The 60948-nt window shown below is 39.7% G+C and overlaps 3 protein-coding genes and 1 pseudogene across 3 annotated transcripts; 3 read left to right on the forward strand and 1 right to left on the reverse strand.

The window, feature by feature from the left end:
* Positions 1-5824: 5824 nt before the first annotated feature.
* Positions 5825-11158, reverse strand: LOC137256156 (glycoprotein-N-acetylgalactosamine 3-beta-galactosyltransferase 1-like). Its single transcript, XM_067793861.1, has 3 exons — positions 10870-11158; positions 7477-8138; positions 5825-6342 (listed from the first exon to the last, which is right to left on the reverse strand). Exons 1-3 carry the CDS (start codon positions 11156-11158, stop codon positions 6169-6171), a joined length of 1125 nt encoding a protein of 374 aa, XP_067649962.1. The 3' UTR covers positions 5825-6168.
* An 11920-nt stretch (positions 11159-23078) lies between these two features.
* Positions 23079-29700, forward strand: LOC137255499 (glycoprotein-N-acetylgalactosamine 3-beta-galactosyltransferase 1-B-like; annotated as a pseudogene).
* A 10570-nt stretch (positions 29701-40270) lies between these two features.
* LOC137255500 (glycoprotein-N-acetylgalactosamine 3-beta-galactosyltransferase 1-B-like) lies at positions 40271-47160 on the forward strand. The gene is made up of 3 exons (XM_067792935.1): positions 40271-40541; positions 43267-43925; positions 46999-47160. The coding sequence occupies exons 1-3, from the start codon at positions 40271-40273 to the stop codon at positions 47158-47160; spliced, it is 1092 nt and encodes a 363-aa protein (XP_067649036.1).
* Positions 47161-53313: 6153 nt separating this feature from the next.
* Positions 53314-60304, forward strand: LOC137256178 (glycoprotein-N-acetylgalactosamine 3-beta-galactosyltransferase 1-B-like). Its single transcript, XM_067793884.1, has 3 exons — positions 53314-53449; positions 55772-56430; positions 58570-60304. The coding sequence occupies exons 2-3, from the start codon at positions 55828-55830 to the stop codon at positions 58723-58725; spliced, it is 759 nt and encodes a 252-aa protein (XP_067649985.1). The 5' UTR covers positions 53314-53449; positions 55772-55827; the 3' UTR covers positions 58726-60304.
* The last annotated feature ends 644 nt before the right edge of the window (positions 60305-60948 follow it).

The raw sequence follows: 60948 nt of genomic DNA on the forward strand, positions 1-60948 counted from the left end.
ATGATATAAAACAACATCATATGTCATTCATCCATTACTTCCATTTTTCCTTATTGATATATAAAATAACTGATTTATTTATTTTCTCAGTGCATGTTTCATGCCTTTACTCCTGTTGAAAGTTTAATATTTTTACGAGTTCATTCAGAGCTTGGATTGTCAATTGCACTATCGCTATGATAACCTGGAAATCTTCCCGTCCAGTGCTGTCTGTCTGTCTGTCTGTCACTACCCGTTGTTGATTGTGTTATAACATGTATCTAATTTTGGTAATAAGATGCAAATTCTTGTACTTCTTATATTTTTTGATGATTAGGAGACCAAATTATAACTAAGGATTAAATGGGAAATAGTTATTTCAATACTTGTTCGAAACCGACTGTTTTAATGAAATAATTACCAATTAAATGCCCTAAAACATATTATTTCTATTTCCGTGATTACTTTAAACCCAGTCAATAATGAGGAAGCAAGAATAATATGGATAGACTCAAGGCAAAATCCAACTGAAAACACATACGCTCCCTGTGTTCAGTGTTATTATTATGTTAAACATTTTTTCATGATTCTGGAAGGAAACCCTTGGCTACCTAAGCTAATGGGCAAAAGAAAGTGAACACTTTGTATTTTGAATTTTTGGCAAAGTTATCCAAGCTACTGTAACGGTCCGCCCAGACACTTACCCCAAACGCAGAATGTTGTCTGTGTAGAAGCACGTTAAATGGCGAATAAAGACAAAACGTGCATATGTATGTATGTATGTATGTATGTATGTATGTATGTATGTATGTATGTATGTATGTATGTATGTATGTATGTATGTATGTATGTACTTATGTATGTATGTATGTAGGTAGGTAGGTAGGTACGTACGTACGTACGTATGTATGCGCCAAACTGCCCTAGCTACAAAATGCCCCAGCAAATTTGGTCAAAATGCCCCAATTTATAGAGCAGTGAGAACATATGAGCATGTCAACTCTTTCACTCATGTATATGGATTGTTGTTACACAACACGACGGGAAATGGCTGAACCTCATAGTCAATCCACGAAATGACTGATATCACCATCTGATTGTGACATATACATTGGTTTTGGACTAAGGGTAAATCATTCACCAAATGCAGGAAATGTTTATTGGTGGTAAGTGAAGGCCAGAAGGCAACCTCACGTGATAATGGTGAAGGCTGAGCCAACAGCTTCTGTGGAGTTAGAGTGTCCAAGGAGTATGAGGAAGCTGACTGGACATGTTTCCCAATACCATTTACATGAACCATCTGCAAGGAGGCACTGAAGGAAGGCAGTCGCATCGACCATCTGATGGATCATTTCGTAGACGTGAGGAAACGGATAGCATTATGACAGAAATAGCCGGAGCGGTTACTTTTGACGTCAGGTCATCCGCAATCAACAGTGTGTGTGAAGAGATCTTTCACTGTGAAGACACGCCGCTATCCGTTCATTATCACCTAGTATCAACAATATATGCAGTGTGCGTGCGAGCGTGTATTCGATCCGGATTTTACTCCAATATGTTAACAGTATATCGTGTAAAACATGTTTACGGTCAGAAGCGGGAAGAAAGTATTGCTTTTTAGTTATGGTTTTGGTTACGTGCAGGTAAATCAGAATGTTGGATGTATTGAATCTTTTCTTTTAGAGTTGAGATAAACGCAGTTGGTATGTTAAAGTACGGTCGTGCCCGGTTTATCCCAACACTCGTGGCTGAAATTGTCCGTATAAACGAATTACCGGATATCTGAACCACGAACCATATGAATATGTACAAAGAAACGTAAAAACAAACGAACATCATAGGCCTCGTCTACACATTTATAAGACTATTAAATTAGATTTAGAAATTAGATTTAGATCAAAACTATCCATTAATTGTTTCTGTGTATAGGATAGCCTTTCGGATATGCTAGTTTGGTTACTATTCTACTGGTTAATTAGGAAAGAAAGTCACGTAAGAAATATACATCGAAGTCCAAGACTCTGTCCCTTTTGTCTGATTCTCTGTGTAGAATCTGAATATCACTTTTGTTTAGAGTGTCCATTCTACACTAAATTCATATACTATATCCTGTCCTGTACTTTTACACTTAGAAAACGTTAAATAATTATTGTTATCAAATAATCCATAAACTATTAATCGTCTGGCAAAATATGTCTTTCTTGGTATAAAAATGCGAAAGCTGAACTTGGAACAAAAATATATCGTGCTGAATATTGTCACTTTATTATTTTACGGCGCTTGCAGAAATACATCCATTCTCACTCAGAATTAAAAATGTTAATCAATAAATGTACTCGTGCCCACAAAATGTTAATAGTTCAGTCATGCGTAACTTGGTTTGAAGTAAAAACGTCACTGTGACGGCTGACGTGGTAGATTTTACACTTAACAGACCAACAGTATCACGTGTGACTTGTTGTCGTTCAATAAACACGAGTGCACAAAAGGAGTTGTATAGTCAGAATCGATCGCATGTACTTTTATATAATGACCGCACTCCGCTTATTGCTTCAAATAGTCTCCAGTCTCAGATGGTGTGTGGTGCCAATGTTCACTCTGTTCAGATGTTTTCAGTAGAAGATTCCTCATTACTCGGGGAATTATCATTCTTTCATCCTAATACCCAAACGTATTTCGAGGAGTACATATCATACAGTGGGTTGATACAATTGTAATGAGAAACTGCTTATGTGTTCTTACCACAATCAAAAACCAAGTGACCTGACTTGTGAAAATATCATCATTCAAAACAGTGTCTGTATCGATAGGAAACATCAGGATGTTATCTCATGTAGTGGACTCAGCAACTATTTTAGAAATAACGCATTTGTAATTTTGTAAATATATACTTAACGTAAGATAAAGTACTCCAAATGTTATGGTCAGGGGAGAACTCGTTAGATATCCAATGGACGTAATGATTAAACCAAGAATCATGAGCTACTGGTGCAAAGTCATTGCGTATCATCACATGTTACCTACTTTAGTCTGTAATGTAATGAAAAAAGTGCAGTCGACTTGGTTTGGTATTCAAATTGATGTTTTTAATTGTAGTGGAAAGTATGCTTCAAAATGTTGGGCTGTCTTATACATGCCAGTCTCAAACATTTCCCTCCGCACCCTGGCTGAAAAACTCTGTTAAATACACATTAACAGATCAGCTTAGGCAATCATGGAATGCTTGCCTTCAAAATTCATCAAGACGTAAATATGTCTCCTCATATTAGAATAGTCTCAACTCAGAACCTTATTCAATCAACCTCCCATAGAAACAGCATGTCTGGTTAACTAAACATGCGAACATGCAATCACAGATTACGGACTGAAAAGTCAGATGATGTAATGTAAACACAGAAATTAGACTATATATGATTTGTAAGCAACATGCTATGTGTGACGAATTTAATACCCAGACCCAGATGATGTAAGAAAACGTAATGTCTCTAGTTATTTTTGCAATAATCCCCATATTGATAAATTTATTTCACGTGTGAAATCTGACTGTTATCCTTTGGTACAAAAAATGTCATATTTAACGAAAATTGTGTTATCCCTGTTTTAGTTACAGATCTATAATTTATTATATATTATTATGCATATAAGCCATGATGGCACACAGTATTTATCCGTGTGATTTCTGAGAATAGAAATCCCGATTCTGGGCCCCGTTTCACAAACCTCTTGTAAGTTTTCTCGAAGCCATTGTACCACCTATACTGTAACACAGGAGCTACGGATGCCACGAGAAGAGTTACGAGATCTTACGGGTGTTTTGTGAAACGGGGCTCTGATCCTGACTCACCCGGATGCTTTGTATTTCATTATGTGACACCATCGATTATCATCACATTACAATCAAGTAACTCCACGAAATGTCTTCACCACTGGGTGTAGTTGATTGTAGCCTTCATATTCAAGATAAGGTCCATCATTGTTAACGTACTGAAAAAGGTCAGAATGTGACTGTGATACCTGACTGTTTACGTCCACACTGCAACACTTCTGGCAGAGATGGATAGGCGTGTATAAAAATATTCTTGTAAGTTATTTGTTTCTACCTGATGAAACAATCTTCACGTTTCCAGAATATATCCCTTCTAAGTTTATGGATTTCTGTTTTGACGGATGGAAAATGTCATTGTATCAGCTAATGTGTAGTGCATTTATGATATAATCAGGGTCCTTGAATATAATTTTCCATTGAATGTACATCGTGAATGCACTACAGTACATGAACCACTTGCAAGTAATATATAGCCGAATAATACCTACACGGTGTTAACAGCGCCACACAGCTATGGCCATTATGGTTACATGCAACAAATGTTACAGACAACAAATGTTACAGACGCCGTTGTACAAATGTGATCTGTGCATTATGACGACATTGAATTGACATTACAGCTCCAACTTCACAGAATATAAAATGCTTTATTTGAGGCTACAATTATTCTATTATTCTATTGAAAATATTGACGTGTGATGCAATGTGCAATGTTACTTTGAAAAGTGTCACATGCATGCACAATAATTATTTGGGCTTATAAATGACAAGCACCTATTTTTATTTGTGCCAAATGTTCATAAAGACGAAATGAGTGTGTGGATTTATTGCATGATAACAAGAGTTGTACATATGATATCACATATAATATTAACATTGTTTAAAGCAGTTGAAATCACACAATGAAAAATAAATATTATATATATATATATATATATATATATATATATATGTGTGTGTGTGTGTGTGTGTGTGTGTGTGTGTGTGTGTGTGTGTTGTTCCCGGTTGTATATATATGTGCTACGTCTTTACGTAATCGTATCGATTCGTTTTATCCTCTTGATATCCCTCTTTCTTTCTCTCTCTCTCTCTCTCTCTCTCTCTCTCTCTCTCTCTCTCTCTCTATATATATATATATATATATATATATATATATATATTGTATTATATATATATAGCAACAACACCGCATACTCCTGATATCTGAACACAATATCAGACGGGAGACTTCATCTGTGTCACTTCAGTTATGTATTGATGTCCTGTGTTCTGAGGTTTCTACTCAGCTCCTGAGTGCCACTCACAATGCCATACGGTCGTAAGTGGTAGATGTAAAACTCCTCTGTGCTAGCACGTTGTGGAAGGACATGACGTCAGCATATTGTTGCTGCTTCATTCGTATCTAAAGTCAATATAATACCTGGAAAAACTTCCCAATGACATAATGACTGTTTCCTATATGCAATGGCATCGATTTGTTATATCATCATAACAGCGATACATATGATCAAAAGTATCAATATTGTCAAATGCATCTGGAAACAAACGAACAACACCAAATACTTGATGAAACGTACCTGTCAAATAACGACACGAAGCGAATTAGATCCTCCATTTCAGTTCACATATGTACTGATCTCCTCAGTTCCCGGTTGTAGATAATAGTAAAACACACGATCGAAATCAAATATTTCAACTTTCTTGTCGAGCAAGATAAGAAGAATACTTAATCAGAAACGCTTTGAAGCTCTGTGCTCTGACACGTGTGACACGTGCAACACATGAAACGTGCGTCCCAGTAACAGGATAACAATTCCATAGGGGCTTCACCATTCTCTTCCCACAATGGTTACTTGTCATATCTTCCTACGTAACCTCTGTTCTAATACGACCCTTTCAGGGTGCGAGTGTTCAAGACTCGTGATTGGAGGCAATCAGATTTAATAGTGCAACCTTGTTTCAAAAGTGATAGTTCGAAAGATCTCGGTGAAAACTGGAACCTCTTCCCCCGGCGCGATACTTACATGTTTCTTCTAGACAGAAATTAGCCATGTTATTTTTGCTTCTCCACATTGCTTGCATTTGTCAAGCTGAATCTAAGTCGATGTAACACGTGTTCTGATTGGACAGAGAAGGGGAGATAAATCTGCTGCCATTTTATGCCGCTAGAGGATTTTATGAGAACCGCGAAATATGGCCGTATTAGAACAGAGGTTCGTAGGAAGCTATGACAAGTAACCTCTGTGGGAAGAGAATGGGGCTTCACACAATCGTAGCGATTTGTTCATCCCCGTGATAAGCTGCAAATATGAACAACACTGCATGCGTTATTTCGAACAAGACATCAGACATCATCCCTCGTGTCACTTCACTAGGTCCTGAGTTCTGGGTTTCACCTTCGCTTTTCTGTTGAGTTCCTGAGTGCCGGACACAATGCCATACGGTCGTAAGTGGTAGATGTAAAACTCCAGATCGTACATCTTCTGTGGACGCACGTAGTGGAAGGATATGGCGTAGTCGGAGATGCCGTCTATGCCCTAAAATATGTAAAATAATGTTAGATGTTTTCAAGAAATACATGTAGACATTCACTGTATGCATAACAGTCCAGAATTTTCAAAATTCTATTTGATTCGTAGACAAAACATAATGTCGACATCAACATTGTACTCGTTTCTCGTAAATATATTTGTCGTGGATATATGCGTACTCTTTGTGTGGACTACTTAATACAGAAGAGGGGAAAATGTAACTAAAACTATTAATACTATTAGGTACTGGGTGTTTTAACGGGAGAGTAAGCCCCTTGTAAATTCCATATTTCCTGAGGCACGGCCGAAAATAGAAGTACCCAATTTACAAGGGTCTTACAGTCCTGTACATGCTTTCACAACACCATGTGACGAATTTATTTTTCTTAAGATCTTTTAATTTAGCTTATCTTTAAACAACAACATTCAATATTCGGCACAATAAGACGCTAAATGTTTTCCTAAACGATCATAAGGGAGATAACTCGGGATGGCTTACTTTATGATGAAAACGACAAGTGAAATATAGAAACATATTAAGTTTTTGATATATTTATTGACACAGAGAAATAATAAATTATGGCAACAATTTTATTATTCAGTTTATACTAATAATTGTATACGCCGACTCTAAAATTTCGAAGCGATCAGCCTTTGGCAGCTACATTCGCACAACCCGTGTAATGTCTCACGTGACAGATCTGACGGGATGTACGGTTCGTACACACTGGCAAATCCTCCTACATGAGTTCGTATGCTATGGCTATTAACCAAGCAGAATTCGACAAATTTATCTTAAGGGTAATAAGTATTGAATATACTTCGAGAGTTAAAGATGTGCTCAGATTTTACCATTGAAAATAATTTTTGGTTGGCATGATCTAGGTTCCCCTAGGCATGTACAGAACTAATCCAGCTGTTTTTTTTTCAAAAAAAGGTCAAATCATATCGTATATGTATAATTATAAACCAGAAATGCATGTAGAAATTGTAAATGCAGCAGAACCGCCTATGCTGACTCGATGATCTATCTGACCAACAGTTACAAAGGTCTGGCACAGAACCAAATTGTAAAATTCACTCTGATGAGACAAACACAGAGTTCTTCCAGATAAATATAACATAGTGTGTTTCGTTTACCTTCTTAGTACCACCATCTGCATCGAACCAATAAAACCATCGTGGGTATTTACCCTCCAAATGAATCTCAGGCCAAAAACAATGGAACCGGCTCCTCCCAAGAGCGTCTGTTGTGTTGACTGTTCTCACCCCCAGGTTCTCCATACATCTGCCGAACGCTACATCTTCAGAACCACCATCACGCCTGCACAGTTTGGGATTGTGTCCCTTCTCACCATATCTCCTCAACGCCTCCTTACTCAGCACGTATCCCGCTCCCCCACTGTAATATCCTTGTTTGACAAGGCGTTTAAAGTGATGGCCGAAAAATACAGGTTCGGATTTGTTTTGGGACGTCAGAAAGTATCGGAGATTTTCTAAAATAACATATGTGTCATCGTCAGCTTTCATGAACCAGTCAGCATCATCAAAGTGGTTTTCGTAGATGTAGCGGAAAGCTTGCATTGTTTTGGCTGTCAGATGTCTCCGCCCTTCAGACACATTTAATCCGATTGTAGGGAACTTTGGATCTGTCACCGAGCTCATGAAGAGGACTTTGTTGCAACGCTTAGTCCACGTGTCACGAACGACACGCGTTTTATGATCCAAGTTTTTTGGTGACGTCATAATCCAGCAGAGTACTCGCTCCTTTTGATACAGAGCCTTCGACATGGCATCGTCATCTGATTAAATAGAACAGGACGGATCTTTGAGTATCACACAGTGATATTGGTATATTAATACGTTGCAAATATTCAAAGACTAGTGAGTGAGTGAGTGAGTTAGTGAGTGAGTGACTGGTTTAGTGGGTGGGATTGGTTTAGGTTGGTCGGTCTGGTGAGAGTGAACTGGGTTCTTCTGCAGATATTCCAGTAAGATTATGGTGGTGACTGAAGAAACTGTTTTTTCATTGTGAACCGAAAGGATCGTGAACAGTTTAACAACAAGAAGTGAGGATGGGGTGAAGAGTAGAGTGAGACGTGCCGTCGCTCCCTTGGGACGAGTGTGCACAGTGCACCAATGGGAGAAATCAAATCAGTTTTGTTCGCATAGTTACAACTTGGCTTTCAACTTCTCCCAAATTATATGCACATAGGTTTCCAAAGTCATCGATTGTCTTGGTTTTATCACAATGACAATAATGTCACAATAACTTTATATGATCTTATTGTTGCCATGTGTCATTTCATCCGCTCTTTGAGGTGTTAAGTGCATTTAAGACATCTAAGTTAAGACACAGTGTCATCATATGTCAGATAGTTTAGGGCCACCATACATCACTAACATTACGCGATAGATGGTCTTATCGAATATAAGACAGTCGGAGTAAGACATATAGGAATTTTTAAGAGCTATTAATTACTTGTGCTGGAAAAAAGCGCCCACTCTTTTGAGATAATTTCCGACATATGACTGCCCTGAGCAAAACAATGAAACACCAATGAAGTATCTTATTTTCAGAAAGAAAAACAATGAAAGGAACAAACAAACAGACAAACAAACAAAACCACTTCTTTCAATGCAAAATAAATTGTCTGAAGCCAGAATGTAAGCAGTATCGGAAAATATACTGCAAAATCAATCCAATCTGGATATGTTTTTATATTCATATACATATTTGCCCTTACTACCAAAACGATTGGGAGTAACTTAACACAGAAGTCATATAAATCTCAAATCATGCAGTGCTGCTTCAGTGTCTTGTCCAGATCCTCGAGACGATGCGGTTTAGAATTGGTCTTCAGCAACCCATTTTTGTCATAACTCTCAGTTGAGGTTCACGGGTGGTCATGGTCACTGACCCGTGAAGATCCGGGGTAGAACTGATCTTCAGTAACCCATGCTTGTCGTAGGACGCGACCAACGGGATCGGGTGATTAGGCTAGCTCACTTGGTTTACATATAACATCGTATCACAGTTGTGTAGATCGATGTTCAGGCTGTTGAACCTTGGATAGTCTAGTCCTGATCCGATCATTTACACACCGCCGCAATATAGCTGGAATATTGTTGGGTGCGACATAAAACTAAATTCACTCACTCAGACTCACTGACACTGCATGTCACCGTATGACGATTTTTCATTTAGCGCACAAAACATTTTAGATACATCAGATGTTTCTTATCTGTTTCATTTTTTAAGTCTTCTTATTAATTTTATATTAACAGCCATGACTGAATGATGACATTCAGAGTGAAAATATGCTAAAAAGTGACGCACTATTTCCATGTAAGTAGGCATTCCTTACTGGTTGTTCGGTTCCCTATGCTGGGATCGACGTCTGAAGAAGACCTGTTATGTTGATATTATCCGTATTGCCATGCAGTTCACTGTTAAAGTAACTGTATATCGACGTAACACCAATATGCCGGGCTTCACCGAACGGCTTACGTTGGTATTTCCTGATCTCACAACGCGTTTGTTTACAAACAAGGCAAAGGCTCGGTCGTGTGATATGCAAATTAGCATGTGGCAGTGATATTATTCTTAGTCATCATTGCGCCGGTGTAGGGTTTTGTTTACGTCATATGGACGGCACTGATGATCTTATTAGAATCTGTGTGACGTGTGATGGCAATGGCGTCATTCCTGAAACGATGTTATAGCTGAAGATTATTGACATCAATCTGATGCATGAGCCGGTTGGAAGTCAAATAGGTAAAGGACAGAAATGTTGCACTCCTGTCATGTGAGTCATAAAGATTGCACTATACCATTCCGGCTTGTAAGTGTTTTGGAAGAAAATAATACATCAACCTGCCGGGATAAAAACAGTTCGTTATATCCGTCAGTTTGTCATAAGCGTGTTCAGTATCAAGGTCGATTGCTTGTCTTCTTTTAGAACTGGCCATTATGCAGCTGTCTTGCCCATTCGCTGTTTCCTGCACTACACGTTTAAGACCTGCACTATTGCTGCATTTTCGGTCACACGTAGTTTACCCGCCACGATGTAGCTTAAATACATTCTCTCTGCGCAGGTATTTTCACCCAGTTGCCAAAAAGCATATGCACAAAAAGGTATGCTTCTGTTTTAGATGTACAGCGAAGCGCGGAAACGGTCACACGGTGGTTTAACTTTACGGCTGTTTCCTGCACCTACTTGAATCTGTTTTAGGATCAGGTGGATACTTTAGGATACTTTACCTTGAAACCATACAGATCTCCCATTTATCAACACCATCTTCATGATTTCACAAAAACAAAACAAAACAAGAAAAACAAACAAACAAACAAAAAAAACCAAAAACCCAGAAACATTCAAGCCTACGCTATTTAAGGGTTGCATTCCATGCTCTTAGATGTCTAGTCCTGATATGCCGGATATGAAATACTAATGAAATATGAAATACTGCTGGCGTAGAATCAAAGCGTCTCACTGAACTGCAATACTATAATGTTTAATTAGAACTTACCTTTATGGAGATGCAGGTCTTCAAATCTGATATTTCCAGACAAGTATTGTCCCAACGAATGCTGAAAATCTTCGTGGAGGTCCTGCATTTCTCTTGCACGAACTTCTTGTGAATTTACAGTGTTCACAATAGACGAGACGAAATGTAAGTTGGAAGGCTCCATTTTAAAGAACACAATACAGATGGAGGCCAACGAAAATCCAACGGTTAAACCAAACACAGCAGCTGATAGTTTTGTGACGGGAGGAAACGTGGCCATTCTGTAAGCTGTTTTGCTGTTGTTATTCATGTCCACGTAAATTGGATCGAATATCCCTTTGTAACTTGGACCTTATCAATACTTTGCTGTTTAGAATTGTATGCACCTTTTCCAAACCTGATCTTCGTGGAAGCTACTTCTCACAGTTAATTGCTGATCGTTTAAAGAGGCTGAAAAGAGACAAACTATACATCAGACTGTTTTCTAACCACATTAAAGTGGTCATGAGATCTGAACAAGGTTTTCCACCTGTATGTATTCTTTGATGAACTTTCACAGAGCGTTTGTCACCCGGGTGTTTCAATAACACATGTTTCAAAATGCCCCAACTTAAAACGTAGGTGTATCCATAAATGTAATATTGATTTGGCAACAGTTCAGTCTTGCGGTGGCTTACAGTATGCAACAGGTGTTCATTGAACGGCAAGAGAGCCAGACTTTTGTCTGCTCTATCATGATACTCAATAAAAAGCCTATAACTGCCATCATTAAGCAAGTCATTTGTTGAGTGTTATTAATAGATATGTTTCTGTAGAAACCATTGGCTACATGGAAAATAGACTCACAACATAAGACCAGTCGTCTTTAGTTTGCCGTATGTTCATTTCTTACAATGAGTGGGACCCGTGAAGGTCCCGGGTTAGGACAGGCCTTCAGCAACCCATGCTTGCCATAAAACGAGACTGTGCCTGTCGTATGAGGCTACTAACGGGATCGGGTGGTCAGGCTCGCTGACTTGGTTGACACATGTCATCGGTTCCCAATTGCGCAGATCGATGCTCATGTTGTTGATCACTGAAGTATCTGGTCCATACACGATTATTTACAGACCTCTGCCATATAGCTGGAAAATAGCGGAGTGTGGCGTGAAACTAAACTCACACACTCACTCACTGTAATGAGTGGAAGCGGTGTGTCCCGTTTTAGTCAGAATTATCAACTAACACTAACAGGGTTGGTAATATGTATGTCAGATTCTTCATCTCCCTTAAATTATTTCCCTTTCTCAACACTTTCTTTTGTTTGTAGTCCATCGTGATATTGAAAATACTAAAAGGGTTGGAAATATGTATGTCAGATTATTCACCTCCCTTAAATTATTTGCCTCTCTCAACACTTTCTTTTGTTTGTAGTCCATCGTGATATTGAAAATAATTTCCAGTTCGTGATGGTGACATGTTATCAGTCGTGCTTTGCAGATGATGCATATATTTCTATACTGTCAGAATAGATAGGGCATGGTTTCATTGACTAACACATTAGCACTATATTTCACCATAATTTTCAGAAGTAGTTTGTTTTCTCGTTTCTCACAGTAGTGAAGGCGTGGTATTCTTTTGCCCTGACTGTTGATCTACACCATCTTATGTTCAATAATAGACACATAAATCACTACTGAGGAGGAATGTCCGTACCACCGATAATTACATTTGCTGATCAAATAAAAGGTACCATGCCCAACAAATGATAATAGTTCAATCATAAGTAACTAAAATGTATGCAAATAAAGTGATCTCTGCACAAGGATGACGCTTGACGCGGTACATTTTAAACTTAACAGAACAGTACTATCACAATACTCGTCACTTGTGGCCGTTAGAAAAACACATTTGTCTACTGACAGAATCGATCGGATATAGTTTTATATACTGACCCCATAGCACACATTCGGAGATATTTGCGATCTTTACAGTCTCAGATCATGTCTTTTGACACGACTCAGTCACTTCTTAAAACCTTCGGTTCGAAGATTTCGCAATACTCGAGGAATTATTTTATTGATCCAAATACCCAAATGGTTTTCGAGGATTACATGCCACACACTAGGTTGCTGCTATTGTAATGATAAACAGCTTACACAACTATTCCTTAAGGTCTCAAACTGCAGCCTCAGCTGTTGGCTGCAATTCTTTCCGTCAGAACGACTATCGATAACTTTACCGGTAATACGTGTGAAGCGTCATTTGCTTGCTTTTGGTCTCTTACAATGTTTTTCGTTAGGACTCGCTTTCTTGCTCACTCACTCATTCACACTACCCAAACAATTTCCTTTGCTCAACGACATAACTAAACATGGATACATTTCTTTATAAGAACGATATCACATACATGTATTCATTTTGCAATACCCGAAGCAGCAGGTCACTCAGTAGAATAACAGCGGCATGTTTAGAGCCTGCACCATGTGAGAAAGAATCGTTAAATATCAACTGGCCTACTCCACAATCCCGACTTCCAAATAATAGCACACGAATGGCTGATAGTACGCGCAGCAATTCAAGAAGCCCAGAGACACATATTTAGCAAAGTTATAGAGCCTTATTACCAGATCCAACCAAGGTTTGCGGAGGTTAACAGGAGCACAACGATCAAGGTTGACAACTGCAGCTGAACTCTCTCAGGCGTATCACCAAGTTACTATGGCTTCATCAACCGTCTCATTCACTCCATGTACAGATGATACAACGCTGTTTTCAACGCTCAAGGATACACGTTATTGTAGCGCCACCTTGACTTGTAATTGTCTGAAATTCGCCTTCAAGTTTGGATGATCAGACATGTCAATTTTGAAATCTTTCCGACAATTATTTTGTTATTTACATGTGTTTGAAATAAACTGATTGCCTTTTTCAAAAAGGCAGTGACGTTCTTTTTTGCGGTTCCTGAACCGGGTGTTTCTTCTTTTATTTACAAGGCACAAAAATAGACCTTTCTAAAATGTAATGCTCAAGCGAATATAATGCCAGTAAATACTAAATTATACTATTTCACACCTGAGGATTAGATTTACAATCAGAAATAGTAATAGCTAGGATAGACATAGTATAAAATGATATTCCAAATCCTTAGCTGCAGCTGAAAAATAAAACGTAGCGGGCAGAAGGATAAGCGTCATAACTACACACTATTACCGCAGCATAGAATACTTACTACCTGCAGCGGAGATGCAACACTGCATGTGTTGACTCCTGCGATCATCTCACTCTAGAAGGAAAACCGTAATCACATCATCGAGTCACACCATGTACGTGTCGATAGACACCCCACTTCATCAAGCTCTGTGTTTTGTTTTCCATCGTTTTGTTCTACGACTGAGTGTAGTTTCTCGTCATTTTCAGCAATATTCGTGTGGGGGGTGGGGATGGGGGTGGATTTCGTACATTACCATGTGGGAAATTGAACCCAGGTCTGCAGCATTAGGTCACATAGTACAGTGAGCAGAAAAGTGGTACAAAGGTTAGTCGGTATTGTACTAGAGAAGAGTATGATATCATCAGCAAATAATAATAAAACATTTTATATACATCCGGATGTAACTGAATTCCATTTGCACAGTTTCCTTGGATCTGCCTCGCCTATTCATTGATAAAAACGAAAATAAAAGGGCGTAAGATACAGACTCCAAGTTGACTGGTCTGACAAATCATTATTGTTTCTGACACATATCTTTACATTTTCATAAAAACAACGCAATATTTTGTGCATTTTAGAGCTAACACGATGTCTTAAGTAACACATTCCATAATTTATCTCTTGAACGCCTTTGCAAAGTCCACAGAGAGAAAACCAATATCCAACAGTATTCCCAAAACTGAAACGTTTACATCAATATTACGGTTCATATGTATAGTATGTACAGTTTCAATTTATTCCAAAATCCACCCACACATGCACAAGCAACAAAGACATGCATATTACTTTCGTGTTCAGACTTACAAAAATAGAACAAGTTGTTTATCACATTCATCCTTAGCATTTCTTTTTCTTTTTGTGAACATAGAGTGATTAATGAATCAATTTTGAAAGGAGCTTTTATCTTTGATGCATCTTCTGCAGGTTGTGAAAATACGTTTCTAAGAGGTATCTATGCTAATATGGTTTTCCCATTTTAAATAAGGCTTGGGCGAATGATAATCCGGGGAATTAAACAAAATATAAAACAACAACAACACCAACAACAAACCCAGTTAAGTCAGGAGAGATCAAACTAACAGCACAAATGTGTCAATCTAAATTACAAAGATGCTCGCTATTTCCGTTAAAAATGATACAAAACAGAAAATACATGTACAAAGGTAGCGAAGTGTACAACAGATCCGTTTGGACTCCCACTTTACCGTGCTGCAACCTTAGACAATGGGGAAGTATCTTGTCATTCTTACGTCTCTCTGCCTAGGACACATTGATGGTTCCCTGAACAAAGCCCTGAAAAATAAAATCTCTTGTCCTGTCAAGAGTCACTCCCGATGTGTCGTTGATGGTATTTATTTCATACAGTCAGAAATACCTTTGACGTCCGCATATGGGGATGTCGCATTCACTGGGAGACTATGTCTGATGGGCAAACGTGTGGACTTGTGATACACACAAATATCCATCTATCAAGGATAGTGAGAGAAACATTCGTGAGCAAGTCTCCAACAGTTCATGCATCTGAACCGATGTCCTTCTCCTTCATCACGTCCACCGCATGGCAAACATCTAATTAATGATGGATATTGAGAGCAGCAACAATACCCATGATACATTGATGTCATCTTACTTGTGAAAGATACTGGCACAGACATCTGTAAAGGACTTGCAATATTACGCGCCTTTACAGGTTGTGATTATATCTCAGACTTCGCAAGGCAATGAAAATCTCGCCCATTTCAGATAAGGGAGTCTTCTGCAACTTTCGCATAGGCATTTGTAGGTCGTGGCAGGCTAGAAGATTTTAGAACTGACCACTTTGTTTGCACTGTGTATGGGAATAATTGTACCCATAATGTGAAGAAAGCTTGGTACAAATACTGATATGAAACAACCGTGTATAATAGCATTCTATATGTCATATTTTATTACTATTAAATAATAAGCAGTAGAAGTGCAAGTGAATGAAACATTTCCTTAGCCATGTGGGTAAGGACAAAAATGCGGGATCTCTGAGAAAGAAGAGTTACCTGCCTTTTCAGAATTTCAAATTTGACACAAATCTCACAAAACATGGTGTAGATCCATTACACATTAATATAAAGCTATATGTCTTGCTTCAAATGATTTACTATTCATTTGGCAATCCAAAATACGAAAAGTCCTCTTCATTTATGGTTTATTTACATGTATAGTATAAACGAATGATGCGCGTCTTTTCTGTGTACGGACAAAGTAGTGAGAACAAAGATGTGGTTAAAACTAGTATTATGTTTTATTAAAGTCAGATGTGGTGGCTTTTATATGATATATAATATGTCAACCTTCTTTGTACTTCATATGTAAAAGAACAAACATTTCCACTAGTTGGGTAGTGAATGAAAAAATGCTGAGTCATGACTTCAGCGTTCTCTAGCAAACACTGGCCAAGCCAACAAAGAGCTTTAATTGCTCATCTCATGTACATGCGAAAAACGTGAATTATAGAAAGCCGGGTTATCTGTATTCGGTCAAAAAATATTGGCAAGGGTACTTTTAGTCCCATCATTACTCAAGTAGACAATAACAAAATTTCCATTTACATTACTGATCACGTTTTGGACAAACTGTTTGAGAGGCATTCTAGAAGTTGCTGAGATAAAGATGACAAGAATTTTTATGGATGATCAACTTCTTTATTGCAGGGTAGCGACGTTTCGGTATAGATTCTTATACCGTTTTCAAGCGTGTGGGGAATGGCAGGGGGAGTACAATATATATACAGCAGAGATGAGCATGTGATGACAATACAACAAGATTAACAATAACTATTTGAGGTAACAATACATTAGAGAAGTGTTGAGGTAAGCTGATTAAGGACTGAAGCCAGCGGGTGAGTTGACAGAAGCCAGAGTGAGATGAGTGGATTAATTGGTGGAAGCCAGGGTGAGTTGAGTGGATAAATTGAGACTGGGGGCCAGAGTGGGTTGATTAATTAGTGTTAATGATGCAGTTGAATGCCGGAGAGACAAAGACGCCTTGATCCCTGTTGATTGTTGGGTTGTGTCTGCGGATTTGTACTGCTTCAGCAAGTTTGCGTTGTTTGAAGTCATGTTTGTTGCTAGCAAGTGTTGTGACAGTGTCCCAGTTGATGTTGTGGTCAGGAAATTTGGTGATGTGTTCCGAAATGGCTGATTTTGTGTCACCTTTGTTTGTGGAGGTTTTGTGTTCTTTGATGCGTATGTTGAGTGGTCTGGATGTTTCCCCAATGTAGTTGCTGCCGCAGCTGCAGCTGATGTTGTAGATGACGCCTTTAGGGTGTTGTTGTTGTGTACTGTGTTTCCTACCGTTGGCCTTAATGATTGTTTTGAGGGGTGTTCCTGTTGTAAAGTAGGTGTCAATGCCTGCTTGTTGCTTGAGTAGGCGACTGATGTGGTGTGATGTTTTGCCGGTGTATGGTAGTGAGATGCGTATGGGAGCGGGATCAGGCTTGGTAGTAGTGGGTTTGGGAGGTGGGTTGACAGTGGAGTTAATGACACGGTTAACAAGTTGGGGAGGGTAGTTGTTTAGTTGAGTGAAGACATGCTTGAGATGGTTTAGTTCGGGTTGAGGAGAGACAGAGGATAGGTTTAGGGCACGGCGGGTGAGGGTAGAGATGATGCCTGTTTTTAGTTCCTTTGAGCACCAAGCCCTCAGTTCCTCACTAATTAAACCAACCTGCTGGTTCAGGAAGGTTGACGACACCTTTGTCATTCTGCCCCAAGCTAACGACCCCTCCGCTCTCCTTCAGCACCTTAACCAGCAACACCCCCGCATTCAGTTCACGTTTGAGACTGAAAGCAACTCACAACTTCCCTTCCTTGACGTTCTCGTCACCCGCACTACTGACAACACCATCCAAACCTCTGTCTATCGTAAACCCACTCACACTGACCAATACCTCCACTTTGACTCAAACTAAAACAGGCATCATCTCTACCCTCACCCGCCGTGCCCTAAACCTATCCTCTGTCTCTCCTCAACCCGAACTAAACCATCTCAAGCATGTCTTCACTCAACTAAACAACTACCCTCCCCAACTTGTTAACCGTGTCATTAACTCCACTGTCAACCCACCTCCCAAACCCACTACTACCAAGCCTGATCCCGCTCCCATACGCATCTCACTACCATACACCGGCAAAACATCACACCACATCAGTCACCTACTCAAGCAACAAGCAGGCTTTGACACCTACTTTACAACAGGAACACCCCTCAAAACAATCATTAAGGCCAACGGTAGGAAACACAGTACACAACAACAACACCCTAAAGGCGTCATCTACAACATCAGCTGCAGCTGCGGCAGCAACTACATTGGGGAAACATCCAGACCACTCAACATACGCATCAAAGAACACAAAACCTCCACAAACAAAGGTGACACAAAATCAGCCATTTCGGAACACATCACCAAATTTCCTGACCACAACATCAACTGGGACACTGTCACAACACTTGCTAGCAACAAACATGACTTCAAACAACGCAAACTTGCTGAAGCAGTACAAATCCGCAGACACAACCCAACAATCAACAGGGATCAAGGCGTCTTTGTCTCTCCGGCATTCAACTGCATCATTAACACTAATTAATCAACCCACTCTGGCCCCCAGTCTCAATTTATCCACTCAACTCACCCTGGCTTCCACCAATTAATCCACTCATCTCACTCTGGCTTCTGTCAACTCACCCGCTGGCTTCAGTCCTTAATCAGCTTACCTCAACACTTCTCTAATGTATTGTTACCTCAAATAGTTATTGTTAATCTTGTTGTATTGTCATCACATGCTCATCTCTGCTGTATATATATTGTACTCCCCCTGCCATTCCCCACACGCTTGAAAACGGTATAAGAATCTATACCGAAACGTCGCTACCCTGCAATAAAGAAGTTGATCATCCATAAAAATTCTTGTCAACGTTTTGGACAGTTATTTCAACATTATTGTCACAAAGAATTGCGACGTCTCTAGAGTTGGACCTGTAGGGGTTAGTAGTACTGTTTAATCCTCATTCGTTCGTCATAATGTTTTGATTCTTCCATGGAAACACGAATATCCTGAGGACAGGTGACGTTGCGTTGTCAGCATACTTGCTTTTCCTGTATTTTCCTCGGCTGAGCCGCTATAGGTAGCAGAGATTATTTTAATGTTATCCATTTTCTAAAACGGTGTAAAATTAGAGACGTGAAATCATCAAAGGTGGATAGAGGTTTGGCTGAAATGTTTTTGAAAACAAGTCATGTACAAAAACGGTGAGACTACTACTTTTCTTTTGGTCTGTCTAAATCCACCCGTAATAAGGCTCAACCGTTGATATGTTGGCAACATATTCTATCCTAATATCCCTGCAGTGAAAGATCAACAGTGATTCATAGAAATAATTTTCATTAATTTCTATGAGAATACAACGCAAGATTCCCGCTCTCTTGTACGAGAGAAAGGTATACCTATTGTATTGTCCTCTTGTAATGGATAATATTACAGTGCGGCGTGGTGTTCCGTCAAATAAGAGCTAGCAGATACTTGCTGGAAAGGTGGACACCCACCAGATTTGCCGCATTTGTGCTGTGACTTGGTGAATGGCGGACATCAATAATTTATCAGCAGTGGAAATATCGAGTTGTTTCAGTAAAGTTCGACTCTGGGTCGTGTTACGGTTCAGAATTTACCATGACAAACTATGTAAGAAATCCCCTTGTGAACCAACAAAACAGAACAAAGACAAGTCATAAACGTTCAAATCGTGTATAATTATGCAACGAGAGAAGGTATGATTTCAAGTACAATTCAAGAGAGACAAAGTCTAAGTCAATGGGTCACAAAATACAATATAGCAAACTCACCAAAGTCTCAGTACGAGAGATAATCAACTATGCAGAATGTAAACACAGCGATCGGTCTGACAGCGGATAATGTAGGTCAGGGGTTGATGATTGTTGGCGATGTAACTCCAGTAAATATGAATGAGTGTGTCTCGCCGTCAACACGGCAACCAGACTTTTTAGATATATATAGTCATTTCCCGAAAGTTCGGACACATACGACAATCGTCAACACTGTAGAATGCCCTCGAATAAGTCTCCCGGAAGTAAACAAACACATAGAAAACTAGGAGCAGATAAATCCTAAAATTGTTGACCATCTATGAAAAAGAAACGTGAGCCATCATAATTATTATTCAAAACACTAAATGTTGTGATCCAATAATAATTATTACTGAATTAATAACAAAATATACAGAAAATACACACTCGTAACAGTCGCCTTTGTCCGGAATGCCGTAATTTATAGTCAAATAGATTTTGAGACTCTCCACTCTTCACCTGTCTATTCCTCTTGCTGCCGTGCGCACTCCGCGTCAACTGTCAACAGTCATGTCTATAACGATGACAGTTTGTGAAACAACGTTTTCTGTGATGCATCATAAGGTGTTTGGGTATAGGTTATTCATGAATATCTTGCCTCGTAATATTTATGAACTACCTTTCTATACTGACATATTTAGCACTTCATGGAGGCACTTTCTAGTCAGACGGACGGCTCTCGACTGTTTTTCGTGGTATTTCGACCACAACATCACTTTGGGACCCATCTCTGAGAAAATTAGACCCGTGAAGGTCCGGGGTAGAATAGGCCTTCAGCAACCCATGCTTGCCATAAAAGGCGACAATGGTTGTTGTAAGAGGCGACTTATGGGATCAGCTGTCAGGCTCGCTGACTTGGTTGACACATGTCATCGGTTCCCAGTTGCACAGATCGATGCTCATGCTGTTGATCACTGGATTGTCTGGTCCAGACTCGATTGGTTGCAGACATGTAACTGGAACGTTGCTGAGTGCGGCGTAAAACTAAGCTCAGCCACTCACTTTCATATAAGAAGATAATAAGATAGTTTATTTGTATATAAGGTCATTCGACCTACAGTACAAAAGAGTACACAGTACAGATCCGTTACCCGATATGTATTCAATATGGGTCAAAGAGGCAAGTTTCACTAACAGTATTTCGGAGAATACACTTAATACAGATATATCACAAGGATGTTAGACATGTTACATATCTGAGGACATTGGATGGAGATAAATTGGCCGGTTGTAGGTTTATATAGGATGGTACATTATACAACTGAGCTATCAGATGTGTACATACCACAAATCAAGGAGACCATACTGTTAGCACTATGTCACAGGATAAACGTATTTTAAATATTTCACAGAGTTGTTGATATATTAAATATCCGAGAAGTATACATAGGCTTCAGGCGAAGATATATTTCCCACTTAATGAATATAGAATTATACATCAGCAACATTTTCACTGACAGTATCCAAACCTTTTCTGGTTTGACTGCGCACCGAATATTTTACACCATGGTCTAAATCTTACAAAGATACTAATATATGAAATGTTATATAGTATGGTTGAATTTTCAAATGGGTATACAACAACGGTAGAAACAGAATGTGCTAACACTACTATGCTGAATAAACATAATTCAAATATTTCACAAGGTTGTTTATTATATTGGTATCTGAAGATGTACAAAGACTTTGAACTGTCGTGTTGTCAACTCTATTGATAACAGATCACCATCACAGTTGGAATTTATGCTGAAAAGGGCCATAATGTTGAAAAATAAAGTACTGAGAAAGGCAAAGAATTGTTGTGGAAGAGAAGTGACGACATGCACATATCCAACTGTTGCAGTGTTACAAACACAAGTTTGATAATTCTGACCAAACAAGGACACACTGCGTCCGCCACTACGTGTAAGAAAAACACAGCATATTGCAAATTTATAGATCGTCTGTTTTAGTATTGTGTCCCAATGATTTCTTTAGAAACATTGTATGACTTGCAAGATATTGGAGACATTCAATCTTTGACGAGATTGGTATTCATCCCTACGTAATACGAGTCTTCTAATCATATACTTTTCAAATCCCTCCTAAATGAGACTTATTGCACTTAAGACAGTGCCCTATATTTAATAAATGGTTTGAGAAAATTTAAATGTGGTAATTTTAAACTGAGACGAATAGGTAAAGCTAAATATAGTATGATTAAAAATTACGTCGTTTGAGCGAAAAGGTCATTTTAATTCAATTGAAGATGAAACACATGTTTTACTTCATTGCAAAGCCTACTTAGGTAAAAGGAATAGCTTCCTAGATAAATATTTGAAAGAGGGTTTTGTTAGTATAATGATTTTATATCATATTTTATATCTTGTTATATATAACAAGTATATATGCTATAAATACATGTCATGTATGTCTGTTTCTCATATAATGCCACGAAAATAAAAAAGGCTGATTTTTTCCCCTGTTACACTCATGCAAACACATGCAAAGTCATACAAGATATACTTATGAATGTAGTTTGGACCTGTGGCCTCTTATTGAATAAAATGTCTGCCTGTCCTTTCTTTCTGTCTGTCTGTCTGTCTGTCACCAAAGGTCATCAGTGCAGTGGGCCACTGCTTAATTTGGTCAGTAATGACAGTTATAGAAATCACATTATGTATTCAATATCACAATACACCAGACTGCAGTTTCGCTATGACTGTTCAATGAACATATGTTACATACCGGCTTTTCCTTCAGAAATATATGCTACAGTTTTCTATCAGTTGACCATATATATCACGCTAGAGGGTTGGGCATTCAGATGTCCTTATGGCAAACTCCCTGTAGTCAAAGAAAACAAACGGGTAACATTCTTTTTCTAATTTTTGTACCTTTGAAAAGTTATAATAACTGACCGAATGACCACTGATGTATCAGTCTGATGTATTGTTTGTTACTTTTCAGCCTCTGTGAGAGATCGGTGATTAACAATGAGAAAGGCGTTGAAGTGCTGACAGCCAGTATCCACACTGTACCTTCCAGGACCAGGCTTCAAAGCCCATAATCCCGTAGAGTTGAATATTGATAAGGTCCAAGTTACTAAGGGATATTTGCCCCAACTTACGTGGATGTAAATCTACCAAAGCGAAATCTACCCCAAAAATGGCTACCTTCCCTTCCGTTAAAAAACTAACTCCTGCTGTGTTAGTTTTAACAATCGGGTTTACGTTTGCGTCCATTTGTGTAATACTCTTTAAAACGGACCTTTTTGTCTCGTCTATTGTGAACACTGTATTTTCATATGACGTTCATTCAAAGAAGATGCAGAATCTATCGGAAGACCTCCATGAAGAATTTAAGAAGTCTTTGGGACGATATTTGTTTGGAAATATCAGATTTGAGGACCTGCATCTCCAGAAAGGTTAGTTCCAATTTGACATTTGCGTATATCCCCCATGTGAGAAAACAGGTGAGTAGTTACTTTGACGATGGTTTCAGTTTTGTATGAATATGAGCATGTCAGGTTCATTCGAACCTGCTTCATCAGAAAACAGAGAGAACAGCGTTTTTAACGAGCAGGCTTATAATGGACTGCAGAAGTGGATTCTGCTTTGTTTGTGTTTCATGAAATGTGTATTCAACGTTTGTTTCACCAAGGAGTCATTTGCTTACGGGATCTGGTGACAACTATTTAATGTACCATAAATATTCCTAAATGTCTTACGGTGATATGTGTTAAGGCCATTTATCTTACCTCACACATGAATGTCGCTTTCTGATTGGCTAAGCGTTATTCTATTATTTTTCGCTTACAGGCGATGTATTATTTTCAATGTACACCGCTGGGAATTCCGAACTCTTCTGATGCTTCATAGTAGTACTTCTTTGTCTCGATTGCCATTGAATCACACATGAAGCACGGAAATTACCGATGTTTTGCGACTGCAAATCGATGGAAGGAAGATAACTCTAAATCTTTTTACCTTGTGTCGCCTGTAAAATGGCGATTTGGCTCGCATTCAACAGAAGTGCTTTAAACAGTTCAAATTAAAATTCAGGTGTTCCGTAAGATAAATACGTTGTTTACTGGTCCCTCGGGGTCCATGGGGTTACATAAACAAACCTCGAGGGTACATAAGCCCATGGCCCACGGTGACCCGTGAACAACTTATATTGTCTCCTGTGACATGCAATATGTGTGAGATAGTTATCGGATACATGAAACCACCATCACTACTGCCTAAAAGTTCATTTTCCTTGAACGCGTGCAGAACACGTGTAACACGCATGTACAACGCGTATGAGTCCTGTCAGGACCAAGTTTCGGTTGAATTTGACGAAAAGCTTTACTGTTGCATACTTTAAATTGTATGAATTTTGGAATCGGAAATTTGAATGTAATAAACGGAGATGGTTTAGTTGGTTCAATATTCGGGTTTTTTCAAGTCTTTGAATGTCATTTAGAAGTGCAAATACACAAGAATGAAATTTTTTTTGGATATCAACTTCTTTATGTGAGAACACAACGTTTCGGAGTTAATGCTTACTCCATCAGGTGATTGAGAAAGGGATACAGAGGTGTATTTATATGTACAGGTAAAACAATAACAAAGTAACAAGTGGAATGAGTTAACGAAAGCTGGAAGCCAGTATAAACAAGCACTGATAGGAAGCCGATAGTTATGATAACAATGATGGAAGCCAATGGTAATGCATTACAGTTGATTGTATATGTTTACATAACACAGATACGGGGTAAGGACGATGTACATGATTGGGGATAAGGATGGAAGCCAATGGTGATACATTACGCATGATTGGATGATGTTACATAACACACATTAGGGGGCATGATACATGAGGGTTGATGAGCATGTTTACATGAGGGTTGATGATGTACAAACACAAGTAGGTAAGGATGTACTCAGGTAGATTGGCTATACATGAATTACATAGATAGAATGTACACAGATAGATGAGATTTATTTATCAATAAGTCCCAGGCACTTGGTAGGTACACTCCTTGGTCGCGGTAGATGGCTGGTTTCTGTCTCCGGATCTCGATGGCCTATTGCAGTTTCCTTTGGCGCCAGTTGTTGTTGTTGGTAGATAGTATCCTAGTGTCCTACCAACGAATTGAGTGTCCAGGGTTCTTGAGAATGTGTTCAGAGATGGCCAATATCTGGTCGAGTTTGCTGACTGAGGTCTGATGTTCCTTCATTCTGGTGTTGATTGGTCTCAGCGTTTCTCCAATGTATAGGTCGCCACAGTTGCAAGGGATCTGGTAGATGCATCCTCTCGGGTTAGGGTGTTCACAGCTGGGTCCTTTACCGTTGGCTTTTAGGTAGGTCTTGATGGTCTTGCCACTGGAGAAGGTGACATCGATGCTGGCTTTGGTCTTGATGAGGCGTGATATTTGATGACTGATGGGGCCAAGGTAGGGTAAGGTTACTCTGATGGGTGATGGAGAAGGTTTGGGGCGGGGTTCTCGGTCCTTGAGGGTCTTCTTGATGGTGGCTGTGACGAGCTGGGGAGGGTAACCGTTGAGTGTGGTGAATGTCTTTCTGAGGTGGTCCAGTTCATTGTTTAGGGCATCAGGGTGGCAGAGGGCTTTGGCACGTCTGGTAAGGGTGGCGATATAGCTTGCTTGATCTGAGGATGGTGGCAGGAGTTGTAGTGGATGTACTGGTCGGTGTGCGTCGGCTTGCGGTATACTGAGGTTCTAAGTCCATCGTCTGTGGTGTGGAGGGATACATCGAGGAAGGGCAGGTGTTGGTTGGTCTCAGTCTCCATGGTGAACTTGATTCTTGGATGTTGGTCGTTGAGGTGGTTGAGGAGCTCGTTGGGGTCGTTGTCATTGGCGATGGTGGTGAAGGTGTCGTCGACTTTGCGGTACCAACAGAGGGGCTGGAACGGAGCTGTGGAGAGGGCTGCTTCCTCGAAGGAGGTCATGAAGATTTCTGTAATGAGAGGAGAAAGAGGTGAGCCCATGGGGAGACCGTGGATCTGCTTGTATATCTTACCATTGAATGTGAAGTAGGAGGTGTCAAAGCAGCTGCGGGCGAGGTTGATGATGCTGTCTATGGTGAGCTTTTTTCGTTTTCCTTTTGCATTTTCTGATAGTAGTTGTTTTGTTCATTTTTATCTTGTGTTTTGGCATTTTTAAGTTAGCAATTATTTTGCTTACTTATGTGTTGTGTTTGGTATATATTGTTATGTCTATAGTTGTTTTGTTTGCTCTCTCTGTTCTTTGATGGATCATATGCGAACTTGAAGGCTATGTGGAAGTAATGTATTCTATGGAGCACCACTCTGTGTAGTTAGTAATGTCTGCATTGAGTTTGATGATAACTGTTAAAGCTGCATACTTAAAATTGTATGCATTTTGAATTCGGATATTTGTAAGAAGCACTCGGGGATGAACTACAGGATAGTGTATATGGTATGTGTTTTGTTTTGTTCATGTTTTGTTCATGTATTTTTAAGTTGGTACTTGTTTCGCTTATCTTTAAGCTTTGCTTTTGCATTTGGTAAGTTAGCAGTATCTGGCACTGTATAAGATTATATAGATCAGTTTTGACAAGAGCTGAACCTAAGGCTTTGAAGGTGTGGGTCTTTTAGGTGTGTACTTGTATCCAGTGTTGTTAGTGTATGCAGTGAAGTAGGGCGTTTTGGCTGTGAGGGCTTGTTTGTCAATCCGTTTTCTTTCCTTTGAAATGGAATAACCAGAGATTAATACACGAGCGAGTGTGTCATATTGTTTTTTTCGAAACGAGCGAGATTTTCTGACAGGAGTTTCAAAATAATGATATGAGACACTCGCGAGTGTGTTAATTTCTGTATTATCCGTTTGTATCGGACTTTTCAATTCTAAACATCACAGTCTGCGTAAAATGAAATCAGCTGCTGCAGCTTTACGTAAAGGTGAAGGTCGCGTATGAATACAGTGATACGTCCCTGTGTAATGCTCGTAAGTAATGAGCGCGACATTTTGAATTAGCTTTTCTTGCACGAAGACCAAAAATACAAATTGTGACTTGAAATTTAATCTTTATCAACATGCATAAAATTTAATGTAAGAGTTGTAGAACTGGAAACATTATTAATGGTAAAGTTATTCGTCGTGAGAAGAGTCCCTGAGAGGAGAGCGAGCAACACGGCGACGTTTTGTGAAGAGTTAGAGTGAAGACACGCAAAGCGAGCATGGAAGGGTAGACTGATTTTCGGTTGAAGACAACATAATAACCACATTCGTGTGTTGTGCCTCAAGAAGGCTTGAATAATTGTTGACACACTCTCTACATTTTCATGTCCAGACACTAGCATGATATGCGTGGTAGCTGCAATATTGTCCTGCAACGTTTGTGGGCACTGTGATTAGCTTGCCGTTCGTCACCTGTCGTGTGTGCTCCACTTGTTATCTTTTTCATCTATGGAGCCGAATATAGTTTTACCTATAGGCTGTCGTTTACACCATAGTTGACCAGTTGACTAACCCACTCAATACCAAACACCATCTCTCTCTCTTTTTCTTTCTCTCTCTCTCAAATTTAAATATTGCGAGACTTGCGAACTTTTCTTTTGTGAACAAAAGCGCTTCATCTGAAATCAGAACAGACTGTCGGTGAAGTCTGCATATCGTTTTTCTAAATAACAAGCATATGCAACTACAAGTCTGACTTCACGTAAAATCACAAAGAACAGGTGAAATATCATATGTCTTTGCAGTAGGTAAAACCAGGACAATTCATTGAGCACCTTACTGTATATGTCATGTGGAAGAAGTGGACGTAATTGTTTTGATTTGTGAATCGCGTTTTTAATGTCTCTGACGAGTGATGACATGACATAAGTGAACGTATCAATCTACTAATATCGGTGTGTGAAACTGTTTATCGAAATACCTCAAACATTACTTTTGCTTTTTGTGAACAGATGACGATGCCATATCGAAGGCTCTATATCAAAAGGAGAGAGTACTCTGCTGGATTATGACGTCACCAAAAAACCTGGATCATAAAACGCGTGTCGGTTCGAGACACGTGGAGTAGGCGCTGCAACAAAGTCCTCTTCATGAGCTCGGTGACGGATCCAAAGTTCCCTACAATCGGATTAAACGTGTCGGAAGGCCGGAAGCATCTGACAGCCAAAACGATGCAAGCTTACCGCTACATCTACGAAAACCACTTTGATGATGCTGACTGGTTCATGAAAGCTGACGATGACACATATGTTATTTTAGAAACTCTTCGGTACTTTCTGACGTCCCAAAACAAATCCCAACCTGTATTTTTTGGCCATCTTTTCAAACGAAAACTAAAACAAAGGTTCTACAGTGGTGGAGCAGGGTATGTGCTGAGTAAGGAGGCGTTGAGAAGATATGGTGAGAAGGGACAGGATCCCAAAGTGTGCAGGCGTGGTGTTGAGGGAAAAGATGTTGTGTTAGGCAGATGTATGGACAACCTGGGGTGAGAACAGTCAACACAACAGATGCTCTCGGGAGGAGCAGATTCCATTGTTTTCAGCCTGAGATTCATTTGGAGGGTGCCTATCCAGATTGGTATTTCAAGTACGATGCAAATGGTGCTAAGAAGGTAAGCTAAACATTAAATGTCATATTTATCTGGGAGAACTATGTTCATGTATCAACAGAATCAGAGATATAATTTGGTACTTTAATTGTTACAAATCATTATTGAATGTTTGTGAGATGAATCATCCAGTCAGCACCAGCGGCGGAAACATGAATGATCCTTCTTTAAAACAGCTCAAATGAATCATTAGGAGGTTTTCATTATGGTCGTCCCGCACAACTCCGTACAGCGACGGAATGTAAAGTGTCATGCTCAGAGACAACGTCTGGACTACTGGTTATATGAAACCAAATATTCTCTCACTGACTTCTATAGTACACGTATATTGTTTAAATAAATCAACTATTGTCCGTTTGGCTCAAAAGCGGACCGATGAGTTGCATTGCCACTGGAAAACTAATAGGCATTACATGATAACTCTGTAAGTTTTTTTTTGTGGAATAATAAAAACGTTGAGTTGGTATGATGTTTTGATTATGTTCAGCTTTTCATTGGGTATGTTACGTTTATTAGTTTTCAATTCATCGGTCCGCTTTTGAGCCAAACGGACTATAAGACATCGACAGCTAATACAGGTTCACATCTGCCTACTCTGGTCGTTAAGCAGAAATGATTAAACACAGCCACCTCAGCTAGCTCATTGTTCAAGTATAGGAATCTAAACAGACTAACCCCAGTTCCTAACAAAATGTCTACCACTTTAAAAAGCATGTATATGCATAAGTATGTTAAAACGACAATGCTAAATAGCAAAGACGGGATGGGCGTACATTTATGAAACCAAAACATCTTACAAAAACCCACCCAGTCATATGGTTCAATCAGTCAGATTATTCGTTCTGCACTGGAGGTTACGGATTGTAGTTTAACCTGTAGAAATTTGGAAACGTACTGGCACTGTACATAGCTTCTCAGAAGTAGAATGAATTCTAGACTTTTAGGTAGAATGAAAGTCAACATGTGAGTATTGATTAGCTTAGTAATTCAAAAGATCTCACAAAAATGATGTATTTCAGGGCATAGACAGCATCTCCGACTACGCCATATCCTTCCACTACGTGCGTCCACAGAAGATGTACGATCTGGAGTTTTACATCTACCACTTACGACCGTATGGCATTGTGTCCGGCACTCAGGAACTCAACAGAAAGGGGAAGGTGAAACCCAGAACTCAGGACCTCAATACATAAGTGAAGTGGCACAGAGGACGTCTTTCGTGTGATGTCTTGGTCGACATGAAGTATGCAGTGGTGTATAGTTTATCATGGGGATATTACAAATTGCTGCTATTAGGTATCTGTGCACTGTGTAATCATTTTCATTGGGAAGCCCGATCCATATGTTGCATGTGTCACACATGTCAGAGCAAAGACCTTCAAAGTGTTTCTTCTGGTCACAGGGAACGGCCTGTGTATGTGAGTAACCAACACTGACAGATGTAACTTCTTCCGTCATCCTGTCATACGACTTGTTCACACTGCCGCTCGTTCGATCGTCGGAAGACGGCTTTTTCCTTATCGTTGAGCTGTTTGGGATTTCCATGCAAATCACTTTTTCAAGGAGAAGAATACATGGATACATAACCTTCTTACAACAGGAATGACGTTTTGGCATAGGTTCTATAAATCCTTTCCTTTACGATGTAGTCCTATTGTAATAAATAGGTTGTTGTTCATATGAATTCATATATAGAGGTTAATACACACGTGAGTGTGTCATATTGTTTTTACGAAACGTGTCAAATAATCCACATTTCCCGAGCGAGAGTGTTTTTTTCTGACACTCTAAACAACTACGTTCACGTGAAGCGAAATCAGCTGTTGTCGACTGATGTAAAGGTCAAGGTCGCGGAAGAAAACAGTGATACAGCACTATGGACGTAAACTCCCTGTGTAATGTCACTAAGTAAAGAGCGCGACATATTGACTAGCTACTATTGCACGAAGGCAAAAAAATACAAACACATTTTGAATTGAAATTTAATCTTTATCAACTTAAGTGTAAGAATTGTATAACTGGAAACATTGTTAATGGGAAAGTTATTCGTTGTCAGAAGAGTGACTGAGAGGAGAGCGAGCAACACGGCGACGGTTTGTAACGGATCGGTCTCACTCACTGTCATAGAAGACTTCAAGAAGTCAGTTGTGATGAGGAATGTCCCCCTGTATATTGGACCTCCGAAGATAGCGTGAACAACATCACTAGACAAGGCTTTGCTTTGTGTTTGTGTACGACATGCATTGGGAGGTTAGATTTATTTCGGACAAACTGTCGATGACGGAACGATTGAAGACGCGCAACGCGAGCATGGAAACATTGCAGGCTGATTTCCGGTTGAAGACAACAGATTTCCACTTCCCCAGTGTTGTGTATCAGAAAAGCGTGAATAATTGTTCACACTCTATACAATGTTATGTCCAGACACTTGCATGATTTGCATTAGAACTACGTTATTGTCTTGCAACTTCTGATTCAAATGTTTGCGGGCACTGTGATTAGTTAGCCGTTTGTCGCCAGTGACCTGCATGTGTGCTCCCCTTGTCATTATCGAGCCGAGTTTATTTTCACCTTTTCTTGAAATCTCATATCAATAAACACGGTGTGTGAAAACTTGTTTGTTTGTAACGTTTTGTATTTGATAGCATTTCATTGGTTTGTTCTCGTAGTAGCGAGACTGAACATTCGTAGTAAATTTGTAGTAAAAAGTTATGAATGAAAAAAGTAGTTCCACATTTCAGTGAAGTCATGGATGTTAATGTCGGATAAATGACCAATGAAATTCGTTTTAGGGTTTGTTATACGTGCGCAACATATGATTTTTCTGTACTTGGTTATGTTTCACCGTGTGGAAAATATATTACTATTCTTCCCTGAGTGCACCAAGCTCTGAATGCCTTTCAAAGAAGCTACATGCCGTGTTGTATTACCCCACTCGCCCACTCACTTTTCGTTAAGATTTAGTGTTAGGTAATGACTTTGGGAGTAAGAGTTTTAGAGTGGTTGTCAAGATCATCACGATTATGGATGTGATAAAGGCACTTACCCTCTATCGTCCATGTGTTACTGTCTCTGATCTAATGACCCGTGAAGGTCCGGTGTAGAATAGGCCTTCAGCAACCCACGCTTGCCATAAAAGGCGACCATGCTTGTCGTAAGAGGCGACTAACGGGATCGGGTGGTCAGGCTCTCTGACTTGGTTGACACATGACATCCGTTCCCAGTTGCACAGATCGATGCTCATGTTGTTGATCACTGGATCATTTCTTGATTATTTACAGACCGTCGCCATATAGCTGGAATATTGTTGAGTGCGGCGTAAAACTGAATCCACTCACTCTGACCTAGAGGACAGATGATCTACCCACAATCTCAAAGTTCGGTGCTTCGATTCCCGGGCCACGTCACACGTGAAAACGTGCTAATTGTTGTTACTTTGTCTTGTGCTTGCCATTTTAGGGATGGATCAACTATTTTTGACTGGGGTGTCCGTGGCAAACTGTATCGCAGTATGTCAGTGGGCAAGCTATTAAAAAGATGTCAAACACAGTCCAATTCTACCTCAGATCAAACTAGTATTGACATCACTATACACATTTATGACTTAACACATCCCAAATATTCCATAGTGTTCTAAATTGTTTTCAATTATAAGATTATAAGGTAATTGTAATGTAACTGAACTGTCTCACAATGAATCCTTCACAACTTTTATGTTTAAAAAATGTTCGGAGTTGGTTAGATAGTTTTACGCCGCTTTTGGCAATATTTCAGCAATATCACAGCGGGGAACACCAAAAATGGGCTTCACACTGTACGTCGAGCCCAAGTCCTCAGCGTGACGAGCCGACGCTTAATCCTTGAAGCTACACCGTCACCGTGACACTGTACGTCGAGCCCAAGTCCTCAGCGTGACGAGCCGACGCTTAATCCTTGAAGCTACACCGTCACCGTGACACTGTACGTCGAGCCCAAGTCCTCAGCGTGACGAGCCGACGCTTAATCCTTGAAGCTACACCGTCACCGTGACACTGTACGTCGAGCCCAAGTCCTCAGCGTGACGAGCCGACGCTTAATCCTTGAAGCTACAGCGTCACCGTGACACTGTACCCATGTGGTCATATCATGTACGTGTTATACTGCTCTTTAGTACGTCTAGGTAATGAAGTTTACAAATGTATCAAGAATCTTCTGTGTTGCATCATTGCATAAAGCCACGATTCGGTGTAGATTCTTTCACCGCTATCAAGTTAAAAGTGACTACAAACAAGTGGTTAGAATTATACATGCATAGTGTGTTATGACAAACATCACATTAACATCAAGAACAGCGTTCAACTTAATGAAAAGTGGTACATATTTGAGTGAGACTAGATGGAGGTAAGAACACCAATCATAACTGGTGCTACACGTGAAGGTCCGGGGTCGAATAAACCTTCAGCAACTCATTCTTGCTATAAATGGCGACTAAGCTTGTCGTTAGAGGCGACTAACGGGATCGGGTGGTCAGGGCCGCTGACCTGGTTGGCACATGAGTGCGGCAGAAACGTAAATTCACTCACTCACTGGGGCTTAATGCACAAGTGGTAATCAATCATACATACATTTTACCTTTTATCATATCGGCCAATACATTTCACCGAAACTGTTTCAGTGGTTCAATGACAAAGGTAGATATGAACCGGGTCTTTGAATGACGTTTAGAAGTGATGCACACACGTTTCAGAGTAACACAACGAAGTAACAAAAGCAGCGATACAACGTTTCGGAGTACATGTATGTCCTTTCTACCGTGAGGATTTACTCTGAAACACTGTGTTCCTTGTAATAAAATATAATTTCATAATTTCATCTATGAAAACTCCCTTCCTTAAATATGTACCGGTTCATTGATGCACACGACATCAGATACATATACATGCGTCCTCTTTGCAAAACCTGAAGCAGCATGCCATGCAGCAGCGTAATAGCATCATGGTTACAGGGTGGATTAGAAGAGATCATATCATTTAGATCCACTAATTCCAGCTACTGGCCTGCTCCACAGCTGTAGCCTGCAAATAATTTACCACAGGCAAATGAATGGTTGATACCACGAGCAATGATTCACAAAGCCCAGTGACACATATTTAGTCGCAAAGCGTGATCATCAGATCCAGCTAACTCGGGAATCGGTACCTCCCAAACTAAATTGAAAACTCAGTTGCTGATTTCACGATATATGTTGACCCTGGCTTTTCTTCTTCCTTAAAAACACAAGGATCTAACCTGCTCAACTGCTTATTATTAATCTAAAAATCATGAATATGACCTTTCCTTTTGGAAAAGGTACTTTTCATCGAAAACATAATTATATTTATTACCCCAGTCAGTAGATCGGTTTTTGCTCCAAGCCAAGCTGCCTTGGCACACTTGACGAATAAGAATTGTCTCATCTCATTCGCTACTGTGTGAAATGCAGCAAATTTTGAAAATGTCATATGCCTTAAGAGCGGGGACACTACGTCTGAGCAGTTCTAGAGAAATATAAATCCAGTCAGATACAGGTTTGTGGTTCTCAACAGGAACTTGCACCTGGCTTGCACTCGACAGTGATCGATCGCCTGACTGAACGACAAACAATAAACCTGAGCAAATTCACATTCGTCACGATGTACGTCTTATGACGTAAACAGTATCTCATGTTCTTTCATGTTCACATTTTACATGTTTCATAACATAATACAAGCGGAAAAGGATAAGCAAACTGGCCAAAAGGCCTTTATCTGTGTTTCTCCACATATAGCTATCATAGCTTATAATCGATTCTGTGGACCGGAATGACCAAAATCAAAATCTCACTATTACGTGTTTATACCAAACACGATCAAACATCAAACGTTTTCCTAATATTACAGAAGACACGGCGAAGGTGTTTTCTATCACCCAAGGCTTGAATCTTGTCACTTATGTTTTACTTGATAGTACTACAATAAAGAAAATCATGCGACCTTACTTGTGAAACTGTCAATACTCAATATCCAAAACTGTTTTACTCTGATTGTGACACCAGGTTGTTATCTCTGAGGAAATTGATAGAGTGAACTCACACCCGGCTGCTTTGCAGTTCGTTCTGTGACGTGATCGGTTATAATCACGGAATCACTGTGTCTTCATCAGAGAATCTAGCCGTCAGTATGTGAGTGGGTGTGAAGTAGTCGCGAGAACGCTTTTCACTGATTTGCGTTTAGGTCTACACAATAACTCCATTGACGACGGTTGTAGCTAATATTCCCAACCCAGCGAGTACCATAATCGGGTACTGACTGCAACGGTTAGTGCTTGGATTGAACTGTTTCTAAGACTGTTGGACTGTTTCTAAGCGTGCTAGCTGACAAAGCGAAGTTATTTAATTGAGCACCATGATATATCCAAAAGGAAAGACCAAAGTGTAAGCATACACCTTCTCCTGTGATGCTGAGTCTGTTCTGAGAGAACTTCAGAACACTGACCCAACAGACATATCCTTTTTATAGACGTAAAGCAGCCTAGTGGAGTGATTGTATGCCAAGGGGACCCTTTAGTGCTAGGAAATCTCTTTTGACGTGTGCTTAAGAATAGCGTCCATCTCTCAATGTTGGCTGAAGGCAAAGACTTACTGGATATTGTGGTGCTTGGTCACTTGGTTCATTGTCCGTCATTACACTTGGCAGCGTTGGTCCACGCTCATGATATGCATCGTTGTGGTGTCAGAATTCAACTGATAACAGGCCGTGGTTACACAGCTGTAAATTACGCTGAATGCTGCGATAATGCATAAATTATATTATATATATAATTATATAAAACAGCATATGTTTACAGCATATTGTTTTTGAAGAGGGGGCATAATTGACTGTCGAATCCAACTGTTTTAGTATAGCAAACGCAAGTTTGATAAAAAGGTCCCGCCTTCCTACCCCCAACCCCCTGCACACATTCACACACACACACACACACACACACACACACACACACACACACACACACACACACACACACACACACACACACACACACACACACACACACACACACACACACACACACACACACACACACACACACACACACATTATGTTTAAACAACATGCGATAAATAGAATCAATGCGACATTTCAAGACTTGTGCTCAGTATCCTATGATAATTTCGGAAATAATTAACCTGCTAGCATTTGTCGGCGCAGCGTGTCACCAGTGGTCTCGATCAATACTGGCAGTTATAGAATTTGTTTTACTTTTCAAGTATTTCTAGGTTCTCGCCGTTAAAAGAACATCTGTTTCATACCGACAGCCACTTTACAAAAGATGTAGTTCACATCTACAGTGATGCACACATCGACGTTATAGTAGAGGCATTTAGACATGTGTGTCAATTGAGATATCGTGATGGCAAAGGACTTTCGAACGGTAATCAAGGAAAATATGCAGGTGACTATTTTTTTTAATGTAGATTCTCTTTTTTGTTTAAAAAAAAAATCCCCGCATCATCTCTACCCAAATGACCATAGTGTGGTGTATCTGAAATATCAAATTTGAGGACCTACATCAGGGTACTTCTAATTTGACACTATAGTATTCCGTCCCAATTACTGGGTGAAGTGCAGCGAACAGTGAGTAGGAGATTGAATGCATGTTTCGTATCGCAGTGAGTAATATTAGCTTGATGTATTCGAGTCATCACCAGGTGTTATGTCCCTGCATATGGGTGCAAACAATACACAAAGTCACAGCTTGCCCTGATACAAGGAAACCCAGAATCATAATCGGGGCGTCGATATTGACATGATGCAATCAAGATACTAAACAGACCGTCTGTACATATGCCAGTACATATGATACCTTCATGCCGAACACATTTGTACGATTTTAGGTTATAACGAACTAACATCAGCGCTTCATGAGAGTTTGTTATAACAGGCTTGTAGATATTTTAGAAGTAATGACCTGGCGCACGTCAAGAACTTTCCAGCACATATTTGTCTATTGGAGAAAGAGAAAGGTTATACATACACTCTAATTATAGTATTTAGTGACATGCGAAAATATCGTTTCCACAGATATATTTTATCCACACACACACTTACACACACACACACACACACACACACACACACACACACGCACACAAATTTTCAGGTTATTAGTCTTATACAAGTCTAATTTAGATATCGTGCAAATACCTTCGTACCACACATGTGTGTGTGTTTATATATACAGTATGGTTCAAAATTATTGAGAATAGCTAAAGCATTTCATATTATTAAACGAGAACAAATCAGATAAAATTGAATGTATTGTGAAAGTGAACTGACCTTTTCATGTTGTGTAGGTAACAATTTAATATTTTATCAAGTCTCCTTGAGCTTCACGGCACAGTCTAAGACGGGTAGGCATACTTCCTATCAGAGAGGTTAGTGTCTCGTGAGTTATGCTGTCCCAGTATCGGACCACTTCTCTCTTCATGTCTTTAATTTTTGTCAACCCCTTTTGATTCACACATTCCTTCATCATCCCCCAAATGTTCTCAATGGGATTTAAGTCAGGACTATATGCAGGAAATGGTAATGCAGTCACATTTTTCTCCTGAAACCACTGCTTGGCATGTTTTGCGGTGTGTTTAGGATCATTATCTTGCTGCAAAATCCAGTCATTTCCATAAAACACATGTGCACTTGGAAGGAGAAAATTATCTAATATGTTAGTGTAGCGTTGACTTGTCAGATTTCCCTCAAACACACACAGCGGGGTCGTTCCTAATAAGGATATCCCTCCCCATACATGAAACTTTGGGCTGTATTTAGGTCGTCGATACAACGGTGCTGACGCAGACTTTGTCCATATTTTCACATTATTGGGATATACCCATATTGAGCTTTCACCAGTAAAAATCACATTTTCCCAGTCAAAGTTTTCATGTGCCAAACACCACTCAACACGCCTGTCTTTATGTTCTTGTTTCACGAGAGGAGAAGGAATTCCAGTCTTTTTCTCCCATCCAAGATCAATCAAATTTCTTCTAACTGTAGATTTTGATACAACTGTTGATCCCCTTTCTATCATTTCATACCTGATGTTGGAGATGCTTGCCCTTTGCTTTTTAGACGCTAAAATTCCCAGCCGGACGCGATCTGAGAAGTCCAATTTTCTGGGTCTCCCTGCTCCTTTCTGGTGCCCCAAATCCTTTCCCTCTTTAAAATTCTTCCTAATCCTATACACAGTAGAAAGAGGAGTTCCTGTTCTCTCTGCCAATGTATTTACATCATCAATTCCTTGATTACACATCTCAAAAATCAACCTTCTTTTATCTTCAGCAGACATTGTTGACAGTGCTGAGGAAAATGACGTCTGCTACAAATTCAGGGGAGGTAACTCTAATTGTACTATACTCAGTAGGCCAAGATGAGTTACCTCCCTTATACCATTACTTAGTTTTAAGTATCAGTGAATCAGCTGAGGTGTTAGGATAGCTCAAAGTAAGAAGAAAAATTCTCAATAATTTTGAACCAGACTATATATGTGATATTAGCAGGGCGTGTGATCTTGTTTAGCATAAACACGTAATAGTGAGATTTTGATGTTGAGTCATTCTGGTTCATAGAACGAGTTTACGTCTTTTAAAAATTATAGATGAGCATATGTATTGTACTTGCCTTGAGAATCAACTGGCAGAGTTCTGGGCTATACATACATTTTTTTCATAGGTTTGGTTAACGCTTTATCATGCGAGTGTGGTAATTTCTGTACGACCCTTTGTTTTGCGACTATCCGGTCTCATGAAAGTTTAACAGTGTCAATGGTCTGTTAAAACATCGTTTCAGATGTGAAGTGTGGAATGGATACACTAAACAAAGGTGATAATCAGATTTTACAGGAATAATACAGAAGGGACAGAGTCTTGGACTTCGATGTCAATTGCACTTCCCTCCCTCCTATATTTGCAGAATAGATAAAGTCATCCTATACACTGGAACAGTAAAAATAGGTAAACATGATTCCAATCTAATTCTCAGTTTAATAGTCTTATACATGTCTAATTTAGATATCTTGCAAATATTTTCATACCAAATTTGAAATAAAAGATTCAGCACATCCAACATACTGTTTTGCCCATACATAACCAAAATCGTTATTGAAAAGCAAACTTTCAACCGCTCAGAACTAAAGGCTTTCTTCCCGCTTCTGCCCGTAAATATTGGAAATTATATGTTTATACGTCCTGTTTACGTCATAGTGTAAAATCTGGACCCAGCATTTGATTACCCTTTCATATTGGTGAACCTTAATAGAAAAGGCAACGCAAATCACCTCTTCGGGCCTTTCAGTACCTGTCAGCAACTCGTCCTACTGCAACAGAAGGGGGCGGTCCCCAAACCATACAACACTGAGAGAATTTCTGTACATCAAACATATAACATGCCTAAATGAGCAAATTGATAAAATTGTTGACACTGAATTTGAATGAATGGATAGTCTTTAAAGCCCGCACTGAAAGCGTTGCCTGCGTGACATGTTACGATCCTGAACTAGAAAAACGAACCCTCAAGTTTTTTAAGATGCAACTTCTAATCTAGAACCAATTATAATTCAAGGCGCAATCACCTTGGTTTTAGCCATATTAATTTATCATCTGCCATTTTATATTATTGTAATTCTTATTCACAATGACATTTCTCCTTAGTGATGTATGCCTACATTAGTGTTACAATGGAAAAAATGGTACATGTAAATAGGTCTTCAATATTGTATAGAATTTCCTTCCGATATAACCTTTGAAATTTATCAGTGATAAAATATATGTGCTAAGAGGTAAGTCAATGAAAGTATATCCGGTCGATTCTGACAGCATAGGAGTGAGTGAGTGAGTGAGTGAGTGGGTGAGTGTTGTAACTTTCTTCATTGCCCGTCATGGTACCGGACACGGTTGATCGCTTATAATATGCATATATCTACGCTGATAACAGGTCGCCTCAAACAGTTAGAAAATATACTCAGTACAGCGATAAGTACGAAACAAAGCAACGATGTTGAGAATTGATTGTTGATGAGAGGTGAGGAATCTTACAAACATATTAACAACTTTGACTTCTGTTTGATAACTCTGACCAAAGGGACAAGCTGCTTCCACTCATTGTGTGTAAACAACACGGGGAAAACTGAAGACGGCGATGGTCTTATGCTATAAGTCTTTTGTCTGTCAGCCAATGATATTCATAGAAACATATCAATTGCCCACCAACAGTCGCCAAATGGCTTACTTAATAATGGCAGTTACACACATTTATGGTGTAGTTAATAATCACCACACACTAGACAAACGTCTGACTCTTGCCGTTCAATGAACATCTGTTACATACTGAAAGTAACCTCAAGAAAGAAATGTTCACAACTACAGTTATATATACACCTGTGTTATAAATTGTGGCATTTTGAAACGTGTGTTATTGACATTTAGTGTTGGAATGTATACAGGGGAATACTTTTCTTTAGATCTAGTAGCCCTTAAAAACATTTTATGATTGTCAAAATCAGCAGTCTGACTGACCGTTTCTTTCTCTTCAGCCTCTCTGCAGTGAGTAACTGTGAGAAATGTGTTGAAAACCAGTATCTATACTGTGGCCACCAAGATCAGGTTTGAAAAGTACATGCATTTAAAAAGGGAAATATTCATAAGGTACAGGCTACAAAGGGATATTTGACCCAAATTACGTGCATGTATAACTACAAGAGCGAGATAACTGAGACATGGATACCTTCCCTCCTGTCACAAAATTATCTGCTGCTGTGTTAGGTTTAACAGTTGGATTTTCTTTGGCGTCCCTTTGTGCTTTGCTCCTTAAAACGGAAGAGTCCAACTTTCATTTCGTCTCGTCTATTGTGAATACTGTAAATTCACAAGATCCTCAAGCAAGAGAGAAGCAAAATCTATCGAAGGGCCGCCATGAAGAGTTTCAGAAGTCGTTGGGACAATACTTGTCTGGAAATATAAAATTTGAAGACCTGCATCTCCATAGAGGTAAGTTCTAATTCGACATTAGAATATTGCATCCTATTTAGTGATAAAATTTGCCTCAACACAGCTGCGAACATAATTTCAGGTATCTCAGGATGTGTCTTGTCGGAGTATGGAAATCAACCCCGAAATAGCGTAGGTCACTCGGGCGAGTAGGGTTTAAAGATGGTGATGTCCGGAAAATGTATCTCAACTTTATGTGACAGAAAATCCAACAGTAATGCAGGTCTTAGACGTGTAGTGCAGCAAACAGCGATTGGACAATTGAATTCCTGTTTCGTTTAGTAGTGAACAATATTATGGATGATACCAGTCGTATTGCCCCAGCTACAAAATACCCCATGAAATTTATTGAAAATGCCGTCGATATTTAGTCACATTTCCCCTGGGGCTAGTCAAAATGCCCCAATTCATTTAATTTGGTGTATTCTACCACACAACCATGTTTTTTTAAAATATGACACGGTTTCATGTCATTGGCACAGAGTGACAGACAATTAGCAAAGTCACGGTGTGTGATGACATGATTCAAGGTAGACACGTATTTTAGTACATCGGGGCTAATGTTACTGGTATCCCACTCGAAAATGAAACATTAGACATAAAGGTAAGTAAGTGTTAGTTTGATTATTACGTCTCTCGAAAAAGGTACGACAACTGGCCTTCTTGGTCGAATTCCCGCTCCACGCAATCGATTCCTGACACTTCAGAATTTTTTTTCTACAAGTCTGGGATGAGTTGTGCAGTCTCGGTACTGTGGCAAGAAAAGGACGCAAGTGATCAGCCTGGATGTAGATGTCCTAGACTTGAGTGGTAAATTTTGGACGGTCGTTTCTTAGGAGATACCAAGCGGAATCCCAAAAGCGAGATATGGTGCTATGCTGAATTTTGAAATATCGGGCAAGTGCAGACAGCAGCTATCCCCCTTCAAGGTGATATTTCGTTTGGCGTCACTCAGGCGTGGAATGATGATTTCCTCTTTTTTATACAGTGAATGAAAACAGTTAAACACAAGGGTTGCCTTTTTATTGTGATCGATACCGCATAGCCCCCGGTTAGTAGCACGTGCATTTTAGTTTGCATACATTCTTGGTGATGTTTTGGCGATTATTTCTTGAAACGCATCAAAAACAATGAAGATCGGAGCGTTTTGGTACTTGAGAAGTTTTCAATCACACATAGATGATGTCTGGAAAGATAAGGTACACTTGTATTCTCTTTTTCTGTAGCTGCTTGAGTCCAACATTCTCAAAATCGCGTATGCGTTTCTTTTTTCATTTTCGTTTCTAATATTTTTGGAAGAGTGTTTTATATATTGTGATGTGGTTTTCCTCCGCGGAAAGCAATATTCAAGTAATATTAAGACGATGTAAAGCAGATTATTGTTATGGTTTTCGGTACATTGAAAGTAAGCTGATAATTTATTTGGACTGTTTAGTTGTTTAATCCGAGTTTAGTTCAAGAGTGAGTCTGACGAAAGTGAGAATACAGGTCAATAGTTACTTTATAGGTTATCTCAGCTTCTCTAAATGCTAGCATCTAAGCCTGTTCTGATAAAACATAAGTCAACTATCTTTATACCCAACACGCTTATAACGAAGTTAAGGGTAAGTAAAGTAATTTTCAGCGCTTTTATCTAACCTACGGATGTAACGAACTGATATTTGTGGTCCCTTTGAGTTCGCTTTAACTTTTAGTTTGCTTGTAGTCAATTTAGAAGGAATGATCTGATGCATGTCAAGACGTTTCCTACACATATCATTTTTATTCGATAAAGAAAAAAACACCATACACATACACCCTAATTATACCATTAGGTTACGTGAAAAACATATTTTTAACATACTCACGCACATCTTTATTTGGACAGGACAGTCTCATGTATGTATGACAAAAGTTACATATTTAACTTTATAGACATATTCAGCATATTTGTCGTACCCACATAAGCGGGAGTAAGGCAATGAGTTACATCTTGACGACAGACATGCAAGTGCAATAACCTCTGTACTTCCCATAAACTGCGTGAACACCGTCTCATAAAAGCATAATGACGTCAGTAATGTTCAGATATAACACTGTTTCAGGTGTGACGTCATTCCCGTCACACACAAATTCGAATAACGTCATCAATGCCGTCCGAGCGACGTAAACAATACCACACACCATCACAATGATGCCATAACTGAGACAAATTTGCATATTGCGAGACTTTCCTTTGTAAACAAAAGCGTTTCATCTGAAATCAGAACAGACTCGGTGAACTCTGCATACCGTTTTGCTAAATAACAAGCATAGGCAGCTAGAACTCTGACTTCACGTAAAATCACAAAGAACAGGTGAAATATCATATGTCTTTGCAGTAGGTAAAGCCAAGACGATTCACTGAGCACCTAAATGTATGTGTCATGTCGAAGAAGTGGACGTAACTGTTTTGATTTGTGAATCACGTTTTTAATGTCTCTGACGAGTGATGACATGACCCCACACCAGTCCTTAACCCCATCCAAAAAAGCATTCCATTCTCTGTTCTCAATGAAAAACAATTTTGATATCACTCATTCACACGACCTGCCAACCGAGCGAATAGAACCCACGGAACCAACCATCAGCTCACTCACTCACTCGCTCTCTGAATTGCATCAATGAACGCATGAATCTACTAATATCGGTGTGTGAAACTGTTTATCGAAATAACTCAAACATTACTTTTGCTTTTTGTGAACAGATGACGATGCCATATCGAAGGCTCTATATCAAAAGGAGAGAGTACTCTGCTGGATTATGACGTCACCAAAAAACCTGGATGTTAAAGCACGTGTAGTTCGAGACACGTGGAGTAGGCGCTGCAACAAAGTCCTCTTCATGAGCTCGGTGACGGATCCAAAGTTTCCTACAATCGGATTAAACGTGTCAGAGGGCCGGAAGCATCTGACAGCCAAAACGATGCAGGCTTACCGCTACATCTACGAAAACCACTTTGATGATGCTGACTGGTTCATGAAAGCTGACGATGACACATATGTTATTTTAGAAAACCTCCGATATTTTCTGACGTCCCAAAACAAATCCCAACCTGTATATTTCGGCCATCATTTCAAGGTCCTTGTCAAGCAAGGGTACTACAGTGGTGGAGGAGGGTACGTGCTGAGTAAGGAGGCGTTGAGGAGATATGGTGAGAAGGGACACGACCCCAAACTGTGCAGGCGTGATGGTGGTGGCGAAGATGTAGCGTTCGGCAGATGTATGGAGAACTTGGGGGTGAGGACAGTCAACACAACGGACGCTCTTGGGAGGAGCAGATTCCATTGTTTTCGACCTGAGATGCATTTGGCGGGTAACTACCCAAGATGGTATTATAAGTATGATGCAAATGGCGCTAAGGAGGTAAGGTTATTTATATTTATCTAGATTTGTTTGTTATTTATGTAGAAAAAACATCTTTTTTCCATCATATTATGGACCTATACCAAATTATTTTGGCTGTTGGTGAGGTGACTCATCCTGTCAGTATCTGGAGTGGATGACATTGAAGCTACTAATACGAGGTTTTAAATATGCCAGGTGTATTTTAAGAAACCGATACATCATAAGTACGATGGGAAGTTGACCTCTCGATCATTGGATACCGCACCAAGTTAATGTGGCTCTCCCGTCCTTATGATGTACCCATTCACAGTTGGGTGGACAAGGACCTCCGGAACCACCGAGCTGGATCATTATCCAGGCGTCTAAGATAGCTCGCCCACTACGCCCCCATGGTAGAAAATACACTTCCACAGTATTTCCTGACCAACATATCTTCATAAAATAAGAATAGAATGATTTGGTGCATGGAAAGAGCTGTTAGAGTTCGAAAATGCGCACTTCGTTGAACTTTATTTCTGCATTATGAAAGGAAGGTTTGTAATCTCACATACATGAAGGGAATAACATTCATTGAAAAGAGAAGGGTGTTAAGTCTATGCGTAACAAGGGCGGTCTGGATCATATCAGTCGAAAACACTTTTTCAATGATAAATAATGAACAATTTTCTAAATCAACAACAATACATATTAGGTGTCATATTTTTAGGTTTTCAATCTTACAACGCTACTTATATGAAACAATGACTGTTATATTTTCCAGTCCTGTATATAAAATAGTCCATAATTGGAATCAGCCATAAGTGAGATAGCTGAACCTTCCTAAATACCATTACGAAAGGGGCAGATTTTGATAATATTTTGATAATATCTGAATTTATGCCATATATTAAAAATATTTGTAGCAAAATATTTGGAGAAGGAATGTCTCCACATTCCTGGGCTTCCTCTGTTATAATCTTTATATTCTAGACAAGGGTCAAACATTTTTTACAAAAATCCTTTATAATAGAATTTCCCTTTGGCCAAATATGCTTGTCAACCTTTTTGAATCACACGCTTACGTTTGGCATTAAATGCATGTGGGCCCGGTTTTTTTGTAAATAACTCTTCATCCAATAACTCAGTCGATCTCAAACTTTGCAAGTGGATGTTTTGTCAGACAACCTAATCACATAGTAAATCTCCGATTTTGTGCATTTGTATGAAAGAATCTGTCTATGTAACTATCAACAAAATAAACAGCAGAACACAGACTGCTTGCAGAGGGAGGGAGCCGATGACCCGTAAGAAGTGTTCAACTTCTGATCAAAATATTTACTTTATATGAACTTATTGAAAACCATTACTATTTTTAGACAAAAACGAAAGCTATGTGTAGCCTCTATAGATTGTCAAAAAGCATTTGACCCTTCTAAACTGCGAAACATTGGAACTGTCTGTACGTGTCAAAACTGATGTTCTAAATTCGGAAATGTTCGCCCCAATCCCTTCTTTTAAACATTTCGATTCTCATTTACAACCAATGTTACTTTACAGTTCAGAAGTATGGGGTTTCCAAAGATACGATTATTTGGAAAAAGTTCACCATTTGGCATTAAAAATACCGTGAGTTCGGGCATTCTTAGCAGAATTTTATCGATGGCATATGGTGAATGTGGAGATAGCAGCTACATATAGCTTCACAAATTAGAAGCCTTAAATTCCGGTTAAATTCTAGACGTACATGGCCAACGTCTACATAAAATAGTCGACAGCATATTGTTATGTTTAGACAATGTATGGAAAGTAACATGGGGGTGCAGATATTCAGAAACGTTACCATACGGTTATGACATTGCCGTATTCTAGACAGTTGGCAATATTCGATCCATAAATATCTTTGTTCGAAATTATCATTCAGATTTAAATGAAAGCATGTCATGTGAATTGTTGAATTCTTGAACCAGAGAAAAACAACACTTTTCATCCTAACCTCTGGAACTTTAAGTGAGTTAGTTGTTACATTCAGACTCGGTTTGTCAGGATCAATGATCAAAGGTATGAAAATAGGGATTGATAAAAATTGAAGGATTTGTACGTTATGTAAAAATGAAATCACTTACATGTCTTTACATGTCTTTACTTAAGAGAACCACCAGAACATTCTCCTATTTTACGATCTCCAGAAATGATATCGACATTTTACACCTGTCATTATATTTAAAACGGGCGACAAATAACGCACAGCATTGTAACATATTGCACAATGTATATTCAAACTGATGTAATACGGCACGTAGCATGTGATTGTATGAGTTACTGTATATACTGTGTACACGTTATGTGGCTGGAGGCCTAGAGAGTATCACACGACTTCTTCTTCGACTATAAGACTACTAGTAGTATGTGTTAGCTTAATGTAAAGAACACTGGAATGAAGGTCGACATGTAAGACTAGTATGTGTTAGCTTAATGTAAAGAACACTGGAATGAAGGTCGACATGTAAGACTAGTATGTGTTAGCTTAATGTAAAGAACACTGGAATGAAGGTCGACATGTAAGACTAGTATGTGTTAGCTTAATGTAAAGAACACTGGAATGAAGGTCGACATGTAAGACTAGTATGTGTTAGCTTAATGTAAAGAACACTGGAATGAAGGTCGACATGTAAGACTAGTATGTGTTAGCTTAATGTAAAGAACACTGGAATGAAGGTCGACATGTAAGACTAGTATGTGTTAGCTTAATGTAAAGAACACTGGAATGAAGGTCGACATGTAAGACTAGTATGTGTTAGCTTAATGTAAAGAACACTGGAATGAAGGTCGACATGTAAGACTAGTATGTGTTAGCTTAATGTAAAGAACACTGGAATGAAGGTCGACATGTAAGACTAGTATGTGTTAGTTTAATGTAAAGAACACTGGAATGGAGGTCGACATGTAAGACTAGTATGTGTTAGTTTAATGTAAAGAACACTGGAATGAAGGTCGACATGTAAGACTAGTATGTTTTAGCTTAATGTAAAGAACACTGGAATGAAGGTCGACATGTAAGACTAATATGTTTTAGCTTAATGTAAAGAACTCACACGTTCATGATATATTTCAGGGTCTGGACAGCATCTCTGACTACGCCATATCCTTCCACTACGTGACCCCACAGAAAATGCACTATCTGGAGTTTTACACCTACCACTTACGACCGTATGGCATTGTGTCCGGCACCCAGGAGCTCAACAGAAAAGATATGGTGATCAGTACACATGTGTAATGACACAGAGGACTTCATTCGTCTGTCTGATATGACGTGAATGTTCAATGAACAATTTGGAATTGTTGGTAGGTTTCCAGATGCATCCAAATGTTTTGCTACTGATCATGTATAAAGGCGTTACTTGTTCACGCCTAGATACTGATCTTCGCAAGACTGGTTTATGTTACTGTTGAAACGTTTGGGATTCTCATCCACATCACTTCAAAGAGGGACAGGAATACATGGATGAACAAAGTCCTTGCAACAGCAGGAATGACGTTTGTTCTTCATATCTTTCCTTTGTACTCCAACTTCTAAGAGTCCGTCAAAACCTCTCAGGGAACTTTTACTTCGTGTAGGTAATAGGTATACTTTTAAACCAAACCCACTCACTCACCTTTCGCTAAAGATCAAGAGGGGTGGTGGGGTAGCCTCGAGGCTGAAGGGTCGGCTCGTCACACTAAAGACCTGGGTTACAATGTGTGAAGCTTATTGCTGGTGTGCCCTGTCGTGGTATTGCTGGAATATTGCTGCAACGGCATAAAAATCTTTTCACTCACTCAAATATCAAGTGTTGGCAATGCGTGTAGGTTTACGATTATAAGAGGGGCGTATACAGCATCACTGCAAACACATCAACTTGTGTCCCTGGTATGTGTTAGTCCTCTGTACCAGAGGGTGAGTGATGGAGCCATATTATAGTTATCATGACCGCATGCATCATATTCATGTGAATAAAGCTGTTTCTCGATTCTCCCAGTTGAGTTGTTTTGTCTGTACATGCCAGGTAACGTCGTATCAAGTCAACCGTTTACCTGAAAACGAAACTAATAAGCATGGGACATTTGACACAAATTAAAACACGCCCTTGTCACTTATCAGTTGTAACTCTCCTCGCCCGTGGCGGAGTCATCAAGGTTAAATCCATCCTGGTTCTTGGACCTCTGATTAATAGACAGCAATCGTCTGGAACAGGCAATCCCATGATCAACTGTATGAGCATCGATCTACGCAATTGGGATACGGTGATACGGATATTTGTAAACTCAGCGAGCCTAACCACCGGATCCCGTTAGTCGCTTCTTTCATCAAGCATGGGTTACTGGAGATCAGTTATAACCCCGGTATTTACTAGTCTAGATCTTCATAGTGTGGACAGTTTCCTCTACTCTGGGAGTTTGATATATCTCCCTGTTTCTACTCTTTTTGGTGTAACTCCACATTTACACTCGGTTAATGCGCTTCCACGAAATCTTGGTAAAAATGATGTTACGTACGCTTCAGCTGCTCTGGGAGTATAGTATAAGTTTATTTCCACCGTGACGTGAAAGTCCTTAAAGTTGTGTGATAATATCTTGCATGGGTGTAGCCTTGGCTTTTGTAAGTATAAAACTGAAGACATATGCGATCTGATCCAAATCTATGAATTTTGGTTTTACTTTGAACGTCATGTTTTGTTTTGTTTGTTGTTTTTTTTAAAAAATGACAACCCGTGAGATCTTCCCCGTATCTTGTGTATAGTACGTGCCTAATCCATGTTTATCACCCGCATGTAGAACCTTATACCAGTACACAACTGTCTGACAAATATCATTCCACAAATCGCCCACATCTTTATTCCACCATTCCTTGTTACGTTTCCCCTTCTTGTGATGTCTTCATTTGTATTTGCCTTGTCTGCATGGCACATGTTGTTAACACAAAATCTGAAAACTTTTCTGTCAATCAATCAGGGAGTGTTTCCCTGATGACTCTCATGTAACGTATGACATCAGTGTTAAAGAAGACTTAGTTTTGACTATTCATGGAAACACATTTCATTTAGTGTAAAGAGCAACATGGCAATGAACAAGGATTGTACTGATCCTCTGGCGGTGATCTATGAAATATACCTTGTACCTGTACCATGCATGTCGGCCAATGCACGCACACAGTTTCAGGGGTTCAAAGGCAACACTAAAGATAAAGGAGTTAGCATACGCTCCGAAACGTCGTGTTATTCACAATAAAGAAGGAGCAAGAAAAGCAGAAAAAAGAAGCTGACATCCATAATTCTGGATAAATCTTAAATAAATACCGCTTGCTTAAGTCGAACTATATCTCCCACAGTCGTATTTTTCGCAATAGCTTAAACAGCATGCAACGCAGCAGGGTAATAGCATCGGATCGCAACTTAAACTTCCCATTGAAAGTTTAGACTCACTTAAAAACAATCACTGAATGTTATTGCGATACATATGGTTACATTGGAGATTCATTTCGGGAACTCACTTCAAACCTTATGAAGATGAATTGCCAGAGGACCGTGAATCACATTGTTCAAAAACATGTGCAAATAGCATGCATCTAAGCAGGTGCGTTTTATGAAGAATCCGCCACTTTGCACGGACTTTTATCATATATTGAACAATAATGTTTTCAAACGATATATATTTGTTTAACAATACATCAGGTCATGTGTAAACAGTACCTTTAAAAAGTATGGAATATATAACGAGGGGAAATAATTAGTTGACAGTACAAACGACTCTCGAAACCTAGTGATACATATTGAAGTTGCAAAGCCTGGCTATCAGATCAAGCCTATTGTCATGAGACAATGTCCCTAATCCCCTGAACCCCATCCTTTCAAAATTCCTAGATCCGCCCATGTGTTTGCTACCTGAATCAGAGATGCAAAACTCTATGTATGTGCTCCTCCAAACATCTGACTCTATAACAGGAATCCGCACTCACATTGCCGTGTCATCTCATATTCTAGATATTCCACCTGATCAATCTGTTTCAGTCTAGAGCGTATGAGTGTGTATTGTTTTAAACGGCGTACACCAGAAATTGGCCTCAAATATTGTAGCCATATGTTAGATTGAACCCTGGTCAACGACGTGTCGAGTTAACGGTATAGGTTAGATGCACTGGATAAACGTATTCTTGCTCTTGTCAGGAAACCAGTGCAACCACTGGCCCATGAAAACAACATAGCGAAAGTTGACTCCGTTTTGGATATGGTTGTCATTTCAGCCAAAATAGAAAAGTATAAAATCAGTTTGTTGTATAATCATGTACCCTATATCATGTTGTACCTGGATCATGTTATACCTGGATCATGTTGTACCTGGATTATCCATCGTGCTTATTTCTGTCACTTTGGTATATTTTGGTAATTAGTCCTGGATGAATAACTGTCATAATTAGTCATCACTTCATCAATGTCATCATTTATATGCGCTTCTTTTGTTTGTTCGTTATTTTACGCTGCATGCAGGAATATTTCAGGCATATTCTGGTGGCCTGTAAATAACCGAGTCTGGAGCAGACAATCCAGTGACCTACAGCAGGATCATCTACAGCTTGTTCCTTGATCTACCTAACTGGGATACGATGACATGATTGCGTCAACCAGGTCAGCAAGCTTGACCACCCGAACCTGTTAGTCGCCCTTAACAACAAATATGAGCTTCTGAAGATCAGTTTTAACCCGGATTGCACTTCTGTAGACATGTGTGTATATCTGTGACATGTGAACACATTTAGTCATGTTTGAACATTTTACCAGCAGCAAGCCTGAATCGTGTCGGAGCGGATGACAATGTTCAGCTGTTAATACTGACTGTATGTATATGTTTGTTAGTTCACGTTTATGTCAAAGCCAGGAGATCTCGACTTCCCTGAGCCGTGTAGGGCCGGCTGATTTAAAACAAACTGATTCGTTTGAGTCAGTTCAAAGCAGAATAATATATGTTTACCCTGCCGGAAACTAATGTACAAAACTAAAATTTCTGATTCTGTTGATAGGAATGCAAATTTCTTCTAGATAAATATGACACGTTATAATTGCCATATTTCTTTAGCGCCATCTGCACGGAAGCGGTTAAACCAAGGAGGGTATTTACTCTCAAAATGCGCCTCAGGCAAAAGAGAATAGAACTCCAGAAGGCATCTGTTGTGTTGTTGCGTTGTAGCTGCATCTTTAACAGCACCATCACCCCTGCACAATTTGTGCCTTATACCCCCTAGATAAACATGTGAAACACAAGATAAGCTTTTACCGAGAAAAAAATCTTAAAGCGTGAAGAACTATTTTATTTTGCGTAGTAATTCTGTTAACGTTGTTCTATGGCTCCACGCGCAGTCACCGCTTGTCAGTACGGTCATGTACATATACATGTATTATATTATTCTGTCATGCACTTCACTGTCACATTTGCAGTTGCATATCTATGTTATTGCACAAAACAATGTGTAGCCACATAACGGAAGGCATACATGAAATTAGTATAATATATAAAAGCAGTCCTTCCTATGCATACATACATACACACACACACGCGCGCGCACACACACACACATACATACATACATACATGCATACACGCACACACACACACAGAGAGGGGCTGTTTGCCGTGTGTGTGTATGTGTGTGTGTGTGTGTGTGTATGTATTCGGGAAAGGACTATATATTGATAATAGTGGAGAACACCAAATTCTACGTCAAAGTATCATTACACTATATAATACTATCGATAATTATGCCTAGAGCAAATAACAAGCTTCATGAATATGAACATTGATAAAACAAGCAACAATTATTACAGCTAAATTATATTTTATAAAGGTTTTCATTTCTTTCTTGTTTGTAAGCATGCTATCCAGATCGTCCCCGGGAATTTCATCATTTCATCTCAGACGCCATGAACTGTTCAGAGCCCACCCAGTGAATGACCCAACAAGGGTGCTTGTCTTCACAACACATGACACGTAAACAATCGTGCAGTGGTAATTCATGTAAACGTCCCTTGAAAATCCGAGTCCGTGTCGAATTGATCTGGCACATAACTCGATTGACAAACATGTGTGACCGTCCAGTAGTGCTGAACCATCAACAAAATCAACACTGACATTGAATGTGTGTCTCCTGTCCTTGGCTAGTCGGATAACTAATTTTTGTGAGTTTTTGAGTTTTAACATGCTGCATAACAGAATCAATCACCAGGCAGATAAATGTGTTCAAATGTGCGCAATACAATTCTGCCATGAAAAGCCTGTACACGGATGGCATGCTATATTATTTGCTTGTATTGATACTCACCCAACTCCAAAATACCACAAAAAGTAGTAAATAAATTGGATCTCATAAAAGCCTGAAATCAGAGAATATTATAATTTGGCACTGTATATTCTCCACAAAACGCAAACATGTATATGTTAAAAGAACACCTTTATGTCATATTTTCACATTACCTCGTGACGTCTATGTTGCTTCAGTCTCAGTTGGAATTCCGGGTTAGAAGTATAGTCCATCACTGGACGTTTTCTGTAGGCAACGACTTAACGGATCATGTAGTCTTGCTTGGTTGGTTCATCTTACTAGATGGACATGGCTTGCAGCAAATTAACAACATTTGGTCTTATGCTGTGAGTCTCTTGTCCAGTAACCAGTGGTTTCAATATTAACATAATATTATCCTACCAACTTTTATTAAATGGACCACTGATGAACTTGTTTAAATCATAGCAGTCATACACATTTTGATGATGGATATGAAAGGCATGATACGGCTAGCAACAGTTTCGCTGGCGCCGTTCATTGACTCCGGAAAGAAACATGTTGCAGTTACGCATGTGCAGTTATATATATTTATCTGTTTTATACGCATGGTCATTTTGAACGTGTGTTATTGAGATGTCCCGATGTCAAAAGCCGTGCGAACGGTAATCAAGAGATGATAATTATTTTGTTTAGATCACTTTTTAGAGCATTTTAAAAATTATCAATACTGCCCAAATGACCACAGTCTGATGTATCGTTTGTTTCTTTTCAGCCTCTTTAAGCGATCGGCGACTATCCGTGGGGAAGGTACTGCAGTATTCAGGAGTTGCAATCCAGCATCCATACTGTGACCACCAAGACGATCAGGCTTTAAATAATTACACATAAATCCTGATGAGGAAAATTTTTATAAGGTGCAAGTTACAAAGGAATATTCGACCAAATTACGTGCATGTATAAACACAGCAGCGAGATAACTGAGACATGGCAACCGTCCCTCCTGTCACAAAACTATTTCCTGTCGTTTTAGGTTTAACTGTTGGATTTTCGTTGGCGTCCATTTGTGCATTGCTCCTTAAAACGGAAATATCCAACTTTCAGATCGTCTCATCTATTGTAAACACTGTAAATTCACCAGATGTTCATACAAGAGAGACGCAGAATCTATCGAAGGACTTCTTTGAAGAAATTCTGAAGTCGTTTGGACAGTACTTGTCTGGAAATATCAAATTTGAGGACCCGCATCTCCATAAAGGTTAGTACCAATTTGATAGCATGTACTCTATAAAAAGTAGGGGAACCTGAACCTTGAAGTCTGGTAGGAAGAAAACCCACTGAGGAACATTACACTGACTTTCATCTTGTGTATGCAGCATCATTACACGGTATCACCACAAGCAAACACAATGCATGGGAAGCACGTGCACAACGTGGGAGCCTCCAACACGTGCATGGGGCCTCATCATGAATCTCAGGCATATCGATGAAACGCTGTAGACCATTTTCCGATAATTTTCATGCATCTGTGCACGGTCAGGGTTTTCAGAGTGTAATCACACACTACCGACTGAAAATTGTAAACCTGAAATTTTCATGTCATACTCCATGGCCAGTCACCTAACACGGGGGATAACTGAACGAACAGCGTTCCTTTGAATGAAATCCTCGTGGTGATGCATTCTCCATTATTATTGTATCAACAATGATTCAATCCCATATATCTCCCATTTTCTACAATCGTACATTGGAAGCACAATTCCCCTTCCTTTTTTGAAGAGTATATTATTCCATCCTAATCTGCGAGACAGTTTGCTCTGACACCACTGTGTACAGTGGCACGCCTGTGTGTCATATTTAAGCATTGAATGCAACCTACTCACAGAAAATGTGTTTCATTTCTATCATAACGTGTACACTTTATTTGTCAGAGGCTACATATGTACTACAGTATTGCAGGTCTCAGGCATGTTGAGCAGCAAACATAGAGTGAACGAATGAATTCCATGTTACCTATAGCAGTGGGAAATTCAAGGGACTTCCACGACAGAGTATATTAAAGTAATAACCAGAAAACAGTGTTTCTGGAAATATGACAAAGTGTCATGTCATCTTTATGTGTTGATCGAGAGAGGTGACTAACGGGACCATGGTTGTCAATCTCACGGACTTGCTTGACACATGTCATCGTGTCACAGTTGTGTAGATATGTACTCATGCTATTGATCACTGGATTGAGTGCAGCGTTGACATTCCTACCAACCAATCATATAGTGACAGATAATAAGCAAAGTCACATTGTCTGTTTGCTCGATAAGAAGTAACGCAGTGTTAACGTGGTTCAACCTTGCTTTGAACATTATTTTCGACAAGCAATGCACAAAACAGATATCGCACGGAGAGATAGAAGGTTACACCTATTCCTCCTGCATCGCACTGGGGATTGGATGGTTGTACTTAGGGGAGGTGGTGCCCGTGGATGTCCAGTACATGAACGACACAAGTCTGTCTCGGGTCCACAAGACTTAATTCTCAGTTACACACACGTGTAGGCTACAGAGTCTCGCTCCTTTTATCCAGTTAGTTGTTCACTCCAAGTTTTGTTCAAGAGTCACTCTCATTATCATACATATGACCAAAATTGGAATTTACACATTCAAAGTGGCAGTAGCACATGTGTCATACTGATGTGGAGAAGCTGCATTTCGGGAGGGAGAGTAATATGTGCATTTTTACACATATTATAAGTCACATATTATATGTCACATCTCACAATTTACTCATCTAAGTGATATGTTTTTACTGGTAATATAAATATGTTTTAAGTAAAATGTAAGTTTACTCTTACATGATTCGTGTGTAATTACGTTAAGTGAGTTTTTTTTTTTTTTTTTTGTATTGTTTTGTTTTGGTTATTAAAGTGGATATGTATTTTTATTCATGAGTGGCTTCATACGCTGAAAGAAAACAAATAACCCATTTTGGCCATGAAGATTCTCACTGCAATATCCTTTCATGTTTGGTAGATATCTTACGGCAAAATGCGACATGGTCGTTTGTCTCTTGGATGTGTAAAAATATCATCATGTCATATGTAAAAAAATATGACGGCTCTCCTCACTTTATCTGATTAATGAAGACGTCATTCGTTCATCCAGATACCGACTACACGTCTCATTTGAGAGCATAAAAGATGACTCTTGGCAACGGTAACGTCAGGAAGAAGACCATGATGTAAACATAGAGGCATCAAAATACCAATTATTTTTATTGCGATGTTTAAAGCCAACACATTTCGTTGTTTTTGAACATCTAGATGCATGTGTCATGTGGGAGAAGTAGAAAGGCAAGTATATGCAGACGTAACGAGTTTTTTCCCCCTCAGACTGGTACACTGTGTGACTCACCTTTTTTGCATGCCCCCACACCACTCTTTACCCGCAAACCTTACTTACACGCTCGCCCAAACTCAACCCATGCCCACTCCACCAACTCATCATTCATCCTTTAATGGTCACAATCTACCACTATCGCCAGATAAAGTTGTTTATCAAACACGGTTTCTCTTCTATTTGAACAGATGACGATGCCATATCGAAGGCTCTGTATCAAAAGGAGAAAGTACTCTGCTGGATTATGACGTCACCAAAAAACCTGGGTGTTAAAGCACGTGTGGTTCGTGACACGTGGAGTAGGCGCTGCAACAAAGTCCTGTTCATGAGCTCGGTGACAGATCCAAAGTTCCCTACAGTCGGATTAAACGTGTCTGAAGGACGGGAACATCTGACAGCCAAAACAATGCAAGCTTTCCGCTACATCTACGAAAACCACTTTGATGATGCTGACTGGTTCATGAAAGCTGACGATGACACATATGTTATTTTAGAAAATCTTCGGTATTTTCTGACGTCCCAAAACAAATCCGAGCCTGCATTTTTTGGCCATCATTTCAAGGTAATACTAAAACAAGGGTTCTATAGTGGTGGAGGAGGGTATGTGCTGAGTAAGGAGGCACTGAGGAGATATGGTGAGAAGGGACACGATCCCACAGTGTGCAGGCATGATGGTGGTGCAGAAGATGTAGCGTTCTGCAGATGTATGGAGAAGCTGGGGGTGAGAACAGTCAACACAACAGACGCTCTTGGGAGGAGCAGATTCCATTGTTTTCGGCCCGAGGCGCATTTGGTGGGTAACTACCCAGAATGGTATTACCAGTACGATGCAAATGGTGCTAAGAAGGTAATGCAAACACAAAATGTTATTTGTCTATCTCATCAAAATCAGACAAAAAGGCGGCCCGACGCGTTTTCGGTCTGACAAACGCTTCCATAGCATTGATTGTTGAAAAACTGCATGATTTATACTCTGCTGATCTCTGTAAAGGACATTGCGTATCACTAACCTGGTGATTTTATTTCTGTTAAAAGCTTTCAAACTTTACCGTCCAAATACGTAAAGAAATCTCAGGCTAAAATCCCGAACCGAATAGTAGATTTAGTCTCAGCTTGAATGTCTTTTATTGTTCCCACCTCTTTTAACGTGCAACAACACTGCTCAAAAAAAGAAACGCAAAACCCAAGTATCAATGAAAATGTCGTGTTATTCAAGGACGTGTAGATCAGTGGAAAACAAAGATACATGAATGAAATTTTATGGAGCAATGCGTCACTATCAGGTGGTGTTGAAGTCAGTACCTCGTATGACCACCTCCAGCTGCTACTACTGCCCGACAAGCATTCTATTCTACCTATGCTACCTCGGACTTTCACGGGTCTTTTCCCATTGACTCTTATGCTAACTAAATATTTTACATTGTAGTAACATTGTACAGCTATTACATTTTTCTGAATACAGGATGCTAAAAAGACCAATCCCACATTCGTAACTACTCGTCTCTTTCCGTGACCTACAAAGAAGACTCATACTCCCCTTCCCTCCCACCCCCCTCCCCCCTCGTACGCCATTATTGCAAAGAATCGTGGCAAACCAATCAAATCGCGCGTAGTAAAACACATTTCAAAACATGAAACTGGCGGAACCGTTGAACTTTGAAACTTCGCTAAACTATACCAAGCACACGTTAAAGATAAACTTTGATCTAAAGGATACGGAAACATATTTGCAAAGGTAATGACCGTGCTGCTGTTTTGCCCACGGGATGTAGGATATTCTTTGAGGCATGTTTGGAAATTCAGAGTTATCTGTCCTTGATAAAAGTACTAGACTGGTATCATGTCCATGTCCGTTTGTGCTCAGACAGGACCCAGTCGTAAACATTGCCACGAGGAGAGTACGTGACGCCATCCTGCTTGCCGGAATAACACGAGTAGTTACGAATGACCAATCCCAGTCCCGGGCAAAATGTCAACCATTCGAACTCATCTTTGGTCACATTCAGCATGTGAAAAGTCAATATGTTAAAAAAGGTAGCACCAAATATCAAAATACAATTTTTTTTCTACACTGGGGCGAATTAGATTTGGTGTAGTGTATATTTTGGAACCATTGCATTGAAAGAGCTGAAAGGGTCCGATGGCGTGTTTTCAGAGATTAAAGGTAGCATTAAGTATTTGAGTCATCACCAGACAACCATTACTGGGAATTATGAGGGGGATTTATGCCATCTGGACATGGTGACTGGCAGCAGACCAAGTCAGAATCTCTGATACACCTACACAATTTAGATATCTATAATGGCTAGCATTAGTTCAGGGGATCGAAGGGACGGTGGGGTAGCCTGATGGTAAAAGCGCTCTCGTCACGTTGAACACCCACGTTCGATTCCCCACAAGGGTACAATGAGTAAAAAGCTATATCTGGTGTCCCCCGCCGTGACATTGATGGAATATTGCCACATGCGTCGTAAAACCATACTAACTCTCCCAGGGGATCGAGTTTACCTTTTTGTGTTTTGTTTGGCCACACTCAGCAGTATTTCAGTAATATGGCGTCTGTCTATAAATCATCGAGATGACAAGCATCAGCCAAGTCAACGACCCTGATAACACTTGCAAAATGTATTTCTGCATTACGTTTCATAATCATATATACTCCATGGGAGTTTATTTATATGTCACAAAAGAATGGGGTTATATCAATGGGTTGATTCTGTTCAATAAAACTGAAGAAATCTTTACATCTGAAAAACTGTAACAATACATATTACAGGTAACATTTTTAGATTTTCAATGACACGTTTATAAAGTAGTGTTACTCTCTGTGTTTTTGAATATTTAATGATCCATAATAATACCCATGTTTATAATGAGTGTAAACTACGAATGAAATTGTTAGAATCATGTTAATTCTAGAGTGTAAGTATTCATTAGCTTCATCTCAAGATCTCACTAAAAGGTAAATAAATACTATATATTTCAGGGCATAGAGAGCATCTCCGACTTCGCCATATCCTTCCACTACGTGCCCCCACAGAAGATGTACGATCTGGAGTTTTACATCTACCACTTACGACCGTATGGCATTGTGTCCGGCACTCAGGAACTCAACAGAAAAGAGGATGGTCAGGCTCGCTGACATGGTTGACACATGTCACTGGTTCCCAATTGCGCAGATCGATGCGTGTGATGAGCTTGATGCTCACTGGATTGTCTGGTTCAGACTCGATTATTTACAGACCGCCACCATATGGCTGGAATATTGCCGAGCGCAGCGTAAAACTAAACTCACCTTCACCCTCTCACCTGCTCAGTGTCAGGCTGCGCAGAAATGGTGGTGGGATAGATGATAGTATGTATCCTGACAAAGCTCCCGTCTTGTGTATGGTAAACACGGTATATTCCTAAGATGGGACCCTCCCTCAGGGGAAATGCTGATTCAGAGAGTAATGTGACAGGAAAACCAAAGTTGAAGCAGACTTGAAACAGACTTGAAACATTTACTATTTCGGCGACTCCTTCGAGTATGTGTCCATGTGTGGGGGCATTGTACCTATAATGGGAACTGAACCCGGCTGATAAGCTTCGCTTTAACCACTGGGCTACCCCATCACTCCATTTCTAGAATGGGCTGGAAAACCTTCCTATAGATGTTCAAAATTGAAATGCCCCTGTGGTTGTTGGGATCCGTTTAACCCCTTTATGTAATGGCAATGCAATCACTCAAGATTTTATACCCCAGGAAAGACTCCGCTATCAAGAACTTTGTTCAATAACAAGATGAAAAATAGTAAAACTATATATAAGATTGTCCATGTCTTGTTGGAGGGGCTGGAGAGTTGTAACTCTTTAGAATACTAATTAGCATATTTTTTTTTATTATTGTATGGCTACGGAACTGTTATGTGATTCATGGTGCTGCTGAACCGTCGCAATATTCATGGTTATTTTGGCTGCAGAGCTATTGCAAAGCACATGGTTGTTGATTGGCTGCTGAGCTGTTGCAATACCCATGACTGATGGCTGGCTGCTGAGCTGTTGCAATACCCATGACTGATGGCTGGCTGCTGTGCTGTTGCAATACCCATGACTGATGGCTGGCTGCTGAGCTGTTGCAATACCCATGACTGATGGCTGGCTGCTGTGCTGTTGCAATACCCATGACTGATGGCTGGCTGCTGTGCTGTTGCAATACCCATGACTGATGGCTGGCTGCTGTGCTGTTGCAATACCCATGACTGATGGCTGGCTGCTGTGCTGTTGCAATACCCATGACTGATGGCTGGCTGCTGTGCTGTTGCAAAACACATGACTGATGGCTGGCTGCTGTGCTGTTGCAATACCCATGACTGATGGCTGGCTGCTGTGCTGTTGCAATACCCATGACTGATGGCTGGCTGCTGTGCTGTTGCAATACCCATGACTGATGGCTGGCTGCTGTGCTGTTGCAATACCCATGACTGATGGCTGGCTGCTGTGCTGTTGCAATACCCATGACTGATGGCTGGCTGCTGTGCTGTTGTAAAACACATGACTGATGGCTGGCTGCTGTGCTGTTGCAATACCCATGACTGATGGCTGGCTGCTGAGCTGTTGCAATATGCATGTTTGCTGATTGTTTTTTGAGTTATTGCTGTACTCATAATTGTGTATTTCAATTATAATATCATAGTTTGTTTTCAGGAACCTGGTTCCGTTTGTAACATAAATGTTCCAATGAATTGATTGCGTCGTCGCATCGATGTCGTCGTCACAGGTTTGAACACATCTGCAGTTTACATCATATGATGTAGAGGCCATGATGCATGTATACAGATTACATTGACTGAAGTAGTCATATGTTTCGACCAAATATATACCCACACGCATAAGAAACGCAAGTATTTTTATCAAACAGGAAACAAACTCTTCCGGGTCTCATTGCACCTGCACCTGATTGACGGTACTTATCCAACAGGCGTGAAAATACACTTTTTGATTTACCCAACATTCAGGCAACTTGACACAATGCTGTCTCACCTTTTCACCTCAACGTTTGCTGCATTCAATTTCTTAGTTCCCTTATTAAAGTGCCTCAATGGTACTTTGCAAACATTTGGCCTCTGTTGTGTCCTGGGGATCGTTCATTTCACAAGTGAAGGACATTGTATACTTACCCACTTGTCAAGAGGCATAAATGCCTAGCAGAAAAGGAAATGCTTTGTGTTCTCACAAGCAATAATAAATTTCCAAATGTTGGCGCTTTGTGTACAGTTTTGAATTTTGTGTTTACGGAGGTATTTCAGGAGAGGACATAGGAACGCTACCGCTTCCGTTCTCTCGTCACGTGCTATTTCTTTTATCATGCGTCGTCCACGTGCAA

Source organism: Haliotis asinina, chromosome 11, assembly GCF_037392515.1.
Source record: "Haliotis asinina isolate JCU_RB_2024 chromosome 11, JCU_Hal_asi_v2, whole genome shotgun sequence".
In the NCBI taxonomy this organism is placed as follows: Eukaryota; Metazoa; Mollusca; class Gastropoda; order Lepetellida; family Haliotidae; genus Haliotis; species Haliotis asinina.

Bases quoted from the DNA above. Each gene is read 5' to 3' on its own strand.
- LOC137256156 (XM_067793861.1), bottom strand. From the start codon at position 11,158: ATGAATAACAACAGCAAAACAGCTTACAGAATGGCCACGTTTCCTCCC. The intron at 8,139-10,869 runs GTAAGTTCTAAT...CTATTTAATCAG, and splicing joins AGACCTGCATCTCCATAAAG to ATGACGATGCCATGTCGAAG. The intron at 6,343-7,476 runs GTAAACGAAACA...TACATATTTTAG, and splicing joins CAGATGGTGGTACTAAGAAG to GGCATAGACGGCATCTCCGA.
- LOC137255500 (XM_067792935.1), top strand. From the start codon at position 40,271: ATGGATACCTTCCCTCCTGTCACAAAATTATCTGCTGCTGTGTTAGGT. The intron at 40,542-43,266 runs GTAAGTTCTAAT...TTTTGTGAACAG, and splicing joins AGACCTGCATCTCCATAGAG to ATGACGATGCCATATCGAAG. The intron at 43,926-46,998 runs GTAAGGTTATTT...GATATATTTCAG, and splicing joins ATGCAAATGGCGCTAAGGAG to GGTCTGGACAGCATCTCTGA.
- LOC137256178 (XM_067793884.1), top strand. From the start codon at position 55,828: ATGACGTCACCAAAAAACCTGGGTGTTAAAGCACGTGTGGTTCGTGAC. The intron at 56,431-58,569 runs GTAATGCAAACA...TATATATTTCAG, and splicing joins ATGCAAATGGTGCTAAGAAG to GGCATAGAGAGCATCTCCGA.